The 72,089-nt window shown below is 39.3% G+C and overlaps 2 protein-coding genes across 2 annotated transcripts; both read left to right on the top strand.

The window, feature by feature from the left end:
• The first annotated feature begins 22,620 nt into the window (after positions 1–22,620).
• LOC120536762 lies at positions 22,621–39,763 on the top strand. Its single transcript, XM_039765243.1, has 6 exons — positions 22,621–22,939; positions 29,589–29,644; positions 29,752–30,084; positions 33,611–33,652; positions 35,878–35,988; positions 36,121–39,763. Exons 1-6 carry the CDS (start codon positions 22,914–22,916, stop codon positions 36,336–36,338), a joined length of 786 nt encoding a protein of 261 aa, XP_039621177.1. The 5' UTR covers positions 22,621–22,913; the 3' UTR covers positions 36,339–39,763.
• A 9,360-nt stretch (positions 39,764–49,123) lies between these two features.
• Positions 49,124–62,873, top strand: LOC120536737 (tapasin-related protein-like). The gene is made up of 6 exons (XM_039765206.1): positions 49,124–49,253; positions 53,160–53,501; positions 55,190–55,489; positions 58,791–58,898; positions 60,441–60,478; positions 61,264–62,873. Exons 1-6 carry the CDS (start codon positions 49,211–49,213, stop codon positions 61,438–61,440), a joined length of 1,008 nt encoding a protein of 335 aa, XP_039621140.1. The 5' UTR covers positions 49,124–49,210; the 3' UTR covers positions 61,441–62,873.
• Positions 62,874–72,089: the final 9,216 nt, after the last annotated feature.

The following is a 72,089-nucleotide window of genomic DNA, read 5'->3' as shown; positions in this document are numbered from 1 at the left end:
CCTGATGTGGTGTGTTTTTTTATAATGTGCAGTGCTAAGCTTATGCCAAACATGGCATTTGGTGTGATCACCATAGAAAGCTTAATTTTGGCCTCACCACATCATAGAACCTTCTTCTAGCTGACTTCAGAGTTTCCCACATGCCTTCTTCCAAACTCATCCAAGATGTCCTGTGTGTGTTTTGTTTTGTTTTTTTGCTTTGCTGCTCTCCCATAAAGTTGCGACTGGTGGAGTACCCGGGCACAGTTTGTCTACACAGTCTCTCCAGCCTCAGCTACTGTAGCTTGTAATTCCTTCAGAACATTCCTATGTCTCTTGATGGTCTCCCTCACTCATCTTTTGCTGTGACAATCACTTTGTTTTTATGGATTGTCTACTCTATCAGATTTACAGCTGTGCCATAATCTTTCCATTTCTTAATGACTGACTGAACTTACATATATTCTCTTGTTTCAACCCCCTGACTTTTATTGAGTTGCTTCGAGTGGCCTTTTGTCTTCTTTGTGTAGGTCAGTAAACAAGTTGTTCCTTCCACATTGAGGTGCATTTAGACTACAGTCGATTGAAACCCCAGACAGGTGACCTCCACTGAACTAATTCTGTAACTTCTAAAATCAATGGGTTGCACCACTGAGGATTTAGGTTTGTCATGTTGAAGGGACTGCATACTTATGTGATCATTTATCTTTTGTTTAATATTTGTATTTTAATAATGTACACCACTTTGTAGATATCTGGTTTCCCTTTGACATTAAAGAGTATTTTTCTGGTCATCAGTGTCTAAAAAGCCAATTGAAATCCACTGTGATTCAATGTTGTATAACTACAAAATGCAGAAACTTCCAAGGGGATGGCACTTTTTTAAAAGGCACTTAATGCAGTAAAAACAATTTTAGCTCAAAGTGAATGTTCACATCACCGTCAGAGCATAAATCATTAACATCCAATAAAAATGAACAGTCCTTATGATCAACACATGATTCCATCTGCGCAAGTAGGCCTCATGCAGTCATGCACACATACAAAATAAACATTTTTTGTTATACTGATAAGCATGTGACTAATCTCATGGTAATGATCCATGTGATCATTTTTTCCTTGTCTCATGCTCCACACGGTATCATCATTACATGCACATTACGTGCCTTACTAAAGATTATGTCACATTAGATAACTTTTCCATTGTAACCTTCATTTAAATAATCTTAGCAAGTTGGAGTCAGTTGGCAGTGTGCTGCTGCGAATCCCATCATCTAATGCAATATGCCTGGCAACTCACTTCAACTAGTCTACAATTGGTTCTGATAAAATCAAACAGGTTTGATTTTGTCCTTAGTTTTAGGGTGGTGTGATGAAAGGAAGTCACAAAACAAATATAAAGGTTTGGGGATTGGCCCCTTATTATGAAATTTTTCAGGTCAAGATGATAAATTAAATATTTTATCAGTCATTCGACAAACTTTTGTTGCTTCTGTCGGCTTTTATAAAAAATACATTCAAAATGGCCACAGGAAGTGAAAATAACAGGATGTGACGTCATCATTGCAGGACCGGAAGTGGTATCATCAGCGGGAGCCGGAAGTGACATCATCATGGTGGGCCCGGAAGTGACAGCATCAGTGGAAGCTGAAAGTGACGCCATCATGGTGGGACCAGAAGTGACGTCATCAACAGGAGCTGGAATGGTTGTTATGGATGGTGAAGTGTATGATGAACCGTAGTCTGTGGAGTTCATTATTTCGGGTATGCAATTATTTCTCTTCCTTAGTTCTGCAGGGTGAGAAAGAGAGGCATTAACACCATCATATAACCCCCCATCTTGTAAGCATTCACTCACCTCTGGGCCTGTTGATTGCCTCCTAAACGCACGTGTGTGACAGTGGGTTCTATGTGTATGGCAACCAATGAATGAGCTGACAACCAATGAATGCTGATCTGGAAGTGTAATGCATAGGATGCAACAGTTAGGAGTAAGGAACACATGTTTTATGGACCTCACAACCAGAAACCTGACTTGTGTTTTACGTACCACGACAGTTTGGAAAAATGGAATAAAGGGTCAAGATTGTAGCTGAACTCACCACAGCTGTTGGCTGTATAGTACCAGGCCTGTCAGGCAGCATGACATTGGATATCGAAAAAAGGGTCGACCACGATTGTGGTAGAAGGTCAGCATTCAGTTGGCAAACTTGACATGGGCAGTGATTTTCACTTGTTTTAAGTGAACATAGTCCAGCAACGAGGATCAGAAACGATGGTTGGCAAATCTGACACACCCCAAAGCTAGAAGTCACATAAGGGGGCATCGGCTAACATTTTACTTTTATGATGCTGAGACATGTTAATATGTGCTAATGTCGACCTCTCACTGAGCAATACTTCTTTCTGAACACACAATCTGATCAATGTGGCTCTGTAAGCTTTTTTGATAGCTCACAATTCCTACTTAAAACATTTTCTTTTTGAGCCCAACTCTACTATTTTCTTATAGACTTACAAAAATACTTCATTCAATGCAATAACAAAAGAGTGTCTTTTGTGTTTATGGAAGGAAAATGAAGTTGTATTTAAGCATATCTTTTTATGGACACAAAGCAGAAATGAAAAAAGTATTTCTTTTTAATGATCCATCCATCCATCCATTTTCTAACCCGCTGAATCCAAATACAGGGTCACGGGGGTCTGCTGGAGCCGATCCCAGCCAACACAGGGCACAAGGCAGGAACCAATCCTGGGCAGGGTGCCAACCCACCGCAGGTCTTTTTAACTAACTCAAGTTTATTGCAGCACAATTAGTGATAACTCACAATATCCTTCTCTATTCTGAATGAGCTGGACAATTTCATTTCCCACTTCACTTTTCTGATCTTCCTCAAAACAAACTAAGAGTGTATGTGAATATTAACACTTCATTCCCACAGTTTTATCTTTAACAACTGGGTGCCACCTGGACAGCTGTGTTTTTCCTCTTTTATTTATTTATTTTGCCAACTGTGTGCTTTTTATCAGGGCTGAGTATGGAACAGGCTGCGTCTGCTTGCTCATTTTGCTCTCATTGGCAAAGATAACATTTTCAATGGGGTTCATTTCAGGTGAATTTCAGTTCTGCAGGGATCACCATAATCCTGCTCTCTAAAAGCTCCATGTTACTTAATGTCATGGTTTAGGCAGGGTGTCACTCCCTTTCTTTTTTGGTTTGAGGTGCTTTGCGCCTCTCAGAAGGTTTTCATTTAAGCTGTTATCTCAGTCCACTCTGCACCTCCAAGTAACTTAAATCATAGTAATTTACCACGGTGGGTCTCCCTTTTTCTTGTTACATTTCAAATTCACCATCTTCTGCTCATCTCTCTGTAAGATGCCTGCATCTCAGTCAACACTGAGCCACTAAGTACCCTATATAGAGAAACTGTGGGAAGCAGAACCCCATCTTCATATTCTGTCTCTGATCCCAAATCTTTAAGATCACAGTTACTTTTTTAAAAATAAAGGAGCCATAGTAGTTCTTCAGAGCGATGCCATATGCGAAGTTCAGGAAAGAACCTTTTGCTTGTTTAGATCTGTAATACATTATTTACACTAAATAATAACAACATTTATTTATATAGCACATTTTCATACAAATAGTGTAGCTCAAAGTGCTTTTGTACAGTTTTAATAGAACATTCAGAGCAGGGGTGGCCAATACGTTGATCGCGATCGACCGATAGATCACATAGGTAGTACAGGTAGATCGCGTTGCATTCAAAATTTTTTTTTTTTAATGTTAGTCTGTCATATCCTCTCTATGGCATTTGCCACTTGAATGACATACAGGCCAGTCTGAGATCTCTTTTCTTCTAACACACTGGTCTTTCCGCACACACGATCAAACGCGAGAGCTACTGTAAAACTTCGATTGTGATCTAGTTAGCCTTCCATTTTATATCGACTAAAAAAAAAAATGTTTGGGGAGTGTATGGGCTGGATGTGGAATTGGAAGAGGATTTTTTTTCTCACAATGTCACAATCGAAGTGCATTTGTCTGATCTGCCAATCTATCATTGCTATTCCAAAGAAGGAAAATGTGGAAAGGCACTTTCGAACTGTTCATAAAAACTACGAAACTGACATCCTTCCGAAAAGCGATCTGAGAAAGAGAAAGGAGAGGGAACTAAAATCGCAGTTAATTGTACAACAGTGGTTCTCAACCTGTGGGGCCCCCGGGGGGCGCGAAGTAACAAAATGGGGGGACGCGACGATGTGAAAAAAAGAAAACAAGAATCAAAAATATGAAAAAAACATCTGTTGAAACCAAAACAAATTAACTTAAACTACATTCTGATACTAGAACAATAAATACAGAGTTAGATAAATGTCGATAAGAGTTAAGTAGGTATAATAAAATATGCATCTACATTACAAAAAAATATTGGGGGGGGCGCGATTAAAACTGTTATGAAAACTCGGGTTGCAAATACTTAAAGGTTGAGAAACGCTGCTGTATAAATTGAAACACCATATTAAGTAACAAATTTCACAGAACAATATAAGGCCATAATGCTCTCTTTTTGCCAGATCATGTTGCTATCACAATGTTCTCCTATTATTCCTTTTAGTTTAAAATTGTTTTTTTTTTAACTTCAAATGAAGACAAGTGCTGTATAAAAAATGCATTAAACTGCATTTTTTGAAAACAGTAAAATCCAATTCCAAAGTTTCATTCAGAAAATCTATAACTCGTGTGCAAACTATTTGGCAAGTTCTCTTAAGCGTATTTTCTTTCATGAAGTACTTAATAAAAACTGATAAATAAGTATTTAGAATAGTGCAGCTTCTTAGAATTTTCTCAGTGATGACAAAATAGTAATATCAACACACAATGTGAGGGGAGGGAGGCTGAAGAGCAGTGCAAAACTGGCAATATAAGGAACCCTAAATAAATTCAACAGAAAAAAATATATAAAACAAATAACTTACATGAAAATAATGAAACAGAACAATTCATGTTTTCAAAATTATTAAAGACTGCTAGGCAAACCCACAATCAAGCTTTCGCCGATACCCTTGGGACTACAAAGCTGCCCTTGCTAATTTATAAAAAGAGAACAAAACCCTGTTTATCCTCGAATGGACAGGACCTGAGTTATTTATATTTAAACATGTGAATTCTAATCTTTCAGATATGGAATGTGTGCTAGTGTATCAATTGCAAATTTATAATATTGTAGCGACCCGTGGAGGAGTCTTTAAAGATTTTGAGCCGAACTCTGCCGTGCACCTCTCCGAAGCTGTCGGCTAGCGGATTGCCAGCGTTATGCACGCAACTGCACCCAGCTCTTTAAGAAAGAGAACACTCGTGCCCCATACACCGCACGACTCCGAGTGTCTAAGTAGTTTGCTTAGATTAAATCTTAGCAATAAACAGCTCTGTCCTGTTGTATCTTTTATTACAGAAGATAGTCAGAAACAAAAGCTCAACATTATTGCTGCCATTGCCAAGGTCAAGCACGAAGACACATTTCAATAAATTGGTACTTTTACAAAATAAATAACCCCCGGACGGCGATAACCCAAACCCACCCAACCAATTAAATACAAACACACCATTATTTACAACACAAATGACAATACGTAAATTCGACATACAATAAGCTTTTTATAAATTACCCATAATTTCCCCACAAACTATTTACATAAATTACCCATGAGGCGCCACACTCCAGCGCTTGCTGCGGGTTGTTACACAGCCCCTCCTAAGAGGGTTAGTGTCCCCACAACCCTACTCATCACAGATAAAATCACGTAAATGTCCTGGCCGCCGACGGACGCTTTGTCCTGCCGGAGGTGCCATCACTGGTGTCGGGCTCAGTCCTGTCACTGTCTGACTCGGTGCCGGGGGTGGAGGTTGGAGAACCGCTTATATTTTCGAGTTGTTGTTGCTCTGGGGCCAGTGGGTGGTATGGTGCTAAACGGTCCTTGTGCAGCACCACCCGTCTGCCTCGCCCAGGCATTCGGACTCGGAAAACTACCTCCGATATTTTGTCCAATATTTCTCCGGTCCTTGCCAATGGTGGGCTAGTTTTGGGGACAATCCCGTTTCCGTTGCGGGCAAAATACCCACACTTTGTCCCCTGGCTTCAGCGTCGGGCCATGAGCCCGTGAGTCATAAGCCCGTTTTGGCGCTCCAGCTCCCTCCAGGGCCTCCCTGGCCAGTCGATGAACGGTGTCCAGCCGCTCTTTTAGCCGTCTAAAATAATCCATTTCGGGCCCACCAATAATCTCAGGCTCAGGGGGTGAGCCAAACACTAAATCCACCGGCGTGCGAAGTTCCCTTCCAAACATCAGCCCCGCTGGCGTGCATTGGCTCGACTCCTGCACTGCTGTCCGATATGCCCATAGGACCAAAGGCAAATGTTGGTCCCAGTCCGCTGGTGTTGACTGGTCAGAATTGCCAGTTGAGTGGCCAGGGTGCGATTAAATCGCCGACCAATCCATCACTTTGTGGGTGAAGGGGTGGTCGGGTCTTTTCACCCCAGTCGCTGACACACCTCCTGAACAAACGGCTCTCAAAGTTCCGCCCCTGATCGCTGTGGAGCTCGTCCGGAACTCCAAATCGAGTGAACATTTCATCCACGAGTTTTTGGGCAGCTGTGGGGCACTCTGATCCGAACTGCATACGCCTCTGGCCATTTGGTAAAGTAGTCCATTGCTACCAAAGCGTAGCGATTTCCGGCTTCCGTTACAGGAAAAGGACCCAGTATGTCCACGCCAATTCTCTCCATGGGTGCCCGACCAGGTATCGTTGCAATGGCGTGAGAAGCGTTGACCAGGTCCTTTTGTGCAGTGCAGACGTCACAGCAGTGGACGTGTAGCTCTGCGTCTTGCCGACACCCGGGCCAATAAAACCCGCTGCCGTAGTCGACGCACTGTCTTAGCGTTCCCGTAATGTCCGGATCCAGCCGCTCCGTGGACCCATCGGAGGACCTCGGCGCAAAAGCCTGGGGAACCAGTAGTTGTAGCGGTCAATTCCTCCCGGTGCGTGCCACCGCCTGTAGATTACGCCATCGTGCAACTCCAAGTTGCCCAACTGAGAGTGGAGTATTTTGAGTTCAGGCCCCTGTGACGACACGGTTTGCCAGTCGGGACGTTCTTGTGTCTCCAACCAGCCCTTTACCTTTTCTAGTGCTTGATCGTCGCCTGTAACTGCCTCAATTGGTCAATAATGTACGGCTCCCCTACTCCAACAGTGCCATCTATCCTTGCCGATGCGGTCGATGGCCCCAGCCCCCTTTCTTCCTGTCGGGCAATATCGACATTCATTGCTGAGGCATGGACGCCTGGAGAGGGCATCAGCGTTGGCATGCTGCCGTCCCGGTCGGTGCTGTATCTCAAAGTCATATTCTTGTAGAATCTCCATCCACCTTGCCACCTGGCCCTCTGGTTGCCTGAAATTCAACATCCAGGTGAGGCTAGCATGGTCAGTCCGCAGTGTGAACCTAGTGCCCAATAGGTAGGGCCGAAAGTGCCGTCGCTAGGATCACTGCCAACAGTTCCCGCCGAGTGACACAGTAATTCCTCTCCGTCGACTGAGGCTGCAGCTGTAATAAGCTATCACTCTTTCTCCAGCCTCCCCCTTCTGTGAGAGCACGGCCCCAATCCCCACATTGCTAGCGTCAGTGTCCACCACAAAAGGTTGGTTGGGGTCAGGGTACGCCAGGACAGGCGCGCTGACGAGGGCAGCCTTTAACTGTTGGAAGGCGGCTGTGCAATCCTCCGTCCACCCAAACTGTTGGCCCTTACTCGTTAGTCGGTGCAAAGGGCTGGCAATGGTTGCAAAGTTTTTTACGAATCTTCGGTAGTAGGAGGCTAAACCCAAAAAGCTCCGCAGTTCAGTGATATTGGCTGGTGGGGCCAGTTGCTCACGGCAGTCACCTTCGCGGGGTCTGTAGCCACCCCACTCTCGCTGATTACGTGCCCTAGAAACTGAGTCTGTCGGGCGAGAAGATTGCATTTCTCAGGGTTTAACCGCAACCCGGCGCTACGAATGGCGGTCAGGACCTCCCTTAAATTGTGCACCGCCTGGTCAAAGTCTCTGGCATGAATCAGCAGATCATCTAAATAGACCACACAGCGGGTTCGGGGAATGTCTTTTAGGACCCGCTCCATTAGTCTTTCAAAAGTGGCCGGCGCATTACAAAGTCCAAACGGCATTACCTTAAACTGCCACAGCCCTTGTCCGATGGTGAATGCAGTTTTGGGTCGGTCCTCTGCTGCCAGTTCTACCTGCCAATATCCACTGCGCAAGTCCAAAGTGCTGAACCAACGGGATCCAGCCACATAGTCCAATGCATCATCGATGCGAGGCAATGGGTAAGAGTCTTTTCGAGTGACTGCATTTAATTTACGAAAGTCCACACAAGGCGCCAACCCCGTTTTCTTCCGCACCATGACCATGGGTGCGGCCCAGGACTGTCAGAAGGCTCAATGATGTCGTTGGTTACCATCTCGCGAATCAATTCTTCGGCAGCTTGGCGTTTTGCAAGAGGCAATCTGTGGGGGCGCAACCGAATGGGGGCGGCGTGGCCAGTGTCAATGTGGTGTTTGACTAACGAGGTTCTGGTGCAGTCCTCTTCTCGAGCCGCAAAAATGTCCACAAAGTCGTTCAATACTTTCTGGAGTTGCTCCTGCTGTGGCGTGCTCAGCTGTTCACCACTTGATGGCCCAATTCCTCCACAGCAGCAACCGTCTCAGTGGATGGGTGGTCGTGTGAGGAAAACCGTTGGGGAGCACTGGTCTGAGCTGCAATACTCTCCTGGGGTCCTCTTCAGTCCCTGCATCTTCCGAACAACGGTCGGGAGCCGGTGAGCCGTGGTGTCCAGGCAAATCCAAGCTAACAGCCCTTCCAGGACGATTCCAGCCCGATTGGAGCGACACAGTCTCATTACCTACGCGAGGATGGCCCTGGACACATCAACACATGCTCCCCAGTGGGCCAGCAAGTCTAACCCAATTATGCATTTGTCTTTAATGTCCATGAGCCAGAATTCGTGGCTGGTCTGGCTCGTCCCTACTACTACAGTCAATAGTTTCTTTCCGGGCATTTTTGTCCGTTCACCCGTAACCGCGCAGTTCGATGTTAGAAGGAGTCCAGTCTTTTGGAAGAGGACCAGCTGTTTGGGCAACACTCCTCTCTGTAATAGACAAATAGTGGACCCGTGTCCACTAAGGCACTGCATGGCCGTCCGTCTATAATGCAGTCTAGGTACAGTCCACCTGAAAACCCACAGCGCCCACTTTAGGGCAGTCATTGCGGAGGGATGATGATGGCTGGGGCGACTGACCTCCACACCCTCAGGTTGGTCCCTTTCTACCACTCGCTCAACTGCTCGTTAGCGGCTTGGGCGTGATGATTGACGTGCCGGAGACCCAAGCTGTAGTACCTCTTCAGCCCGTTCAGCCTCCCGTAGTGCCTCACTCAAATGTCTGGGCGACAGCAGACAGACATGCTGACGGAGACGCTCTGGTGTAAGGCCCCGCAGGAAAGCATGAACACTGAGTTCTTCCCTTGCTGCTGTCGAGAAAGTAGGGTAACCTTTCCGCATAGACCCTGATGTCAGCTGCAAATGCTCCCACACTCTCACCTTCACGCCGATGTCGGTTTGTCAGCTCCTCCCTGTTGTGTTCGCTGAGGTTCTCTGTCCAAAGCGACGGGTGAGAGCATCGGTGAGGGCCTGAAGATCACGACACTCCTCAGGCGGCAGGTCGATGAGTACCTGAAGTGCGGGACCCTCCAAGGCAAGGGCCAAGTGTGTTGCAGCTTCCTCGCAGCTCCAACCATTGTGAAGAGCAGCCAGATCCACTTGTGCAAGGTATGGCTCAGGGCGTCAACCCGCTGTATCGTGGCAGCTTAGCGGGTGACCGTGTGGGGAGGACCGGCCGACTGGTGATTTGGGGTGTCGTTGCGGCAGCTACAGGTTCATTCCGGCCGTGCCTAGAAGATCGCAACACTGTCCGGGGAATACTGGCACCCTCAGGCCAGTTTGTCCTTTTTCTCCGTGCAGTTCTGCTGATCAGGCGCTCCAACATAACGCTATTTTCGAGATGGCACGCTCTATTTCTTCAAGACTCTGTTCCATGACGGCGTCTTCTTAACAGCCTGGTCTCCCACTTCTGACACCAATGTAGCGACCCGTGGAGGAGTCTTTAAAGATTTCGAGCGAACTCTGCCGTGCACCTCTCCGAAGCTGTCGGCTAGCGGCTTGCCAGCGTCATGCACGCAACTGCACCCAGCTCTTTAAGAAAGAGAACACTCGTGCCCCATACACCGCACGACTCCGAGTGTCTCGGTAGTTTGCTTAGATAACATCTTAGCAAATAAACAGCTCTGTCCTGTTGTATCTTTTTATTACAGAAGATAGTCAGAAACAAAAGCTCAACATTATTGCTCGGCCATTGCCAAGGTCAAGCACGAAGACACATTTCAATAAATTGGTACTTTTACAAAATAAATAACCCCGGACGGCGATAACCCAAACCCACCCAACCAATTAAATACAAACACACCATTATTTACAACACAAATGACAATACGTAAATTCGACATACAATAAGCTTTTTATAAATTACCCATAATTTCCCACAAACTATTTACATAAATTACCCATGAGGCGTCACTCCGCCAGCGCTTGCTGCCAGGTTGTTACAATATATATAGCACAAATTTGTCAATGAGTCAATTTTTCATTTTCTCCCTTTTACAAATTCCACTTTAGAATTTTTACTGTTTAAAAAAATAGAGCCAGAAATTGTAACAGGAAAAAAGAACATGCATAACCATAGACAGATGGTAACAGATTTGTAAAATACCAGTAAGTCCTGATTTTAAAAGGACTCTTCCTGCTTACAATCACACAGGCACTCTTCAAAATAAAGGTGGCTCTTCAGAGTGATGTCATAGGTAAACCATTTTTGTTCCTAAAAGACCCATCTACATGAACGTTCCAGGAAGAAACTTTATTTATTTAGATCTGTAACAGGTTCCATAGAGTAATAAACCATAAATACAGCAGATGGTAACAGATTTGTGAATTATCAATGGCTCATGATTTTTAAAGGACTCTTGCTGTATACACACAGTAACACAGGTTAAGTACAAGTTTTCTTAATCTGTTAGTGTCCTGCTAAGCAGCCTTCCATACATTAAAGATTTCAGGGTTTTATTTTCTACATATTATGAAGCATAAAGCACAAAGAACCAACTTCATATGAACAGAACCCATCCTCAAATGAAATGGTGCTTTGTCAAGCAATAATGCTATGAGGAACCTCAGCCAGAATACACAACACATTCAAATGTGCAACAGCTGAAGACCACGCCAGGAGATTCCACTCCTGCCATCCAAGAACAGAAACCTGAAGCAGCAAAGGGCATTGGCGTGACAAAACTGAACAGCTGAAGACTAGAAAAGTGTAGTCTGGTATGATACATTTTGATGTCTGTCGAAGCACACAGATTGTAGGGTAAGCATTTGGCGCCAACAACATGAATCTGTGCACTCAAACTGGCATGTGTTAACGGTCCAGGCTGCTGCTGCTGGTGGTGTAATCATCTGGGGAATGTAAGTTTGGCACATAAGGACTAGATTAGCTATAGTTACTGATAACTGCGCATATTTCTGTAACTACCCTCATTCCTGGTATGTCCATCATAGAAAAAAAAAATGAAATTCCAGTTGTATACAAAATGCCACATATCTCTTTCAGATTTGTTACAATGTAATTTAACCAACTGCCATACCACCTGCACTTCAGAACAGGTAATCCACCTGAAGCTAAACGTGTTTGAACCCATCCAGTATTTAGATGGGAGACCATCTAGGGAAATCTTACATTCTTGCTGGAACAGGTGTTGGACATTGTTCATGCTTTTAATTTGATCATCTAAAATAAAGATGAATTTACTGGAATTACATTTTGAGCTTATGATTAGTGCCCTGTCCAAGGTCTGATCTGTCATTGTGTCCTATGCTAACTGGGATAGGCTCCAGCACCCCAAAGATGACCCTGGCCTGGATTAAGCAGGCAAGAAATTGACATGACTTATAAGAAAAATGAACATTTTAAAGCCTTTCTTTTTTGATAACAAAAGGAAGTGTTCAGGTAAACAGATTATTCAGTCTAACTATGGCTTTTTAGGTAAATTCTTGTATTATTCAGTTAGTTCTAAAACAATTTTCATCTTAGATTTTCAATTTCCCAAAGTGTATCCATCAAGTACACTTATTATAAATGGTCTCAATTGTTTTCCTTCAGTTTTACCCCTTTTTTACATTCTTACTTTAAGGTTGTATTGCTTGTCTGTTTAAATTACTGCATTTAGAGATCAACATGTCTTTTATAAAGTATTAATCTGAGGGTAATGAGTTAATGTTTCTCAAGAAACAGAAAGCAATGTGTTTTTATTTAAATTTTTTATCAGTGCAATCAATGAGCTTTAAAATCTTGAAAGAAAACATCTTGAAATAGCCATTCGATAAAAGCAACAGAATTTACAAACCCGAGCTTCATTACATTTGAAATTCATGAGAAACTTTCTGCTGTCAAATTCTTACAAAGTTCAAATCCTAACTTCTCTGGGAACTTTATGCAAAAAATGGCCAGAGTAATCAAATTTCCATGGTTATCTACAATGTCATCACATTCCACATGATCTTACACATAACATGCGATCAAATCTTTTTCCACAATCTTAAAAATAAATGTCCCTGCGGGGGATGATATATGGGAACCATTTTTGTTTATCAAAAGACCTTTGTACTTGAAGGATCCAGAAAAATACTTTAATTTATTTAAATCCATAACAGGCTCCACACAGTAAATAACCATGAATAGATGGTAACAGATTTGTGAAATACCAATGGGTCCTGATTTTAAAAGGACTCTTGCTGCAAACAGCAACACAGGCTAAGTCCTGGATTTCTTAATCTGTAGATAGCCTACCATACAATAAATATTTCAGTTATTTTCCTACATATTTTCCTTGGTGCCGGGTAAGGTCCTTGCTAGGGTCATCCTCAATAGGATCTGTGATCACTTGCTCACTCTACCAGCGACCTGGTTTTATGCCTAAGAAGTCTACTATCAACAGCATCCTGGCACTGAGGGTTCTCATGGTGAGCAAACGTGAATATCGGCAGAGTTTCTTTGCAGCCTTTCTCGATTTTCGTAAAGCGTTCGACTCAGTTGATCAAGCTGCCTTGTGGGACTACCTGAGGGTTTGCGGGATCCCCTCGAGGTTGCTGGATATCATTGCCGGCCTCTACAATGGTACTGTGAGTGCTGTGCAAAGTGGAGGCAGAACCTCTGTGTTTTTCCCAGTTGATTCTGGGGTTGGTCAGGGGCGTGTTCTGTTCCTACTCTGTACAATGCTTGTATGGACTGGGTGTTGGGCAAGGTTATGGGGTTCAGCAGCTGGGGGGCATCTGTTGGTGAAGAAAGATTCACAGATCTTGACTTTGCTGACGATACTGTGATCTTTGCGGAGTCAATGGAGTCTCTGATCGGGGTGCTCGAGAGACTGAGTGAGGATTCTGAGCGTCTGGGCTTGTAAGTGTCCTGGATAAAAACCAACAGCCAAGCCTTTAATGACCTCTTGGACATGGCCATTAACTGTGTATCTGTGTGCGGTGAGAGTGTCGACCTTGTTGAGAGGTTTACTTACCTTGGCAATGACATTCATGCCTCTGGTGACTCTTCCTATGAAGTCAGTAGATGGATTGGGAGAGCATGGGGGTTTTGAATTCGTTGGAAAGGGGTGTGTGGCACTCCCGATACCTAAGCAATAGGATAAAGGTCCAAGTCTTTAGAGTCCTGGTGCTTCCTTTCTTGCTGTATGGTTGTGAGACATTGATGCTATTCAGTGACCTGAGAAGAAGACTGGACTCCTTTGGTACTGTGTCTCTCTGGAAAATCCTTGGGTACCACTGGTTTGACTTTGTGTGGATCATGGAGTCCTGAATGAGACACATTACCTGTATTATGAGGGAGCGTCAGTTACGGCACTACGGCCATGTGGCGCATTTCCCCGAGGGTGATCCAGCTCGTAAGATCCTCATTGTTGGGGACCCAAGTAGCTGGACCAGGCCAAGGGGTCACCCACGTTACACCTGGCTGTGGCAGATAGAGGGTCATTTCCGGAGGGTGGGATTGGATCAAGTGTCTGCCTGGGGTGTTGCCAACCGGGATCCCGAGTTGTTTTGTCATGTAGTGGGTGCGGCAATGAACTGTACCAGTGCATGCACCCCAATTTGACTTTACTTGACTTAGAAAATTTTTCAAAGCACTAAGAACCAGCTTCATAGGCAGAGAACCCTTCCCAGAAAGAAATGGTGTTTTGTCAAGCAATAGTTCTATAACCACATAATCCAGTAAAGAATCATAAAATGCCAATAAAGAACCAAGATTTTTAAGAGTGCATGAGGAGTTTGTTTTAATCGGAGTTTGTTTTAATCTGAGCTCTTTTGTACGCATAGTCATATCAGAGTAAGCCTCAAAGTCCTTCTCGTTGATGTACTTCTCAATATCAAATTGATTTTAGCATGTGATGAACATGGTTAGAAAGCAGAACTACTATTAAAGAAAACATAGAGCTCTCAAATAAGACTTTATTGAACTCACAGCCACTCATAAAATTAATCAATTTAAAGAACAATCTACAGTCATTGAGGTGTCTAGATGTAAGACACTGTCACGTACATGCAGGTAGGAGGATGTTGTATGGATCAATCAAGGGTAATTGCACGAAAGGCCAGGGGGTGGCAGGGTGCGCTAAATCTTCTTCTGTTGTCTCTGCAGACCAGACGTGGGAAAACTTGTCTGACTCATCCCTGAAGACATCACTTCCGGTTCCTGGCACCTAGGATGATGTCACTTCCGGTTCTGGAGCCCAGGACGATGTCACTTCCGGTTACAACGCCGGAAGATAATCACTTCCGGTTCCCATAGGTCACTTCAGGTCTTGGCATATAAAGTCACCATTTTTACAACCTAGACTCAATTCACTTTTGGACTCCATTGAAGACGCTTCTGTCTGCTTTTCAAAACCCATTGCAAGCAGCTACAATACACGGGTTGCTGCCCAAAAACCTTTTTGAGTGTGTTGAGACTGATCATTTCATAACAGAGTAGACTAAACCTAAACTAACAGCAAGATCTGCAGTTGGCAGAGAAGAGTTACCCTTTAGCTGAGTAGTAGAAATGACAGCTTTAAAGCTCTAAGTCCTGGAATCACATCTCACCTCCAGCATATCAGGAAGAGCAACATGAGAAAGAGAGAGAGAAATAGAGAGAATGGGAAAGACGTCCTGAGTGATTTCTATACACTACAGCATTATTGTGATATGAATGGGTATGGGAAGGCTTTTTCCAACAAGAAAGCCCACTGAGATGTAATTGTGGCATATCACACTGGTTTGGTGTATTTCCGTTTGCTTTGCTTTCCTCCAGCTCTACATTTCCAGGGATCTTTTTCATCTGTTTGAATGTTAGTAACACCACAGTGCCTCTCTGCACATTCCACCATTATTCTGGTATCTTGATGACCTCCAAATATTACACATGAACATTCATGTATTGTAGATAAATAAATGTAGCTCATTAATATATATTTTTTATTTTTAGATAAATGCTGATTATTGTTAACAGAAAAATTACAAAATAGAAGTTAGTTTCACTGCTGTGGGCTGGCGCCTTGCCCGGGGTTTGTTCCTGCCTTGTGCCCTGTGTTGGCTGGGATTGGCTCCAGCGGACCCCCGTGACCATGTGTTAGGATATAGCGGGTTGGATAATAGATGGATGGATGGAGTTAGTTTCCCTTTTAATTAATTGCACTTTTGGGCATTTATGTGAATTTATTTTGTTAAAGGTAGAACTCTAAAAAATGACATCTCTTATATGTTACTTACACCCTTGTAGTGTGTAGTGATGGCTAAGAAAATGTTTCAATCTCAAATTTTCAAGTAGAATGAGAGAAAAAAGTTTATGATTTAATAGAACACAATGGTGACCAGCACTGTCCAACAGCAAACGATGTAAAAAACATGCACAGAAAAAAATTCTCGCATTACTTGCGTTGCATAATCCACATGTCCGTTATCCAGTCTTATGATCAACACATGCACAATTTATTCATTTTTAACAGTTATTTCTGCAAAATGCAGTGTACATTGTAAACAGGAAAATGCATTCCATAACAACATGTTTTTGAATAGAAGTCAGGATTCTTGACCAATGAATAAGGCAGGTTTAGCTAGATTGGACTCATCTTAAACATTAACTATAAGTAGTCCCTGCTTTATTTTACAAGGCACCTTGTTGCATTAATTTTTCAGAATCAGAATCACATTTACTAGCCAAGAATGCTAGCGTATAACAAATTTTTTGGTGACTCTCCAAGTATAGTTATATGACAGACAGGCAGTACACAGAGTTGATCAGCACACACCTGAGATACGTAAATACAAGACAAAGAATGTGAACAAACATATACTGTAAATATAAAGTAGTGTAAAAATGATTGAAATAAATACTGAATCACGCATTAGCAATGGGGACGGTGTTGGGGGTGGTTTCCAGCCTGGGCAAGGATGGGTAAATTAATCATTTATGAGCTTAATGTCCTGTGGAAGAAAAGTGTTCTTATATCTGCTTGTTTTTAGAGTAGTCTACAGCTCTTTGTGGATAGGAAATGTTCAAAAATGTTACAGCCTGGATATGAGAGGCTGGGGATGATCCTCCCCGCCTACTTCATGACCCTGGAATAGTGCAGATTCTGTAATGTGGGAAAGTATGGTGCCAGTGGTGGTTCGACAGGCTTGACCATTCATTGTAGCTTGTTCTTATCATGTTTATATGCTGATCTAACCCACCCTGTAATGGATGAGCTTAGAACGCACTCAATGATAGCTGTGTAGAATTGAATCAGTTTCCCCAGGCCAAGAATGAGCTCCCTCAGCTCTCACAGTAAGTATCTCAGCTGCTGGGCCTCTTTTATGATGTTGGTTGTTTATGTCAAGTGGTTACAGAGCCCAAAAACATGAAGGTTTCCACAACTGTCACCTTATTTTTGAGAGTGGAGAGGGGAAGTTCAGTTATCTCCAGAAGTATGTGCATGTTTAGTTCCAGATCGTTCTGACCCCACCAAAGGGTCAACAGCTCAACCTCCCATCAGTACGCAGACTCATTGCCATTTCTCATGAGCCCAATGGTAGTTGTGTCATTCACATAACTGACAGAGTTTGACAGAGGACTCTTTAGAGGTTCAGTCATCAGTGTAGAGGGCGTGGAGCACTTGGGGACGTTTTTTAAAAGTATCTAAAAAAATACATGAAGTGTTCCAGCTTTAAACCAGAGAATAATGGTGCTTATAGTCAACATGATATGTTTAATCATGGTAAATTAAAAGAGAGCAATCTTGAGGAAGTGAAGAATCTGGGTCAGATATATAGAGCAAGATCAGTTGCTTACAAGGAAGTCTTTTGCAAGGTGCCTCACGTATAAATTCCAAGAATTAATCTGATAAATATGGAGGCATTACACAAGTGTAAAATAATAGAAAACAGCCTTGTAAACATCCAAAGACAAAAATATCTGACAATTTATGTCTATAAAGTGATGTTTCATTACTGTAAATTATACATCTTAGGGCACTGGATCTTTCCCAGAATCTTTATTAGGAACTCCATGGGAGTTATTTTTTCAGTTGAGTTATAAAATACAATACAATACAGTTTATTTTTGTATAGCCCAAAACCACACAGGAAGTGTCGCAATGGGCTTTAACAGGCCCTGCCTTTTGACAGCCCCCCAGCCTTGACTCTCTGAGAAGACAAGGAAAAACTCCCAATTAAAACCTTGTAGGGAAAAATGGAAGAAACCTCGGGAAAGACAGGTGTGCAGTGGGTGTCAAAAGTAGGGGGTCAATACAATACAATACAAAGAACAGAACAATTCCTTAATACAGCATACACAGTTATTATTTTATTATAATTATAAATTATAACTCTAGTAGTGTTTTTATTGTTATCTTTAGTTATTAATATTAAGTTAGTGGATATGATTTTGTTTCTGTAATTCCAAGAACAGCATTGATGTTTCAAGAAAGTCATTCACCTTCAGCCAATCAGTTTAAAAAGGGAGTGACACTGACTTAAACAAAATGTCAGCCATTAGCTGGGCCAGTTCCGGGTTTTTACCCATTTGGCTGTTACAAAAAAGAGAACTAAAATAAGATAAATTAGAAAGAAAATGTGACATATTCATCTCATTTTTTATTGAAATCAGAAATGTACAATACATACAAATACACTGCAAGAAAAATAAAATTGCACACTTCTGCATTATGTATTTGTTACTTTGTCGATAATACTTGATACTTTAAACTTTCACATAATTAATCCTTTATTACTAACAATTCTAGACCACTCAGCCTCGCCTAAATCATTGACAAGTATCTCCGTGTAAGTCTGTGTTTTTAACAACACCTTCGACCAGACACTTCATCCATCCATCCATTTTCTAACCCACTGAATCCGAACACAGGGTCACGGGGGTCTGTTGGAGCAAATCCCAGCCAACACAGGGCACAAGGCAGGAACCAATCCCGGGCAGGGTGCCAACCCACTGCAGGACACACACAAACACCAGGGCCAATCTAGAATCACCAATGCACCTAACCTGCATGTCTTTGGACTGTGGGAGGAAACCCATGCAGACATGGGAGAACATGCAAACTCCATGCAGGGAGGACCCAGGAAGCAAACCCGGGTCCTCTAACTGTGAGGCAGCAGCGCCACCGTGCTGCCCCCAGACACTTCAGTAACTGGTAATTATTGTTGATGGGTGAAATTCAGCAAAGCGTTTCTCACAGAGAATATGCTGTATTCACCATTGCTCTTAGGCACAGAAGATTTTCCTGGAAATTCTCCATGTGGGAGAGTTCAGACAGTTTCTTTTTTTTCCCACTGCCCCATCATGAAGCCATTGTGACATCACAGAGTTGTAGTAGCCATGCACAGAACTCTCCATGCTAACTGTGAGAGTATTGAGAAGCGCTTTACCAGCAACAGCGTCATCCAGCTTTTGCCAGGAGTCTGTTGTTATGCTACATGTGCGTCCTATGGATGTTTCATTAATTAAAGCCAACGCTACAACAGGCAAACAGGAACTATCAGACAAAGGATACACTGATTGCATTCATATTAAACAAAATTCACAATATATAAAACAGAAGCATTTCAGTATTAAAAAAAAAACATAGTTTTGAGAATGTTCACAAAATTAAAACATAAAAAACTAACTCAGCCACACGTGCAGCACAGTTTTGAAAATTAAAAGAGTCTGGTCTAGGAAAATTAGTAAGCAGGTGCAAGAACTTCATGAAAAATAAAATATATAAAAATGTATAAAAAAGAATAATGGAAGGGAATAATACATGGAATATACAGTATGTAATAACAGGGATGACAAAGTATTTGGTTCCTTATGCTAACATAGTTCATGATGTAGTATCATACATGTAGTTGAGCAGATGCAATTAAAAAGGCCACTAAAATATTATTATATTACCTATAAAAACTGTAATATAATTTAAATTGGTGGAATGTTGTGCACAGACTGTATAATGCACCATGGTACAGGAAAAGACATATCAGGACTGTAAAGAGAGCAACCCAAGTCTTACCAACATGACTCCAGGAACTGAACCTGTTTACTCTCAACCAGAAGGGACTCTGTGAGGACATAATCCAGGTCTTTCAAGTCCTCAAAGACATTGATAAAGTAAATCCAGTAGAATTCTTTAAACTAAGGACACCAGTGGAAATTAAGGGACTAAGGCCAGGAAGCATTTTTTTACTCTAAGACTTGTGAGAATCTGGAAAAAAAAAACTACAAATCTGTGGCACTGAAGCAGAAACCACGACAACCTTTAAATTACAAATCATAGAATTCAGACTTGATTAAATGTTCACATTACAAACTTTCATTTAAGAGGATTTGCATACATTTTGGTTAACAGCATGAAGAAAGGACATCTGCACTGGGGCACTGGGATCCACATTCAGACCACAAGGTAAACACCCCATGCTTGCCTCACCTACACCTCTTCCAGCAGCAAGCCAAGCTTTTCTTAGATGGTCTCCCCTCCATGTACTGGCTGGGCCCCAAACACACTTAGCTTCAGGCAGATGACCTCTTCTGAAGTGCATGTAGTATGACTGCTGGCTTGTACTCACAATATCTTTTTTTCATTTGTTACCCACAGCTCATGACCATGTGAGGACAGGTATGTAGATCGACTTAATCTTTAGACTCATCCTCAGCTTCACCACCTTGGAGCAGTACAGCACCCCGGGAACGACTGTCGCTGCTCCAGTCAGCTTGTCAATCTCATGCTCCTTCTTTCCATCACTCTTATGTTCCCAAGACACTTCTTCTCCTTCATCAAGGGCACTTGCTCCACTTTCACCTGGAAAGAGCAGTCCACTCTTTTCCTAAAAAGAACCATGACTTCAGACTTAGAGATAGTGATCCTCAACCCAGCCGCTTCACACAACAGGGAATCACCTGAGTACGCTCTGGAGGTCTCAGTCAGAAGAGGCACAGAGGACAGTGTCGTCTACATAAATTAACAATGTTACCTCACAAGTTTTGTTGTAATAGTTTGTATGGTCTTTTCAACATTATTTCTTCTTTCTGTCACGTTTCTCTCAAAGATTAAAATAACCATTGCCTTACTCCCTGGGGGGATACAATTGAGTTAATTGCCAAAGTGAGTCTACAAGGCACATTAAAAATATATAAACAGAATGAGTGCTAAATAGGAGAAAAAAAAAATCCAGTAAAGCATTTGTAAAGTACTTGCAATGCAATAATAAAAATGTTAAAGTGACAAAATTTTGATATTCATATTTCTTTCAAACTTACATCCTCTATGTCACTGAAATAAACTGTAAATCACTGCAGTTCATACTAGGAGGAAATAACACATGTAAAGATGCAATCGTTTTTCAATAAGAAAAAAAAAGAGATTTAAAGGAGCTGTTGTATCTTCTGTGTCACTACTGTACAAAGGCACAATAATTTGATTACAATTTTTTATTCAAAGCATCAAGATTGGAAAAAAAATTCAATACGCGTTGAGTATACACATAAAGAACACAATCATGTCTTTGAGACACTTCAGTTGTAGCTTTTGTCTTGCGAAACCAATGAGAATGCTGAAGCTTTTCAAATTACTATCTGCGCTATAGTGTAAATTAAAACAGGTGTTGTGGCACCTGTGAGGTCTTAAAAATATGAAATCGTACACCGCGTTTGAGATCAAGGCTAGTCCCGTATGGTATAACTACAGCATCCAGTAATTGCACTTTTTTTTTATATTAACCCAAATGCCACATAATAGCAAACATTTATGGCAGCTCCATATCCTTTCAAATTAAAATGAGTGAAGTAAATAATATCGTACTGTGAATGATCTTTATTATTTACAGTTCATTATTATACACCCATTTCATTTTCTGTGTGTGTAGTTTTCATTCCTTCTTTTCTTGCCATCTAGACCAACTCTCTCAAGTCGATTTAGGGTCATTTGAACCTTACAAACAGTATACGTTTATTTGCACTGAACTAGGTGCATGGCAGAAAACAACACTGGAGGGGTCAGTCCAATACTCATCCACAAACATATCCACAATCAGTTCAAGAGCTGTTTAGAATCATCAGTTTAACTAAACGGCATATCTGTTGGGATGTGAACGACAAACTTGAGTGCACAAATAAAAACACATACGTTTACATGCACCCATACACACACACACACACGTAACCATAAGCACACATAAGCAACTTTGCACGCGATTTGCAAATAATCGGATTTATGGCTATCACTTCATGTACTGTGTATGCCTGCTGAGAATTTTTTTTCTTAACAGAAGAAGGGGCCACCTGCGGACCAGAATAGCTCCTGGTTTCAGCGGCTCCGTTGCATAGCCTATCAGATTTCTTTTTTATATATCACATGGTTTGACTGCGGTAAGCCTAAGAACAACCAATCAGATGTGGGGTGGTAAGTAGAGCAGGCTTTTAGTATATGTCACGTAATACTTTATATGAGAAACTGTTTATTTCTGTTCCGTCATTTGAACATATTTAGACCTCCATGTTACGCCCTCTGCTTGTTTGTCTACAATGGGCTGTAGATCTTTTAGCATCGTTGCTCCTTAGTTGCTAGATTCAGTTTTGAGTGTGGAAAACAATCAAACACACACACATACACAAACAGCTACAAGCAATTTGCATTTTTGTAATAAACGTCAAAGGCACGAGGCGGCACGGCGGCAGTGTGTGTGTGTTCGCCCTGTGATGGACTGGCGCCCTGTCCTGGGTTTGTTCCTACTTTACGTCCTAGCTGGTCCAGCACCCCCTGCGATCCTGGTCTTCGATTAAGCGGGTTAAAAAATGACTTCAAATGTACCCTTTCCATGTCACCCGAAACAAGTACTGTGGAGATTAGTTCGACGTCAAACATACCTTAGGAAAAAATAAGATTCCGTGTGGTTTGTGAAGCGAGGACGGGTATTATATGTATTGATGTTCTTTCTCACTTCTATCGGGGTCTCTTTTTATCTTCTCTCTCGTTTACTCTTCTATCAAACTCTTACTAACAATAATGGATGGAGATACTAAACGTATTCATCGTATTATTTTATATGTTTGGAATGGAAACTACTCTGTAACTGAGAAAACGTTCACCTGTTAACTTCAGCTTCAGCGGCACGTCCCCTTTGTGCTTGAGTAAGCGCGGTTAGCACGCCTCCTCTTTCACAACGTACTTACTAACTCGTCCGAGAAGCCTCTTTAAAATATATACAAGAAGAATGGGCAGATTGTTTTCATTAGACATGTAAGTATTTATTTATTTTTCTTAACGCTCGCTACTTTTATCAGATCCTTTTAGTACAAGTACAGAGACCTAAGTTGCTTGTAGTGAACTGAATTCGTGAATGTGCTTAGAATAGAGAGAGAGACAGAGACAGAGAGACAGAGACAGAGACACACAGAGAGAGAGAGAGCTGTGTCTGAAATGATGGAGAAAAATAGACTAACTGGAGAAAATGGTATTTATCTTTGGACGATGCCTTTTAAGTGTGCACAGAGTCTCAGAGACTTTTTACAAATTTACAACCCATGGAGAACAAACGCCACACAGACAGTGGCTGTATTCTTAACGATAACGGTTCTGTAATGGACGTCTGCTGAGTTGTGTGGTTCCTCTTAGAACAATTGCTAGACAAAGAACAATTTCATTCTGTGAAGTTTTTTTTTTTTATTTTTGAAAGGTTCGTAATATGGGAAATACACAAATCTGCAATGTATAGGCTATACAATCGGAACTTAGTCTGTGTTATTGTAGGCAGAATGTAGGTCAGTCAGTTATTTGCTAATCGGCTTATCCTTTTTTGCATTTTATTGTTTTATTTGAAGAAAACCAAATTCCATATAATATAGTCAAATTAAACAAACTGTAATTCACCCCTCGCCCGAGAAAAAAGAGAGGAGAAACTACAATATTAGCAAATCTTTAAAAATAACAAAAAAGGGTGAATGCCATCTTTCACGATATGGTTATTCTAAGATTTGGTTGATTAGATCTTGCTACTTAGCCCTCAACAGGGGTGCATGGGTCTGCCGGAGCCTATCCCAGCTAGCATAGTGCGCAAGGCAGAAACAAACCCTGGACAAGGCGCCAGTACATTGCAGGGCGAACACACACTGGGACCAGGGAGGTGCGGTCAGGGGAGGCAGGTGAGGCTAAAAAATAAATGAATAATAATAATAAAATAAATATATCCACTGGTCTGTGCTATAAATTTGTTTTCAGTATGATTCCAATAATTTTGATCACTTTTATAGTCAAAATCCCTGAATTGGCGCATTTTCTGTTCAAATACATGGGAGAAACGCAAGGTGCGGCAGCGATGAGCCTCTCTTCACCTCACGTCGGACTGCTCCGTCCCACACACACTGGGTTGATGCGTGTAATTGGCACGTGCTCTGTCTATGTATGTCGCCAATATCATGTGTGCAGACACGTTTATTATACACCCTGACTTTCCACAGTCTGACTAATATCTTTAATGCATGTGTGTGACATATTGAGTCTTGCTGATTTGACATAAACCGCAGTAAAAAGGCACAAAGTAAGGCAGTCAGTACCGTGGCGCCCTGAAGCCCAACAGGTGCTTGTTGCTGCTGTATTACGTAGAGGCTCTTGGCGCCAATAAGTTAGCGATATCAGAAAGTCAAGGGAACTGCAGCGGTCTTTTTTTTTTTTTTTGTTCGGACTGACTGTCAAAATGGAAGATTAAGACTTTTAAAACTAAAGCAAAATGAGTACGTTTACAAGAAAGTGAGAGAGATTTTTATGGAGAAGGATAGGTGCATGGACTTGATTTACAAATAAAGGTAACACCATAAACGTTTTTCAGTTTTATAAAAAAAATTGGATCAGACTAAGAAAAAAAAAAAATCCAATATTTAAAAACTAAATTTTGACCTTAAATAAAATATTCTTTTGTTTTTCTTGTTATCGTTTTGTTGAACAAAATGTATTAAAATCGAAAGCATCAGAATTAAAAGCTTTAAAAAAACAACTAAATATTTAAATTAAGGTCAAAATTGAAATCCTTTTTTTTTTTGTACACCACTCAATATTTTCATTTGTATTCAATGAGTATGAATTGTGGAATTGCAATGGCAATTTGAGAACACATGGAGGGTGCAGAGCAAATTCGCTGTTGTCGCTATAAATGTAACTTCTTTCTTAGTCATATATGTACTTTACCTATGTGTGTGTGTGTAAAGAATGCTGATGAGATATGAAACAGAACCAGTAGTCAATGTGCATGCTGCCAACTGAATAGTGAATAAGCTACTCTTTTGGGTTCATATATCTATAAATCTGACTCTGAAGCAGTCAGTGACTCACCAGCCATGAACCTCACCGCACTTCATTGACTTGGGCCAATTTAGGATCGCCAGGTCACCAAACCTGTATGTCTTTGGACTGTGGGAGAAAGCAGGAGCCCATCAAGATTTTTCAGAAAACCCTTTGCTGGGTAAACGGTGACCTCTAACGGTTGAGCTCTGGAACGACTTCTTTTTTTTCTTTACTTACTTTCAGGTTGCAGTTCAAGTTTTTTCCTTCCCTTCCGTTTCCTATGTTTTGCTTATTTCACGTTGCGAGACCGTTTTGTTTTCTCCGATATCACCTGTACCATCAATGCTGTGCGTTACTGCGAAGAGGAAGTATTTTATAATTATTATGGTAGAAAGAGGTTCAGTGTGTTCGTTGAGTTGTTTATACAGTATTTTATGCTTGTTTGTAACGCAGTGACTTAACGGGTGTACTTTGCTTACAGAAGACAGCAAAAGGATTAAAGTAATTTCCGAGCTTAACCCTTTGGAATGATCTAATATCTCTGCCCCCTTTGAAAGGGAGAGTTTAGAGTGCTAAACGTTACGTAGCTGAGGAGATGATAACGGCAGCTCCCGCGGCCAGACATCTAATCGTGTCTCCTTAAGGGTCTCATACCGTATCGAGGCCAGAGCTCACGTGTAGGATTCCACAAATCTGTCATCGCCTATTCGTTTATTTATACAACTGCTTACGGATCTAAATGAATAAAGGCTCTTTCTGGAGCCTTCGTGTAGGTGGTTCTTTTGGGAACCAAATGCTTCCCCTCTGGCAGCTTTACGTAGAACTAATTTAAGACTCAGGAATTGTCAGGCAAGAATACTTTCTACCACATATTGATTAATACTTCATTTACACGTGATACAGTAACCACTTCTATTACTCTTCCACGTCTGAACTCGGACAATACGTTTTTCTTTTTCCAGCTGCCAACTAAACATACAAATAACAAAGCAGCCAATTCTCACGTAAGTACGTAATTTGGAGAGAAAAAAAACGTAAAGAAAGAAATCAAGACAAGTGTGGAATCGAGAAAGCTCTGATCTACAAAACGTGTTAATTATATTATAAATAGAGGAGATTATAATATTAAATGTGTGATGTGGCAGAATAAGAACTTTTAAAAGACACACAATTATAGTGAAATTTCAATTAAACCGAGAGAGAGCGAGAGAGATGTTGGGAGCATGCGCTGATAGCACGTTACCGCACACACCAGATGCTGACCCACCTAGACTGGGACCCGAGTGCAGTGAGTGCCACCTCAGCGCCACACTGGAACATCAAAATTTGTGTATATATATATATATATAAAAAAAAAGCTTCGGAAGAAATACATACAAATACACTTCTGCAGCCGTTCAATGACTGTTTACCTTTGTGCTATTCGGTACTCATGTTGCACATTCTCTATCCAACCAATCAGAAAGTGATTAGAGACTGAGTTTTTCAAAAGTCGGAAGTGTTTTTCCAGTTCACATTGCAATGCAGTGCTGGCATGTTCAGAAGTTACGTGGCTCTGAAGAATATTTTCAAAAGCCTCCATTTATTAAAAACGCTCAGATTGTTTGGAGACTAATGTCTGCTGTTTTTAAACCAAAACATAATAGCGTGGATGTAGGCCTAGTTTGGGTGATGTTTCTGGCTTGTCTGTTTGGTTTTGTTTTGACTCCCTGGATTCTGTGACCCTTAAGCTGATGTCATATTATACAACGTCTAGTTGTGGGGAATGTCAGATTTGACAACCACAGTTTCTGATAATGTTGCTGGACCATGCCAATGTAAATCACTGGAAATCACTGGCTATGTCACGTTTAGCGATTGCATGTCGACCATCCAGAATAGTCGTGTTCTTCCATTTTTCTAACAGCCAGATGTATGCTGTCTGACCAGTGCTGTACCAGTGCCATATGAAGGGTTAACAGCTGCGGTGAATTCAATAGAAATCTCAGCCCTTGTTTTTTCCATTCTGTCATGGTACATAAACTACAAGACATCAGACAGACAAGCTTCTCTTCTATTTTTGAAGTGTAAAATTCCTACATCCCTTATTCCTTGTCACCGCATTAAATGCATTGTACTTCCTGGTGAGCATTCATTAGTTGTTAACTCTCATGCATACAGAGGCCACCCCTATGACTTCAGACAAAATCAAACCCATCTCGTCACAGACTTGTTTCAGTGAGTCACTGGATATGGCACATTACACAATTGGCTTCAAGGGGGCACTGCTGACCGCCTCCGACTCTCTAAGATAATATAAGTGAAGGCAACAACTGAAAATCGCTGGAAGAGTCATTTATTGTGACATGGCCGTTACTCTGTCTCTCTGTTACATTGTCTTCCCTAGTCTCCTGATCCTGTTCTGACATTACTTTCTGCCATTTTCTAGCTGTTGCAGAGCAATAACATCACATATTATTACGTTAGGCATTTTTCTTAGGCAACCTCATAGCAATTTTTTTCAAAGAAAAGACTGCATCAAAGCAAATCATAGTAGGCATATTGCCTCACTCCATCTGTTCAGGCACATAACCCACTGGGTACAAACCTACAGTAGATCTCATGATGAATTAAACACAGCAAAAAGTGAATATGCATTCGTGTTCTTTCCTTCCTTCTCTGGTTTGTCCAATTTAGGATCACATGGGTCAGAAAGATTTAGTTTGATTGGTTATTATAAGTTGGCAGATGGTGTGCGAGTGAGTGAGCGAATGAGTGAATGATATGGTAGATTGGCAAAATGTCCAAGGTAGGGTGGACCACCGGGGTGCATACAGCCGCCCAGACCTGACACAGACAGGCAGAGACGCAAGTGTTGCACAGCACATGTTTTTATTTATGTGGGGAAGTATTTTGCTTCGTTCCCCACAGCAGCACAATACACCCAAGCTAAACACAGTCTTTTCACATCCAGTCCTCCTCAGCAGCTTTGTACTTCTTCCTCCCGACTCTGGCCTCTGAGTAGTGGCTGCTGGCCCCTTTTATAGGACACCCGGAAGGACTCCAAGTGTCCAATGACCTTCTTCGGGCAGCACTTCTGGGTGTGGTGGAAGTTCTGCCAAACAGGGCTCAGTTAAAGTCCAGGCACCCCCTGGCAGTGGCCACAACAACAACAACAACATTTATTTATATAGCACATTTTCATACAAAAAGTAGCTCAAAGTGCTTTACATAATGAAGAATAGAAAAATAAAAGACACAGTCAGAAAATAAAATAAGTCAGCATTAATTAACATAGAATAAAAGTAAGGTCCAATGGCCAGGGTGGACAGAAAAAACAAAAAAAAAAAACTCTAGACGGCTGGAGAAAAAAATAAAATCTATAGGGATTCCAGACCATGAGACTGCCCAGTCCCCTCTGGGCATTCTACCTAACATTAATGAAACAGTCCTCTTTGGATTTAGGGTTCTCACGGAAGGACTTGATGATGATGGTCACGTAGACTTCTGACTTTTAGTCCATCAAGGTTGGAGCATCATGATGCTTTGAGTAGGTGGTGGTGGCAGCGCAGGTCGTCACCACAAAGAAACAAAAGAGAGAGGAGAGGAGTCAGTACGGATTTTAGAGCCACCATGAATAGTTATTATGATGAATTGAACATACAGAGTATCAGGACCAAGTTAAAGTGAAGTTATGAAAAGGTCATGTTAAAGTAATGTGTTTTCAGCAGTGTTTTAAAGTGCTTGACTGTATTAGCCTGGTGAATTCCTATTGGCAGGCTATTCCAGATTTGAGGTGCATAACAGCAGAAGGCCGCCTCACCACTTCTTTTAAGTTTTGTTCTTGGAATTCTAAGTAGACTCTCATTTGAGGATCTAAGGTTACGATTTGGAATATAAGGTGTCAGACATTCCGATATATAAGATGGAGCGAGATTATTTAAGGCTTTAGGCCCCAGCAGGGTTGAGCTTCCATGCTCCAAACCCGTGACCCCACTGCAAACCAAGGGGGCTGCCCTCTATCAGTCCAGGAGAGATAATGTCCTGAAAAAGTTCTCTCCTGGTCCTTCCATTGTCGAGGTGTCCCGGTCTGGTAAGGGCCCCGGTCGTCTGCTACACTGGGTTTCTGGTTTGCCCCTAATCCTTCCAGAATAGTCTGCTTCCCCTGTAACCATGATTTGGATTTGGTGGTATTAGGAATTGAATGATGGACTGTGCATCAAAACCAATCCCAACTCTGACTAAAATTCTGTTAACTATAAAGACTTGATGAGAGACAAAGAAAATGTTCCTCTAAAATTTTAATCAAGGATTTAAGCAAAAATAAATATAAAATCAATGAAATAAAATACATTTCTAGAGTTAATATGAAAAAGGTGGGTTAAATAGGAAAAAAGAGCCAATATTTTAAAATAAGCTGAGAACTTCATGGATGTTGGTGGTTATGAAGATTTTCAGAGTCCAAACCAGTAACTGTCAGGCTTGAATTCTGTCACAGAGAGAGAAATAAACAGGCGCCATTTTTTAAAAATGTCAGTGAGCTCATCCTATCAAATTCCAAAGATCAATTTAATAGGAGAAAGGGACCGCTGGCACATCATAAGACTCTAAGTGTGTGTGTTTTATTTTGCAGGATTCAGCCATTATGGATAGCTATGGCCTTGGCTTTGGCATATACTGATCAGCTATGTAAGTATTTTTTGAATTCTTTGACGATATTTCCAGGAGTCCTCATTGTGTTTAAATAGCGTGGCTCATTTCTCTGGCATCTCTTGTTGTTCACTTTCCCCTACCAGTGGCATTTGAGTTGACGTGTTTGCCAGAAGTTGTGAATAACACCGTGGACAACATGACTGCCCTTCAATGCTCCATGACAAATATGCAGAAAAATGCACCAATAACCATTGTATGGACAAAAAACAGCTCTGTTCTTCTACATTATGCCTCATCTAGACGAACACGCAGGCATGCAATAAATCCAAGGTACCATTTACCGGAGGATGAATTAAAGCATGGAAAATTTTCACTTCAAATCACGAAAACTGAACTGTCGGATGAAGGAGTATATGAATGCACAGTTATCATTGGTGAAGTCTACCGAGAGGCACAGGTCACTCTGAATGTGAAAGGTAAATTGTCGTCTTTGTGTTTGCTTTTATTGTATTAAGCCTCTTTGATGGGTACTTGGATGAAAGACAAAGGAAAAACGTAGGTTGCTGCTAGAAGAGGTGTTGGTGAGGCTCTAGAAAAGAATACTCTTAAAGTTGATGATTTTCATATATCTAAAGCATGCATTATACAGTATATTTTGATGCACATTAGCATAGTAAGGGTTAAACCATAAAGAGCCCGCGCTTGTCTATTTTATTATTTCTCTCTTTGCAGCTGCTAAGCTTAAAAACTTCAATCAAGGACATTGTGTACTTTTAGAGGGCTAAACGGTCCATTGTTTTAAGAAATGCAGCCATTGAGGCTTTGGCCACGAGTGAAAACCAGATAAGCCGTTCGCTTCCCTCTGCCTCCCTGTCTGCTTACCTGGACAGGTGATGACAAGTCAAGGACAATGCAGCTTATAAAAAAACAATGTTATTGTTTTGGGGGTGCAACTTCCCCAACCTCTAGCCCAATATCTAATGTGTGGGTCTGCCTGATTGTGACTTACTGGTGGGAATCGATTGATAAAAAAGTTTTGGACACCTGCACAGGATATGAAGTAATGATAGCAGTTTTGGTCAGGTGATGGACATTAGGTAATGATGGGAAGAGCCAGAAGGAGGAGAGTATTTTGCATAAGTGGTGAGAATTTTATTAAATGTAAACTTGCTGAATTTTCTAATTGCTCATTTCACTTGATTTGGGTCCGTGTGTGCATCACACAATAAAACTTGATTCTACCTTCCTGAACTCCATGTGCCTTCTTTGAGCAGCGTGTTTCTGCCACAACAAGGCCAGCAGAAGGCGCTTACCCTGTGGTCTGAAAGTGGTTATCGATGCCCCAGTGCAGTGCTGGGGACACTGTGCTCTAAACATGGCACCATCCTTTGGATGAGATGTAAAATCGAGGTCATGACTCTCTGTGGTTATAAAAGATACCTGGGCATCCTTTATAAGGAGTAGGGGGTAACCCAATGTTTGGCTAAATTGCCTTTCACGGCCTGGTCATTCTGTCCCTTTAATCATCCCCCGTCTCTAATTGGCTATCTCCCTCACTACTTCACCACCTAACTGCTAATGTGTGGTGAACATACTGGTGCAGAAATGGCTGCCTTTGCATCATTCAGGTGGATGCTACACATTGGTGAAGGTTGAAGTGGATGCCCACTCACTATGTTAAACGCTTTGAGCATTGAGAAAACAGCTATATAAACGTAAAGATTATTATCATTATTATTTGAAAACTTTAAAAAATATCCAGCCCTCATCAACTCTTAATGACCAGCCTTCCAAAAAGAACTGAGATCTACAAGAAAAATTAATGAATCTGTGTGGCGTAATAGAAAAAAAAAATAAAGACACTGACTGTAGTGCTTTTATTTAATACAGTAATCCCTCCTCGAACGGGGTTATTCCAGAACCCCGGATAGACGAAAATCGCAAGTAGAAACCATATGTTTGTGTAGTTATTTTTATATATTTTAAGCCCTTATAAACTCTCCCACACTGTTAACATTATTAGAGCCCTCTAGACATGAAATAACACCCTTTAGTCAAAAGTTTAAACTGTCCTCCATGACAAGACAGAGATGACAGTTCTTTCTCACAATTAAAAGAATGCAAATAGATCTTCTTCTCTTCAGGAGCAGAGAATTTCAGAGGGAGAGACAGAGAGAGCGCAAAGAAAAGCAAACAATCAAAAATCAATACGTGTGCTTTTAAGTTTGCCGGCATTTTTTAGAGGAGCGTTAGTATCTTCTAAGCAAACAGCCTCTGTGCAAACAGCCCCTCTGCTCACATCTCCTCCGTCAGGCGCAGAGAACGTCAGAGAGAGAGAGCGAGATTAAAGCAACAATCAAAAAATCAATACGTGTGCTTTTGTGCTTTTAAATATGCCGAGCACCGCAATAAAGCAGCATTTTTTAGAGGAGCGTCAGTATCTTTTAAGCAAACAGCCCCTCCGTCAGGCGCAGAGAATGTCAGAGAGGGTGAGAGAGAGGCAGAGACAAGCAAACAATCAAGCTCCGCGCGGGATGCATATCTTATAGCATTGAGGAGTTTTAGTTAATATGTAATACATGCTCTGACTGGGTAGCTTCTAAGCCATCCGCCAATAGCGTCCCTTGTATGAAATCAACAGGGCAAACAAACTGAGGAAGCGTGTAGCATAAATTAAAAGACCCACTGTCTGCAGAAATCCGCGAACCAGCGAAAAATCTGTGATATATATTTAGATGTGCTTACATTTAAAATCCGCGATAGAGTGAAACCGCGAAAGTCGAAGGGATTACTGTAGTCATTCTTATTAAACATGTAACAGTGAATTATATGGTGCCATCATTCAGTCCTGTGGCATAGAGAGAGCTGAGGAAAATCAGTGTGTGCGCCTGATCCCATAAACGTCCCACCACAGCCTTTCTTGCTCAAGATAAACCATGATGAATTAGCTTTTGTAGACAAGAAATTCACAGCATTGCGTGTATTCAGATTTTTAGTTTCTGTCATGAGACATCTCTCTACTTCCTCTTTTGCATTCCGTATTTATTTGAATAAATTGTTAAAGCATTTTCTTGCTGTTTTTAATTTTTATGCTTGAAAAGAACACCACAACTGCACACCAATCAAACACATAATAATAACATAAGAGGTACAGCAGTTTCCTTCAAAATCATTTCAGAGAAGAAAAAATAAATATACAAATACAAAGTAAAAAAAAAAGAAAATTGAACGTCCACCCAAGAAAAAGAGACGTGACCAGAAAAACCCCATCTATAACAGAACGATTAATAGCGTCTCACGTGCCCAACATACTTTTTCTAAAATTAAATTCAGGAATTTTTGTCATGTTTTCAAAAAAGTTTTGGACATATCCTGTCTTACTCACTGAGTTATAGAATGTGAGTTGAAATTTTTACAATCAAGCAAGACAAGTCTGCCGGCTAGTAGTGTGGTACTTAATGCAATCCAGAAGTACATATACGAGTAACGTTCAAAAAGTTGCCACACTTTTTTTTAACTCTATCTATTGAGGATTTCAAAAACAAATGACATCACTTTTCTACATAGTCATCTTCCTTTGTGATGCAAATTTCCCAGCATTGTACCAACTTTTTAATGTGCAATTACTACTCCTCCCACTGTCTCCGTTTCCAACGAAAATATAAAAGTCTGTAAACTTTTTGAATGTCCCTTGTATTAATAGATTTGGAGTGACTGTGACACCAAGGCTGTCTGAGAAGTGTACAATATTTTTTTTTTCCTTCAAAATGATGTTAACTCAGTGCATTCCTAAAACATTTGGCCTAATTATGCCACAGCTAGATAACAACACTCAAAAGGCATATCTTGCCCCAGGTACTTTTCAGAAAATTTAAAACAAGCTTTATGTGATTAATGAAAGTGTTTTAACTGTATTAGAATGTTTTACACGTATACAACTAAAGTGTATTCTATGGATGGCCAGTACCTATTTTCACCAGTTTATTTCATAATCTTTTGCAGTTCCAACAACTGAAGAAATCCCTGAACAGCCTGAAAAACCAGGTGGGTACAGCCTAGCAGTGTATTTTAGGTAAACCTGCAAACCATGTAGCAAATTAAGTAGATGAATTCCTCTAGGCTTCTCTAACAAGCTTTTACTAGGCAGAGAGGGAAAAGGAGAAAATGAATATGAAAAACACTGGAAAGAAAAATAGATAGATGAGAGCAGTATTTAAAAAAAATCATGGTAAAGAGTTATAAATGGCACTATATATAACATGGTGTTTAATTAGAGCAGCTCTGTATAAAATGAGTAATAAGAAATTAACATTAAGTATACACTATATAAAAGCCCTTTACAAGAACAAATGATTCTTCATCTTCTTCTTCCTCCTCTTTATCTTTTCCCATTTCTATGGACTTGATAGGTAGAAAATGATACAGTTTCCTTAAAAGTACTCTATAATTGAATCATAGGAAAGACAATATACTGCATAAATGATATAAAACAGAGGAGAACACAGATGAATTATATAGATAGATAGATAGATAGATAGATAGATAGATAGATAGATAGATAGATAGATAGATAGATAGATAGATAGATAGATAGATAGATAGATAGATAGATAGATAGATAGATAGATAGATAGATAGATAGATAACTTTATTAATCCCAAGGGGAAATTCACATGTGATGTCATCTGTAGGCGGGTTCTGAATTGTGGGAAAAGTGATGTAGGATTAGAGAAGTGATGAAGGTTGAGAGCAGAATCCTGAGGAGCAATAGATAGATAGATAGATATTAATTTTAGTATAGTAGGCAGGATACTATAGATAGATAGATAGATAGATAGATAGATAGATATTCATTTTAGTATAGTAGGCAGGATACTATAGATAGATAGATAGATAGATAGATAGATAGATAGATAGATAGATAGATAGATAGATAGATAGATAGATAGATAGATAGATAGATAGATAGATAGATACTTTATTAATCCCAAGGGGAAATTCACATAATCCAGCAGCAGTATACTGATACAAAGAAACAATATTAAATTAAATAGTAATAAAATGAAAAAAATTAAAATAAAATTAATGTTCGCATTTACTCCCCCGGGTGGAATTGAAGAGTCGCATAGTGTGGGGGAGAAACGGTCTCCTCAGTCTGTCTATATAGTAATTAAAGAAGCAAACATAGGAAAAGGTTTGGGGGCACGTCTGTGACTCTATATAATAAAAATGAATGAAAGCAAAATGATCCTTTTTAGAAAGGTGCAAATGGCATCTTTTCAGATTGGAGTCTGTCACTACCCAATCCACGCTGCCCGCCCAATCCACGAGCGCATACGTATTGAAAGCATATTTTATTAAAGTTTAGTGTTGTCCAATCTGTTCTACACATACATGAATAATTTACGTTGTGTGTGTTATCATCATAGCCACACCAATTTGGCACACCCCGTGTGCACTTAGTGGGGAAAATAAATAAATTAATTAATTAAAACTGAATTCCACTTAATGGCACTACTTGTAGAAGGAGATAAATGGCAATGCGAAAATGATTCTCAAGCGCAATTCAAACCTCTCAAGTGACGCATGTTGTAAAACACTCATGCGCAGTACAAATCAGACATGTCATAAAAAGTAATTTTTAGGGAGCAGAGAGTGCATGCGTAATTCGGATGTAGAGTCATGTCACAAAATAAGCAGTAGACTCTACAGTTGCTGAACTCCAGAGCTCCAGTTCATTTAGGAGATTGTCTCTTTATGTTATAAGTCAGTGATAACACCTGGTTACATTATGGTTAAGATTAGGGTTGGAGGAACATTATCTGACTCAAGTTGAGTAAACCAAGTGACAAAAATCTTAAATCCAATTGGATATCCAGTTTAGCTACTGAATCACAGAGCTGTAGGGGTCTACAGCTAGACCCATATCAAAATAATAAGCACAGATAGGGCAGTGTTGTAACAGTAAAAGTCAGATCGGACAGTGACAGAGTCTAATACAGAAATAATAAAATGGCCTAGGGATTCTAGGCAGGATGGGGCGGGTCTATGAAGCTGGACAACTGAAGTGGCATCAGCATTGCAATGGCTCTCAGTCTTTCAATCTGCAGTGGGAGGAAGAGAGAAGACATTAGAATACAACGCCAACCCCTGGTTTGATTAGTAATAACCATCACCAGAGCCCTTAAGCTGCCTCCTATACTTGTGTGTGTGTGTGTGTGTTGGGGAGAGAGAGTGGGAAATAAAATTATACTTCTTTCCCTCTTTAGGTCACCGTGAAAATGGTACCACCGCCATTAAACCAGTTATTACCATCTTAATTGTACTTCTCTGTGTGTCTGTAATTGTTGGGTTCATTATGACTATAAAGAAAATGAAAGGTAAGAACAAACAAAATTTTTTCCTACTGTTAGTTTCCATTTTTATTTTCTTTAGAATTAATCTTTTTTAATGATGACAATAAGTTCGTGAGTACAGTAATAATTTTTATTTTTGTTGTTTGTTGTCTTTAGGTTTTGGTCATTATGGAAAAGAAGGAAATTCAAGAATTTTTACATGTTCACAGATTCAAGAGCTCTTAAATGCACCTCCGACCCGAGACAGATATGGCAGCTCTCCGCAGGCATCTAGGGTTGTAAAAAGCACTTCTGATCCTTCTTTAAAGTGTAAGAGTTGGAGCCAGTCCCAAGTCTGGATAAAGTATGAGGGAGAGCACAAACTTATGCTATAGGAGATAGAGAGTGGTCGGCAGGTGCATTGTGTATTATTTTTTTAGTAACTCATTAAGAAATTTAGGAACATTTGCAGAGAATTTGTCACCTATACTTACTTGTATAAGAAGACAAGCCTAGAAAAATACAATAGGCAATTCTGGAGTGTAACTTGTGAGTGATTATTTTTTGTGTGATTGGCAATATCCCGGTTAGCAATAAATACTCTACAGTGGGAATTTTACACCAAAATTATTTACGCGTCTTGTAGTGTAAATAGAGTTGGGGATGGAAGAATGGACTGATGAATTCCACACTTTCTAATTTTTGGTGTAAAATTTACACTTACCCATTTTCAAGCGGCTCAGCATTCTTAGTGAAGATGTGAAGCTCACATAAAAAGCCGGCATCAGTTTAAATAATTCTGTTCATGTTAGCTGTTTTAGTCTTCCTCGCCGTTCAGTCCCTGTGTACTGCTTTTGTTGGGATTACTTTTTTTTATTTTTTACAACAAAACTGGACTCTATATTGTACCTTTGCCCTCATGAGAGTGTTGTACAGTAAGCATAACCTCAGTTGGCTGGACCTCCATACAACATAGGCACTATATAATTGAGCATACTATTTACCTTTTAAATTGTTTCTGTAAATTGATGAATATCAAAAAAAAAAACATTGCTGATGTTCTTCTTTTACTTGCAAAGGATAGAATTTAATTTGATATACAGGTGGACAACCATTCAAGACAATGCCACCTACAGCTGTGACAAAGGCTCCATGAAGGAAAAAGTCATTTTTAGTACTGTAAATATTGACATATTTATTCATATCACAACATTAGTCACTGTGATGCAAGAAGAAGACTAAACTTTAGTGACAGTTCAGTAAATTTCCAAATATGGTCTCACAGATGTTTGGTGTTGCAGTGTTTTGGCGACCTCTAATGGCCATTTTCTAAACTTTAGCACGGTTGTTCTGTGAGTTGAATGACTACGTTCACTTTTGTAGGTGACTGGGTGACATTAAGAGAGACCTCCAGGCAGTGGCGTAGGAAGGTGGGTGCGGTGGGTGCGGTGGGTGCGGCCCGCACCCGGTACTAGTTCTGAGGGGGTGACAAAAAATTGCCGGTTTTGTATTAATGCGCCTTTTTGTTACATAAAATAACATGTCAAATAATTTACATGGGCTTTAACAATCCCTAATTGCAGCAAATTGCAGGTGAACGACGTGATGCTGTAATGATTGTGTGGTGCGTGGGGGGAGGGGGTGTTCTGTCTCATTTCCTTTGAACTGTGTTGGTGTTCAAGTAAACAAACAACCGGTCCTGTGACTCATTGTCTCATCCCTGCCACAAATATATCATCGCCACAAGTCGATCTGTGCAACAAGATGATATTTTTAACCCAAACATCATAATAATATAGTCGGCGCGAAATATTTTAGACAGTGGGGTGGGTAGGTATTGTCCGCTCTAGAACCAACCATAAAGTAAACAATTTTACTTTAGGATCGTTCTACGAGCGAACGGGCAATATCTCCCTCCCCATCCCATTATCTTAAGGCCCTCTATATATATATATATATATATGAGCCGGGACACACGACGAAATCATGCGTTAGAATTCTGGTTAATTGGCGATTTGGCCTAATTTTTGGTGGCAAATCAGAAGCCAAGAAGGGGCAGTAATGGGAAATTATCATTGGCGTTCTCTTGATTTGGCTCGTTATTGCCTTTATTTTACGTCGCCAAGACAGTATTTTTAAACATATTTTTCCGGTGCTTCTTTGGTTTTTCCTTGAAATTCATGTCGGAAATCTATGGTAATTTAAACGTGTGCATAATTTATTTTTCCAATTTCGATGGATTTTTCGAGATGTGCTGTTCATAAGACTTCAATAGTGATACTGTTTTTGGCGATTTATTGCTATCTGGCTGCAAATACGTCGCCGGGTTCTAAAGTTATGCGCTAGGTACTATCACTATGAAAAAAGATTTCTTACATTGTACATTAAACTGGCTTATTAATGAAAAGGCATTTTACTTTTTTTATTCATAAAAAATTGTTTACAAAATAATTAATATTATGCCCTCTTTACTTAACCAATTGAATAAAAAAATTGCTTTCTCAATAAATTTAATTTTATATTTTGGTGGACATGGGGGTGACAAGTTTAAACTCCGCACCGGGTGCCACTGGATCTTGCTACGCCATGGCCCAGGTAATTTAATTAAATTAGTTTTGTTATCTCCTAATAGGTTATTATTGTTTGTTGACATTTTAGATATTTCTTTATTCATTCAACACTTAGCATGCTTAGTTAAAATTGAATATTGTAAAGTTTTGGAGTCTTCACTTAATTACAGCAACGTAAAGCTGTTGGTTTAAGCCTCTAAATTGAAATCAAAGTAGCAGAAAACAGACAAAGATGATGGTGACTGTCAATAACTTAATCGTACTTCACACAATATTCATGTCCTACACCTAAAAATAAAGGACAAACATTTCTCTTTCAGAATATTTGCACCTGGAAAATTATGTATGTTGTACATGTTACACTAGAATAAGTCTCAGAATTCAGGAACGTGTTTACCAAATGTATTTTGAATGTTATGCCTATTTCCATAGGTGTTGGAATAAGCTATGAAAGTGTCAGTGAATGAATCATGGATACCCAGAATAAAATATTATGAAATATGTCTAGTTTTACCATTTTGAAGGAGTACAAAAAACAGGATTCTTTTTCTCTGATTAAACTGTTTTTCAAGTAAGTATCCATAGCATACATACCCATAATTGAAGACCATGACCAGTTTACCATTTTGATGGGCAGATATTACTCTGTCGGGACATACAGCTAAAGACATTATACTGTGTATCTAAATTGCAAGATCAATAATTGCAACGTCTTTGCAAAATAAATAGACAAAATACATCTACATGGAATAATCTTGAAATATAGAAAGTAACATAAAAGTGGAATGTGTTGTCAATTGAAAGTTAAAACATCTACATTCAGTAGATAACAGTCTGTCCGTCAAATTGCACATAGTTGAATCAGGGGCTCAACAAAGTCATGGTCGCTGTTACACAGCATTTCGGCCATGTCTGAGGAAAGAAAGAAAAACATTGCAATGTTGTATTGGGATATCCAATATGGACTTTTAATGGCAAAACACTGTACTTTATGAAGAAGTTCGTGATTTTATACAGTTCTTTATTTTTTGCATTATTGTTTGGACCTGCTGGCGGGTCCAAAATAATGGGGCTGAGTTTAAAGGGTCAGATGCTGTAAATGCCACAGATACTTTGTATACAATACTTTATCATGCACTCGGGTTCATTGAACCCTGATACGTTGTCTATTTATGTAAAGGTAGTTATAAATTGTATTACTTGTATTACTTTGAATTCTGTCTTAATTAAATATCTGTTTATATAATTAATTCTTCAGTTTCACACCTTTTTCTTGAGTTATGGCTCAGAACAAAATAGATGCCTACTTTCCAAAGATTATTTTAAAGTGCATTTAGGAGTAGTAAACATATGTTTTTTGGTTATATTATCAAATGTCTACAATACTTGCAAATTTGCCAGCATGTTCCTGCTGTTCCTTCCTGTACGTAAGTCCACACCTACATGTGTCTCCTCACCAAAGTAACACATTAAATCTTTTCTATAGTCAGATACTTTGATTTTAAACACATGCTTGGCAAATCGCCAAATGTTGTAAATAATCACAAAATACAGTATATAATAAAGTGTCTCTTATCTTATGATGGTGGCAGCTTCAATTACACCTTTAGTCTCTAAGCAAAATTTAGGAAACCAGATTCTGCAGAGACCTGGGTTCACTTCCTGGGTCCTCCCTGCGTGGAGTTTGCATGTTCTCCCCGTGTCTGCGTGGGTTTCCTCCCACAGTCCAAAGACATGCAGGTTAGGTGCATTGGTGATTCTAAATTGTCCCTAGTGTGTGGTGTGTGTGCCTTGCGGTGGGCTGGCGCCCTGCCTGGGGTTTGTGTCCTGCCTTGTGCCTTGTGTTGGCTGGGATTGGGTCCAGCAGACCCCCGTGACCCTGTGTTAGGATATAGCGGGTTGGATAATGGACAGATATTCTGCAGAATAACTCCTAAGCATTGTCACTCTATTCAAAGACAATCAAGGTATCAAGGGCGGACTAGATCCTAATTAACATAAATCGTACTGTATTCATAATTATACTAACAATTAAACAAAAATGCACAAAAAATTTGTAAAAGTTTATATTCATGTTAAGGTAGCAGAGAGGAGACAATGGATACCAATAGCAATACTATCACACACCTCTTGCTCGTATAAAGATTCATGCCTTTGTGTCCATCTGGTTGCTGTGTCTCTTTCATTCCAAAAGATGGCACATCACAAATATCTTTAGTAATAAAATGTATTGTGCCTAAACCTAAGCCAGGGATTAGCATGCATCCATCTAAATATGTTCAAGTTCAAACTCTGAAAAAATAATAATTATACTTCTAAAAAATATAAAGACAGGCCATCCCTACCCAAAACTTTGAACTTAACCCCACCAATCGGGCAGCAACAGGAACCCGGATGCCTAAACCTAAGTCAGTAATTAGTACTCATCCGTCTAGATAGGTCAAGTTCAAACTCTAGAAAAATAACAAAAATATAATTTAGAAGGACAAGCTACCCTTATCCAGACATTTGCAGAGGAGAGATGCTGAGTATATTGGGAGAAGGATGCTAAGGATAGAGCTGACAGGGAAGAGGAGAAGAGGAAGGCCTAAGAGAAGGTTTGTGGATGTGGTGAGAGAGGACATGCAGGTGATGGGGGTGACAGAACAAGATGAGGAGGACAGAAAGATATGGAAGAAGATGATCCACTTAGCAACCCCTAACGGGAGCAGCCGAAAGAAGAAGAAGTTGGTGCATTACAAACATTATCACTACTTTTACGGATCCTGTAACAAATGGTATTTAACAGGGACGTATGCCTTGCATGGTGCACTTCAAGCATTAACTCCAAGGTCTACGTTGATTATTTAGATTTAGACACGTAGCACAGCTAGTCCACCTTAAAAAGTTGAGTGTCTCTGAGTTGCTATGTCTCTGTTACTCAAAAGATGGCATATCGCTAACATTTTTAGTAAAACTAATTGAATGTGTTATTCCAGCACATGGCTAAGCATGAACACTACATTTGTGAATCCCAAACCAAATGAAATATGGTGTCTGGCGCACTGCAAACATTAATGCGGAGGTGTATATTGATTAGTTAGATTTTAACCCATCTTTGACGAGTAGCACAGCTAGTATTTATATTTGCTTTAACACCAGAAAGTCATATTGTTTGATATAATCGAATTACTAAAATAAACTGCCGCATGGATGCCCAGTTCTGCAAGGATAATCGCCTGTATTTTAATACATTCTTAAATACATGACACCGGAAAGTGGAGGCGCGTTGCAAGCTTGTCGGAAATGCAAGAAACAATTCCACAGGACTCATTACACGTGACAATACAATCAGTATGGCTACTCCGACATAATATTGTGTTTGTAAATGATGCAACAGTGAATCACATCATGCCATGGCTGACTTTTAAAAAATACTTATGATATAAATATATCATTATTATAGGCTTTATCGATGAGAAGTTATTTCAGAATAATTTAGATAATTCTGTGTTTTAAGAGCATTCATTTAAAAATTACATGATTTGACAATTTAAAAAAAAACAAAAAACTGCACAAATTGCTACACTTTCAGAGTTAACCACGAGATGTGACAAAGTGGTTCATGTTTAGTAAGAAGGGCGCTTTTCTGTACGGGGCACTGCGCTCTTCACAGAGAACACTGTCATGGCATCTTCAAGCACATGAGATTTTATTCCAAGCATTAAAATAAGCAATCCAAAGGAGAGAATGAAATTTTAAAAGATAAAATAAAGGCCAGATAATGCAATAACTACGATTAATTAAAAAGTAATATAAGCAGCTTTAAAACGTCTCTAAAAGTCGCACGCTATGCTAAAGTTGTGAGCTTTCAGCATTGTTTTAAAATTTGAGACTGACAGGGGGCGCTCTAGCGTTGGTAGGGAGATCCTGTCAAGTGTTAAGTAGCTAAAGCGTCTTACATCAATTTTATTACTCTTTGGAATTTTAGAGAGTCCCACATCTTGACATCACAATATACTCGGTGCAGTGTTGATACTAATACATTTTATAAAGTAAGGGGAATTAAACCATTTGGGATTTTGTATGTGAATAGAAGAATCTTAAAATCGGCCGCAAACTTAACTGCAAAGCAGTAAAGTGAATTAAGAACTGGAGTGTTTTGGTTATACTTTTTAACTGAAGTTATGATCATTGTTACTGCAGTTTTAAATAAATTTGGAGATGAACAAAATATAATATATAATACATAATAATTCAAACAATCATTAGTTCTGCTTGAGATAAATAAATGAATGAGCGTTTCGGTAATAGAAAGGTCTTCACAGACACACACATACACTTATATTTATATATATGAATGTAATTTCAAAGCCTACCTTTTCCAGGAGATCTGTCAGATCAACTGGTGCACAGTGGGTATAGAAAAGAACCCACCTACAAACCGAAATATTCCCTTTTTTTGCTTTACAGCCTTAAATGAAAACACACACAAAAAATATTTCTTCTCAGCTTTACTTGCTTAATGCAACCTTTAACATCCAAGTGAAAGATATCACAGCTACAGTTCAGAAGAATTATAAAAAATCAAAAACAAGACCTACTGAGATTAATAAAGGATCATCCCCAATGTCAATATTTTGTTGAACCACATTTTGCTTTAATGACAGCCTTGAGTCTGTTGGGATTCTTCTCTATCAGCTTTGCACAATATTTGCCCCCCACTCTTCTTTACAGTTTAGCTGTTCAAGTTTGGTCACATTGGATGGTGAGCATTGGAGGTCTGCTATCTTCAAATCTTTCCACAGATTTTCAGTGTGATTTAGGTATGGGCTGTGACTGGCCACACAAGGACATTCCCTTCTTTCTCCTTCAGACACTGTGTGGTCAGTTTTGCTGTGTGCTTTGTGTCGTTGTCATGTTGAAAGGTGAACATTCTGCCCATCTTCAACTTTCAGGCAGAGGGTAGCAGGTTTTTCTCAAGAATTTGACGGTATTTTGCCCCATCCCTTTTTCCTTCTACCCTAACGAGAGCCTCAGGCCCACCACAACAGGATGCTGTCCCCTCCATGCTTTACTGTAGGTATGGTGTGTTGTGGATGGTGAGCTGCATTGGTGTACCATTTGGTATTGAGGCCAAATAGTTTGATTTTGGTCTCATTTGACCAGAAGACCTTTTTTCCACTTGGCATCAATACAATACAATATATTTTTGTATAGCCCAAAATCACACATGGAGTGCCGCAATGGGCTTTAACAGGCCCTGCCTCTTGACAGCCCCCCAGCCTTGACTCTCTAAGAAGACCAGAAAAAACTCCCAAAAAAACCCCAGTAGGGAAAAAATTGGAAGAAACCTCAGGAAAGGCAGTTCAAAGAGAGACCCCTTTCCAGGTAGGCTGGGCATGCAGTGGGTGTCAAAAAGAAGGTGGTCAATACAATACAATACAATACAACACAATACACAGAACAGAGCAAATCCTCAATACAGTATACAAATAAAAATTTTAGAAGTATGTAGCAGAATTTAACAGTAGATAATATCACATAATATGATTTGGATTTGTTTAGAATCCTGGAGACCTCATCCATCAAGCTGCCTCCCCCATTTGGCCATTCCACGGCTGAAACAGTGCTGGGTCAGCCAATCCAATGAAAGGACCCCTCTTTCCCATGATTCCTCCGATTCTCCATTAGGGATGACTTTACCTTAGGCAGGCACAACAACTTGGCAGGTGGGCCGTGGCACCAAGTGCCACATTTGAGTACTGAGAAGAGAAACAGAATAGGTGAGGGTTATTATCCAAATATAACCATCATGTTACTTATGTTTTAGTGCTAATGACTAACAACAGAGATGCAGTCTGTACAGTTAATCAGCAGCTCTAGTCAGGGTGGGCTAAACTGAAGTAGTGAGTCTTCAGCTGGGATTTAAAAGATGAGACCAAAGGGGCATCTATTATAATAAGGCAGACCTTTCCACAGTTTAGGGGCCCTGTAACTAAAAGCTCGACCTCCCACTGTTATTTTATTAATCCTTGGAATCCTAAGCAGACCGGCATCTTCAGATCTTAATGTGCACTCTGGTTTGTAAGTCATGATAAGTTCAGAATCTTCAAGGTGCATTCTGGCAAAGCTCAAGCGAGCCTTAATGTGGCCTTTCTTGAGAAGTATCTTTTTCCTTGCGACCCTCCAGAACAAGCCACAATTGTGGAGCGCTTGTGAAATTGTTGTCACATGCACACAATGACCCACTGTTTGCCATCAAATCCCGTAACTCCTTCAAAGTGGCCTTTGGCCTCTGGGTAGCCTCTCTTACCAGTTTCCGCCTTGCTCTTCCATCCAGTTTGGAGGGATGGCCAGATCCAGGGAGGGTCCTAGTAGTACCAAACACTCACCACTTCTTTATTATGGACTTTACTGTGCCCCTTGGGATTGATAAAGCCTTTGAGATTTTTTTGTCTCCATCTCCTGTTTTATGTCTGTCCACCACTCAATCCCTGAGATCTTTTGAAAGTGGCTTGCCACCCATAGTCAGTTGTTTGCTGTCAGTTGCACTACCAAGCAAGGGAATGAATGCTTCAGGAACAGCTTCACTAATCACACGGATTACAAGCCAGTAACCGCAATGGGAATGGTGGGCACTTACACCTGATAGAGTTTAGGAGTGGGGGGCGGTCCTTTATTAATCTCAGTATTTTTTGTTTTTTATTTTTTTAAACTCTTCTGAACTGTAGCTGTGATTTCTTTCACTTGGATGTTAGAGATTTTCATTTAAGACTGTTAAAGCAAACAAAATGGGAATATTTCGAAGGGGGTGATTCTTTTCTATACCCACTGTACATACGACACACACGGCATCTCTGAAAACACAAAGTGACGGACTTGTAGAGCACTTTCACCAGTCCCTTGTTATACCACTGGCCCTACTGATGTTCAATCACCAGCACTTATTGCTTTGCTTTCAATGTTTCCATGGAATGCACCCCAAATATGTTTGGCCATGAATGTGCACCCCAGTCAAGTATTTTTTTGGACTGCCACCAAAGCTGAAGATTTCAAATGCTCCAGACCTACTGTACTTAGTAAAGCTACAAGCTATGGACATCAAAAATGTCACAAAGCTGGCCAAGTACACTCTTAAAAACAAAAAGCGATTCTTTAGAGCGATGCCATAGGGAAACAATTTTTTGGTTTTCAAAAGACACATGCACATGAAGTTTCTGGGAAAAAAAAAAACAAACTTTATTTATTCAGATTCGTTACAGGCTCCACATAGTAAAAAAAAGATGAATAGATGATAACAGATTTGCAAAATACCAATGGGTAATTTTTTTTTTTTTTTGTTATTGCATACAATAACACTGGTTAAGTTCCAGGAATCCTAAGCAGACCGGCATCTTGAGATCTTAATGTCCTTAAGACTGTCCTGTTAGTGCCCTGCTAGATATTCTACCACACATTTAAGATTTCATTTTTCTTCTACATATTACAAAGCTTTTCAAAGCGCAAAGAACCCTTCCCAGAATGAAATGATGCTTTGTCAAGCAATGGTTCTACATGGAACTACACAACCCAGAAAAGGACCATACAGTGCCATTAAAGAGTCAGGATTTTTAACAGTGTAATTGAACAATTAATTGAGGTGCTCATGGTGGTGGTGCTCTGAGAAGACTATCTGGCCCCCCTGTTAAGGCTATCTGGCCCCTTTTCAGATCATATGCATGGCAGAAAGACAATGAAACATCACTGCATCCACAAAACTTGAAGTCTTGCCCACTCACGCTCTGTTAGTGTCACAATACCATCGACAGCCTCTGATGTTTTCAGGAAGATTACCATATGGACAGAAGATGTTGATACCATGTTTGACCATTGCACCCAGGAAGAGGAGGCTATGTAGCATCAGGGAGGCCAGACCTTCCATCGTGCTCAGGTATTGCACACCATTCTCTCCTGTTATGCTTAAAGATTGATTAGCCTGCATGAGTAGTTTTGACATTACCATTTTTCTTTTCTTGTGATGTTTAAATAAAGTTTGAGTTGCCACTTGTCACTTAGAGGTGCTGAATTACACCTGTGCATGGGCTATCAAAAGTAAAGCTGAGAATACTGCCATTGGTGTCTCCTGTATGACAGCTCTTCAGTGTATGTGTTCATAAAAGGTCTCATATTAAAATGTCATTTCTTAGTAGTAAGTTGCAGTAAACGACCACACAAATAGCTCCTGTGTATGCAGGGAACGTATATATAGCTAAGGTGGCATTGAACCCTGAGTGAATCTAAAGGGAAAGAACGGGGGGCACCAGCATGTGAGACAAGGAAAGAAGGAGCACAAATGAAGGCCTGAAATAATTATTGTTTTATAATCACTTTGTTTTTCAGCCTTTGTATTACAGTTACATGCTTTATTATTTTTTTAATAAAATGCATATTTGCTTCATGTTACTCAGTTCTTAATATCATAAGTGGGAAGTAAAAATATTTTGTGTGAATAATAGAAAAGAAAAGATATATGATTGTTGCCAAATTAGCAAATGGCTATTGTATTATTATTATTATTATTATTATTATTATTATTATTATTATTACATTACAGCATAACTCTTTTGACATCCATCAACAAACAAGCATCTTACAAAGCATAAGGTAGGTTTTTCTTCAGCACGTCATAATTTCCTGTTTTATGCTCACAGGAAGGAGTTGCATGACCTACTTGGAATCTCTTATTAAACATAAGGGTTTCTTAATGGCATTTTAATGGGCTGTGATGTTCATCAAAGAACCACTGTCTAAGAAAGAACTGTGCTTTACAGAAGTTCTTAATATATGGAGAAAAAAGAAAAAAGAAAACAAACATAAATGTTTGATACATAGTAGACTACCTTTCAGGATACTAAAATCAGGAACCCATTGGTATTTTTCAAATGTTATCATCTGGTCGTTATTTTAACTGTTACGGCTCTAAAAAAAAAAAAAACAACAACTTCTAGGTTCTAAAAAATCTTCATGTAGTTCTTTAGGGAAACAAAAACGGTCTGAAGAACCAGTTTTGAAGATCTGGGACTGTTACAATGATTGCAGTCGGGCATGAGCTGTGCATCAGTGCATGGACCTCTCGCTCTAGAGTGTATGCTGTTGTGTGTGTGGGTGTGTCTGTGTCTGTGTCTGTGTCTGTGTGTGTGTGGGTGTGTGAGAGAGAGATTCGCGCACTTTGCCCCACTCATCTCGTGACACTGCACCAACGCAGATCTCTAATGTCAAGATCCTGCCATCTCCCTCGGCCACCCAAACGACAGAAAGATGACGGCACACCCAAAAGAAGTCAGAGACCAGAGAAGAAGAAAATATCTGGCAGTGAGATGCAGGAGGACAAAGCAGCTGTAGAAATATCCGAAAATAAGGCGGACCGGATAACACCGCCTCTGCTTTTATATTGGTTGAAATACTGCCTCAGTGGTCCTCAACTTCAGTCCTCAGGGTTGCTGATTTTTTTTTTTTTTTTCCCACTTATTTAGACTGCAGTCGAATTCCTCGGTGCTTCTTGTATGTGGAGTTTGTATATTCATCCCGTGTGCACAGATAGTTCTTCGCAGTCAAATGACATACAGTTTAGGTGAATTGGTCCGTTTGTGTTGGCCCTACAATGACTGGCGACTTGTCCAGGCGATGCTCTGTCTTTTTTGGCTCCGGCGACCCTACTTTAGAATATGCGTTTATATAACGCAAAATCAAATATAGAATACTTTTTTGTTAATATAAATCTCACGTATTGCACTTATCTGCATGAAAAAATAAGCGAAGGCAAAAAGGTAAACTAATTATACGTTGATATAAGTTAAAAATGGCTTACTAACTCCTTGTTACGGGGCAGCAGCATTACCACTGTGCCACCTGACGAAGTCCGTTATTTTCTTTATAATTTACGGTTTCTGTGTAATTTGCTTACCGAAAATCACAAGCAGAACAGACACCAATAAAACAAACAACACTTAATGATGAATTAAAGAAGCTGTTTCAGGGTCATAACTTGTTGTATACGTATTGTAACTTAAATAACTACGATGGCTCAGAAGGGCAAACCGCAAACAACATGAAATTAACGATAGATAGATAGATAGATAGATAGATAGATAGATAGATAGAAAGTGAATTCAGATTCTTCTGACATTAATAACATTAATCGTATTGGTATTATTATACAAATTCACTAATTTTCGAAAAAAAATAAGCGGAAGAGAATAATAAGGCAAGACAATAAGATGAAAGCAGAATTAGTACCGCGGATTAAAACAAAAGTTCACTAAATATTTATTTCTAAGTGCCTATAAAGTAAAGGGTTTTACTTTACAACTGGATTCGTGTCACAATCCAATGGGAGGGGATCCCAAAACTGAATAAGTCTAAGCTGTAGGGCACTGTGACCTATTAAATTACAGTAGCTGCCTCCTTCATCTAAGGTAAATTATAAAATCCGAATGTTCGGTTTACAGACTGCATTTAGCATCTATCAAATGAGTGACTTTCTCAGTGGTTAAGAGGTCGGTAATCTTAAAATGGAATCGCAAGTAAATTAACATCATTGAACTTTTTTTTCTTCTTTTTCAGCGACCAGCGACCAATCATAAAGCACTTTAAGCTCACGGTAAGGATGTGAAAAAGTGAAGTTTATGCGTTTCACTTTTCTTCGGGTTTGTTTGCATGAAATGTTGTAACTAATAATGCAGTGGCTTAAAATCAAGCTACTGGTTGCATGTGTTACAGGTAAGTTTTCTTTTCTTTTTTAATGTCTTTGTTGTACCTTTAGCAATGTTTGTGTCTCAGAGGGTATGGAGATGAATTATGCTTAGAGATTAAAACAAATCTTGGACGTACTCTGCATGGGCTCTTGCATTGTTTCTGACGGCTGTCCTTCAAGGTCCTGCCAGCAAGAAAGAAAGAAAGAAAGGTTTTCAACTGACTAAATTATCGGGTATTTAATGTTTAGGTGAGTACTGTAACAATTTTTCAAGATTACGAAGAACGGATTCGTGCTTACACCATCACTGCAATTTTCAACAGATCGCATTTTTGTGTAACCAAAATATGTCTTAAAAGGGCGAAAATTAAATTTGGCACCCATTCTGTTTTTCCTATAAGATCGAATACAATAAATGCAATTCGGTTCCATAATCGATAGTCGATTCCACATTCGTTTGCTGTGCTAACTTTACTCCACGTACACTTTCTCTTTTCATCCAAACGCTTTAAATAAGTACACATACCAGATGAAACCTCGCACTCTATAGGGCTCAGCTGAGGAAAAGTCTCAGTACATTCCTGGTGAATTTCTCCAGAGTCGACAACTCTTTGCAGTGCAGTTTGGCCGTCTTTTTAGACAAGTTGTTCTCAAATATTTTACATTTGGGCAGGTTCTGTCTTCAGACTTCCCTTCATTCAAACGGGGCTCAATAAGGCTTTGATTCCAGCTGTTCAGTTTATCATGGGTTCATCCTCTGGTCAAGAAACGCTGCAATGCACCCCAGGTTTTTGCACTTCGTTCTATGTTTGCGCCCATGATTTTGGGGTAGGTTACCTTGCCTAAAGTGCTTACATAGCAAATCTTTTTTTTTTTTTTTTTTTTTCATATCATCATATCTTTTTATTCATATCATATTATTATGATGCTCATTGATGTGACAAACATATTAAACCTCAAAAGTGATGAAAATGACATGCATACTGTATTTTAATTTTCTTGTAAGATGGCCAGTGCTGTGTATTTTTTATTTTTTATTTATTTATTTATTAATTTTATTACAATCAATACATAGCAATCAAGTTTTTACAAAAAAAAAAAGAATTATGCTAAGAACAGATCGATCCCCACCCTTGATTACATAGCAAATCTAAATGCTCCATTAAATGGAAAATGTTCTCTATCATATAACCCACACAGGCGTGCGCACGAATACACTGCCACCGTTATCTATATAGAGATAGGTTTTCCTTCCAAGTACTGCATTTTTTCTTCCATTATCCAAAAGAATAAAAAAATTTATTTTTAGGTGAACTATTAATAAAACTGCATGCTGTTGGAAATGATTATGCTAATTAAAACGTTTATAAAATAACTAAAACGTTGGCCTGTCTTAAAATTTTACACTCAGTTAAGCTGTAATAGATATTTATAAAATATGTTCACAAGAGATAAACTAATTAACCTAACACATTTCTTAAATTGTTGATATATACAGTAAAAGCTGCTCTTATTATTTTCTATAATTTAGTATTCATCATCAGGTAAGATGTCATGATTTTCATTTCACTTCTTCACTTCTCCTGATGAGAGTCATAGTGGGGACATGTTGAAATGGGCAAAACATTTTTCTTTCCTCTCTCGCTCATGCAGTCATAAATGCTTTGGTAAATTTAAAAAAAAAAATGTTCTCACCATTTGCTGGCAGATGCTCATCATTTTTAGACCTCCCTAACATACTGTATTTGAGTTTGTAGATTGTATTATCTTATTTGACTATTTGTGCAAGACTTGCTTTACAAAGTAGTAATCCAAATTAGTAATGCACCATGTAGATCTTCTTCTTCTTCTTTCTTTCTTTCTTTCTTTCCTCTGTACCTTCAGAGTGTCAGGAACTTTGTACTTATCTCCAAATTCTTAATTACCTTCTAAATTACTTCAAAAATATGTAATTTGGTTATTTCTTGAAAACATATTGTGAAAATATCTATTATGGCTTACTTGAGTGTATGAGGACAGGTCTAGATTTTGATTATTTCATGTGCCTAGAATAATGTTCATTTAATGGAACAGAGCTTGGTTGTTTTTTACATGAAAATGTAAGTGTATTAAATATTTTATTTCGTATATAAAAACAATTTACACAAACAGACGATGAAAGGAAGGCTTAGTTCTTTACTACTGGGAGCTGTAAAGGGGATTGTTGTAAGAGCGCTATAATGTTTTAACTAAAGTAAATATTTAAGGACAAAATTATAAACTCACCAGCCGTTTTATTAGGTACACCAATGTATTAGGTACAACTGCTTGTTAACGCAAATATTAATCAGCCAATCACATGGCAGCAGTTCAATGCTTTTCGGCCTGTAGACCTTGTCAAGACAACCTGCTGAAGTTCAAATTGAGCATCAGAATGGGGAAGAAAGGTGACTGAAGTGACTTTAAATGTGACATGGTTGTTGGTGTCAGACAGGCTGGGCTGAGGATTTCAAAAACTGCTAATCTACTGGGATCTTCATGCACAACCATCTCTAGGGTTTACAGAGAATGGTCCAAAAGAGGGAAAATATTCAGTGAGAGGCAATTCTCTGGGCAAAAATGTGTTGTTGATGACAGAGGTCAGAGGAGAATTGCCAGACTGGTTCAAGTTGATAGAACGGAAACTGTAACTCAAATATCCACTTTTTACAACCGAGGTGTGCAGAAGAGCATTTCTGATGTGTACAACATGTTGAACCTTGAAGCAGATGGGCTACAGCAGCAGGAAACCACACTGGGTGCCACTCCTGTCAGCTAAGGATAGGCAACTGAGGGCACAATTCACATAGGCTCAGATAAATTGGACAACAGATGATTGGAAAAGTGTTGCCTGGTCTGATGAGTCTTGATTTCTGCTGCAACATTCAGATGGTAGGTTCAGAATTTCACGTCAACAACATGAAAACATGGATCCATCCTACCTTATGTCAACATTTCAGGCTGGTGGTGGTAGTGTATTGGTGTGAGGGATATTTTCTTTGCATGCTTTGGTCCCATAGTACCAACTGAGCATTGTTTAAATGCCATGGCCTACTTGAGTATTGTTGCTGACTATGTCCTTCCCTTTATGACCACAGTGTGCCCATCTTCTGATGGCTCCTTCTAGCAGGATAACGCATCATGACACAAAGCTCAGATCATCTCAAACTGGTTTCTTGAACATGACGATGAGTTCACTGTACTCAAATGGCCTCTACAGTCACCAGATCACAAACCAATAGAACACTCTTGCAATGTGTCAGAATGGGAGATTCGCATCATGGATGTGCAGCCAAGAAATCTGCAGCAGCTGCGTGGTGCTATCATGTCAATATGGATCAAAATCCCTGAGGAATGTTTCCAGCACCTTGCGGAATCTATGCCATGAATCTAAGAAGGAGTCCAACCCCAGTACTAGCAAGGTGTACCTAATAAAGTGACCTTTAAGTGTATATCATAATGTTAAATAAAAATCATTTTAACTATTTAAGGGTCTTTAGGCAGTGAAAAGTTACACCCTTTTTCAAACATGCCTGTATTTTTGTAAGAAAGTTGAGTGGGAGTTTCACAATTTCTTCTCACCAGTGTTAAGGCATTCAAGAAACTGAGTAAAATCTCGAACACACTATACACATTCTTTTAATATTGAACATTTATTGAATTATCTGTAACAGACCTATGATCTCAGCCCAAAATGACTTTATTTGCACCTCTGTAAGATTTATGAATTATGCACAGATATAATTTGTACTTAGTCAATGTTTGTATAAGCAGAACATCTGTTAGGTTATTGCACTCAGCTGTATAATATCTGTCAATATGCAAGTTATGCTGAAATGAACTAGAAGTCCAATTCAAGGCTGTTATTTTGAGTAAAATACAGTCATTAATTTTTAAATGTTATTGTTTTCTAGGTTTCACCCTGAGCTCTGCAGTTCATTTCTTTATTTTCCCACCATCTCTAACTGCTCTGGTTGGCCAGATGGTTCAGTTCAATTGTATATTGGAAGATGGACAAAGCTGCCCAACTCCCCAATTACTTTGGCGCCACAGACATTCATTTCCAAATGGCACTGAAGGAAATGAAAGAGATATTAGGACTGAAAATCAGTACTCTATTTTAAATAATCTGTCGGCTAGCATTCTGAAAATTACAGCGGTGAAGCCCTCTGATGCTGGACACTTCATCTGTTCTGGGATTTGTATTGGAACAGGACTTGTGAAATTACGAAATGAGTCCTACCTCACTGTCAAAGGTACTGAAGAAAGCCTTAGCTAAAATCGATGCAAACAATTGTGTTTAAAGTGAACTTGTTATATAATGTGCAGTAATTCATAAAAAGCTTTGTAAAGCCAGTAATTAAATTAAAGTGTCCAATCAATAAATGCTAAGCAATTTTTAGATGTAGAATGTTCACAAGGTAAACATGATTTGGAAATCTACAATGTTAATACGAAACAAGCCGTCACTGAAGTCAGTTACTTTTAAAAAATTGATTATTTTCAACTTGCTTTTAAATGTACTAAACATTCAACTAAATAAAAAATATCCACTTATAGTGCATTTAAAGCAGAATGTGGGGTTTCCACAGTAGTGTTTACTTATCAATCTAAAAACATTTCCTCTTCATTCGTTGGTCAATTCAAAAACCACACTTCCTTTTCTTGCAGTGCTCTTATTATCTGGAATTTATTTAACAATATTTTAGCATGTGTTTTGGACATTGTGAACATACGACAAGGATGATTGAGACATGAATTATGCAACAAGGATAACCTGAGGTTTATTTCATGGATGCTTTAATATTGTTTGATGTTGTTTAGTATTGTTCACCTGCAGCCCCCCATTAAAGTCTGTTTAATCTTAGATTTTTCATCTATAATTACAAAGAACATGGGGTACGTAACACATAAAAACAGTATCATTTTTGAGTGGGATATTCCTTTAATGATTATTGTGAGCGCCATTGTGAGCGCCATGCATCCTGGCCTGACGATGGCATGACTGTGGGAAGGTGGAAAATGGAAGGTGCCAGGAATTAACAAACTGAAGCCAGAGGCCAGGAGCAGTTTCATCCCCCATATGTTAGGTGGTAGTGGTCCACTGGCGGTGTCCCAGCTTGGACTCCTGCAGGGGTTCATGAGAACTGGAGTCTGCAAGTACAGCCCTGTCAGGGTCCCTGGGTACCACAAGTGGGTGCTGTTAGAGGAGGACTACTGTGGTTCCCAAACAACCCTGAAGTACTCCCACCAAGTCATGCCTAGTCAGCAGGAGCTTTTCCTGGTCCAGTATAAAAGGAGCCCACTGCCTTGCCTTGGGGAGTCAGAGTTGGGAAACAGCAGACAACACTCAGCTGGAGGCAGAAGGATAGGAAAAGTTTTATTGTTTTGTATCGTTTCTGGTTGTGTTTCATTGTGTTTAGTGCTTGCTGGATTTTAAAAAATCCATTATTTAAACCTGTAGGACATTTTTGGGTTTGGGGCTCTGTGGCGCCCCCCTACTGGTTACACTATGGAATAACTAGTTGAAACGAATATGTAGGTATCTACCCAAGGAATTATCACACATGGACAGTCTTGTGTTATTTCTTTAGTAATTATTATAAAATAGTTTCATAGATTTCTTTTTAAGTTGAAATTTTGTTTTCATTCCTTTGTGTTTACTTGACTTTTGTTTCATGTTTGTTCTTTAAAATTCACTCTTCTATATTTGTTCAACAGTTTTCAGAATTTTCTTTTTATAAATCTAAATAATGTTTTATGTGTTAATTTCATTTATAGCATATAATACCTACAATACCTCATCTTAGTTTCATGTCTGAAGTAAACCTTACAGCTGAATTAAGAAAGTATTTAAAAGTGCATGTTTAATTCTCTCCAATCATTATTTAAAACATTTATAATTCTGTAAAGTGACTTCAGACTTTCCGTCCTCTTTTCACAGCCATTCCTAAGGTCAAGATTTTTCCTCCATTGCCAGCTAATGATCTGCAGATAAAGACTTTCATATGCAGTGCTGTGGGTTTTTACCCTCCTAATATTACCATCTTTTGGGAACATTCTCCATCTGTCAAGTCTACCTTGATCAAGGAAGAAAATCACACAGTCCTTCCAGATGGCACCTATAGCACCAAGTCCTCCCTTGAGATCAGATCCACATTGTGGAGTTCAAGGATGGAGATCACGTGTGTGGTGAACCACAGCTCTCTAACACAGCCACTTAGAGAAAGCATTAAAGTAGATGGTGAGTGGATTAGTTTGAAATGATTTCACACGTTTTCTTACTTCTGATTCATTCATTTTGTTGACGTTGTACCCTTTGCATAATTCGAGTGATATTACAACCCTAACTTATAGACTTCTATACTGCCAGGGTAATTCTTTCTGGGAGCATTCTCCCCCCAGATTGTCCACACATTAATCAAAAAGGAGCCCCGATGTAATATTACATCAACAGAAGCACCTTAGTCCTGGGCATTTGAGCCCAGGGGGCAAGATCAAATGTGAGATGAATCACAAAGCACAATCAATGAATAAGAAGATTAGTGATGAATTCTAGAAAGTTGATTCAGTTTATCTGGACATAGTTCTTTTCCAGAGAGATACGTTAACATCACTCATCCAAGTGACTTCCTTAGTCTTAGTTGACTGCAGGTTTCTCCAACCTTATAAACAGTATCTTTACATAATGACCGAAACTTGCACCATTGACTAACAATGGGCGATTTCTACATGAGCATATCTCCTGCTATCTGTGGTGCTCTTTCTGTGTCCTTGAGTATTTATTTACAAAATTCGTTCTACCATTCTTTGATGGACTGGAGGTTCTTCCATTATAAATTCCTTACTGTTAGGTTCTTGATGGGCTTTGCCTGTTCTCTAGAACACTCTTGTCTCCTGCCATTCCTGAAGAAAAGTGACGGTGTCATCAAAAAAAATTCAATTTTAAATATATTAGAATATTAAGAAATGCTTGCCAGTATTGAAATTTAAAGCATCAGGATTAGTATTCTTTCAATACTTGTCTCACACCTCAAAGAAAAAATAATGGCATATGTAAGAAGTAGATGATCACTCAGTTAGTGGAATTCTTCACCGAGATCAACAAAGAAGAAAATGGCAAGCTCATATGTGAGGACTGATGTGTGAAAGTCAGGGAAACGAGCATTTCAAGGCAGTTCATTTGTGTTTGGTGTGTTTATGAAGGACTGGAACAAATTTATACCAAAGAGAGATATTCAAACTTTTACATTAGTTGTAACAAAGCATGAGTCAAGAGGAATATTTTGTTGGAAAGTAATCAACTTAACTTAGTTCTTGGTAGTATATTAGCACTACTACCTCACCACGTCAGGGCTCTTGGCATAAATCCTGGCACAATCATGGTCAGAAATTTTACATTCTCCCTATATCTGTTTTGATTTTTCTCCAGGTTTTCCTCACACAGTCCATTAATATGCAGTCAATGGGTTATTTTAAGTTGGCCCTGTAGGGGTGAGTGTTAGGGTGCATGTGAGTCTGTCCTCTGACAGATTGAGCTCCCAACACAGGTCACTTCTTGCTTCATATTCAGTGTGTCTAAAGTTGTTTTAGTAATGGTTCCTCAGTATTCATCATGGCAGTCTTCTACACCAGACATGGTTAAAGACTACATAAACTAATGTGCACAACTGGGGTTGGTGGGGAGTGGAGTTTACTGCACATCTACAGAGTAGGAATCCTTTAATGCATTGCACCTCACTCATGGACCCATCATCTATGACAGGGTATAGTCATTTCTTTACCATAGAACCCTCTATTTAAAAATGACTCTGAATGGACAAATGGATGACTTATCCTGCAATGATACCACTTGCACACCTTCATTTTTGAACACTTTACTCTCCTTTTGATTATTTATTCATTTCCAAACTTGCTTGTTCTAGACAAAATATCGCAGGAACTTGAGGAGTTTGTTCCAGAAATATCAGGTGTATGGATTGGAAACAACTCTGGTCAGAGCACTAGTCCATGACAGACATTATCCTAATAACATAGCTGTTTGCTTAGCAGTAGCGCAACTTCTCCCAGCATCATCAAACACAAGGCAGAAATCAGCCAAGGATGGGTACCAGGCCACCGTAAAGTCTACTCACTCTTCTAATGGTGATGAAAATTAATACCAATATCCATTATCCAACCCGCTATATCCTCACTACAGGGTCACGGGGGTCTGCTGGAGCCAATCCCAGCCAACACAGGGCACAAGGCAGGAAACAAACCCTAGGCAGGGCGCTAGCCCACTACAGGGCACACACACACACACACCAAGCACACACTAGGGACAATTTAGATTTCACCTAACCTGCATGTCTTTGGACTGTGGGAGGAAACCCACGCAGACACGGGGAGAACATGCAAACTCCACGCAGGGAGGACCTGGGAAGCAAACCCAGGTCTCCTTACTACGAGGAAGCAGCGTTACCCACTGCGCCACCGTGCCGCCCTAATACCAATATAACAACAACAAAACAAAACAGTACTTCTTGCATACTTTCTTGCATTGTTAATATTTATGACATTTTCGAAGGATAACTGAGAGACAGAAGTGTTTTTCTCAGGGTTGTCAGCAAAACTGGGGCATTTTTTTAACAATTTTGACCCTCACAAACTCTCAAACTGGGACCACCTCCATACTTACACATGCTAATCAACATGCAACACATTGCCACTCTCCTGTGATCAGCGAGTATAACACCCTGCCCTTGAAACTTCTGACTTCTTTACCTCAAAACTTTACCTTCCTTATCTGAAGTGATTACTACAGCATATAAAAGTATGCTTTTAGAAAGAGGGAAATGTTCTGCTCTAAGCAGTAATAATGTGTGTGTGTGTGTGTTTATGAGTGATGCAATTCATAGTAACCTTACCAGTGGAGAGTGAATTACCTGAAACTATTGCTTTTGAAAGAAATTGGTTTTAAGCATGCAATGATAAAGTCAAGGTAAAAGCAGTTCTGAATTTAAGGAATTTATACGAAGGACATTCAAAAAGTTTCCACACTTTAATATTTTCGTTGGAAATGGTGAAGGCGGGAGGAATGGTAATTTGACATAAAAAAATTGGAACGACACAGGGAAAATTGCGAAGGTGACTATGTAGAAAAGTGACGTAATTTGTTTTTGAAATTCTTAAAAAATAGAGTTAAAAAAAGTGTGGAAACTTTTTGGATGTCCCTCGTATTATTATTGTTGTAAAGAACTTATATTTATGTTTTAAAACTGATATATTCTTTGTAAAATGAAGCTAACATCGAGTAATTAACCCATTATCTTATTAGATTATTTGTGTTTACACATTACAGTTTATCCAGTGCTAAAATGGTAGTAAATGAGAACATCTAAATCAATTCATAATACATTTAAACCACCAGCTAACATACTAAATTATAATGGTAATACAACTAACTGGGCATCATTTAGAGCTTCACCTAGGTCAGCAAAAATACTAGAGCTGGCCCTGAGTCACCTTGAAAATAACCCTTTGCATTTTTATATTTTTTTCAGAGGTGGATTCATGGTATTGGTATTGGTATCTGCTTTTACTTCTTATCATTCCCCTTCTTATTTTACCATTTCTGCTGGTGAAAATCTATAAGGCATGTCAGAAAAGAGGTAAGACTGTAAATGCATTTCAGTGTGACGGCTCAGAAGTCGAACTCCAAAGTTGATTACTGAGTTTATAAACCCTATCAATACATGCATTAAAATGTTATTTTGTTGTTGAATCACACCACAATCTATCCTAATTCACACATTTGTACTGTCGCAACTGTTGTCGGTTAGCAGTGAAGCCATCAAGTCATGAATCAAGTCATGTCATGTGAAGTCAAGTGGCTTTATTGTCCTACCATCCGCTAACAGCACAGAATCAGTTCCATTACAGCAGGAGCAAAAGGAGAACTCTTATGCTTGAACACACAGGGACGTCTTGTGAGCACTGCAGGTGGGACGCTTCCTGGTGACATCAGCTAAACTCCCACTCTTTAACTCAGCCCCCACTTTCTGGGCAGCTCCACCACTGCAAATGTCTAATAGATTATTTAATGCCTGCAAATGTATTTTCTACTTTATAAAGAACATTTGGTTGTTCATTTCTGACTCAACAACAACAACAACATTTATTTCTATTGCACATTTTCATACAAAAAGTAGCTCAAAGTGCTTGACATAATGAAGAAAAGAAAAATAAAAAACAAAATAAGAAATTAAAATAAGACAACATTAGATAACATAGAAAAGGAGTAAGGTCCGATGGCCAGGGTGGACAGAAAAAAACAAAAAAACTCCAGACGGCTGGAGAAAAAAATAAAATCTGCAGGGGTTCCAGGCTACGAGACCACCCAGTCCCCTCTGGGCATTCTACCTAACATAAATGAAACAGTCCTCTTTGTATTTAGGGTTCTCACGGAGTCACTTGATGTTGATGGTCATACAGACTTCTGGCTTTTAATCCATCCATCATTGTTGGAACATCACGGTGCTTTGAGTAGACGAGGACACCGGAAAAGGAAACAGAAGAGAGACTCGCCAATGATTAGAGAGATTGAGGCCTATGAATGAAATGAATCAATATATAAATTATTATATAGAATTCTTTTGATTTTTGTACAGTGACAAATTTCATCAACAATTTTGCATCTCTGCAGGATAAATTTATACAAATGTTGTTGTGACTATTATGCATTAAATGAAAAATAGCAGTATTACAAATGTATTTTTTAATTTATTGAGGTTCTGTAAAACTCAAGGAGATCAATGAAAAATATCGAGTTTATTAAAGTAAACAAATTTATTTATGAAGGTAACTTGTTGGTTGATATGACGCTGCAGTGACCAGAGCAGTTTCAAGGTATGGCTCGGCCATTCTGTGTATGGAGTTAGTGTTGGCCTCCCTTATGCTTTCATAGGTTGACTTGTTCTGAGTGTGCCATCTGACAAACTGGTATGTCACCCATGGCCATTTCTACACAATGCAATCTAGACAGACTCTGGTTGCCTGTGATCCAAACTTGGACTAAGTGGCTAAACTAAGTTGATTAAAATATGCATCTTCTTTCACTGTATTTTCTTTGGAAATATATTTGAACAAACTTCCATGTTTTGACACAATGCTTTAAATATTGCAAACTAACATTTTCACTTAATGTTCAACAGGAGAAGTGCAGCTCAATGACCATGCAAAGGACAAACAGGTGCGTTTTTAAATTATAACATTTAAAGCATTTATTTTTTGTTTAATTGTTTTAATATAATTATTTGATAATAGCTGTGTAAGCCCATGCTCCTAGAAACTATTGAAATGGTTAGAAAAATAAAATGAAATGCACAGTTGGTGGTTTCGTTTTGCAGACATGCTCGTCCACCTTGTCTATCAGCATCTAAGCGAGTTTCACTTTGACGATGGGATCGCTTTCTTTCAGCTTCATGCTGTAGCCTCATACTTCATTCTTCTTCTGACTCATTAACTTGGGGCTGCCTTGCCGGCTCTTTGAGCTTCATGCTGTAGCCTTGCACTTCCAGACCGGACAGACAGACACACACACTTCCACGCATAGACATTTACATATAAGATATTTGTTTGCATTATGCAAATGATAATGTAGTTTCTTCTTCTCCTTCTCTTCCTCCCTGTATCTGTTTAATAGATCTATTAAATAAATGAACAATGTTTTCACTTTATGGCAGTATGGAATACTTCACATTTCTTACTGATGAACACTTGATATTTCTCAATTACTGTAAACAGCATACAGTCCATAAGAGGGTCTACCGAGTTATTTAGTTACCACAGTGGGATAGCATGCTGGTAAGAGGATGAAGCGACGAATAAACCAATAACCTTAAAACTGAGGTTGAGCTCATACTGTACGTGCATGTTCAATTGAGTATTATGCTTTTCATCAGTGCCTGTATAATTTTGAAGCATAAGAGTGGTAGCTGTTAAAATATAATTTCTTGTTGTTGTTCTCGTTATCAGGAGGATCAATTATGGTATGCTTCAGTACAACCAGCGAGACAAATGACGCAAGACATGGAAGATGGGTTTTCTGCACATAGCACAGTCAGACCATCAACTGTAAAGAGGCGAGAACCACCTTCAGACAACTGTGAGGAAACTGTGAGCTATGCCACCTTAGCCTTCAGACACTCATAAGACACTCAACCATTGTAAATGGAGATGACGAGAGAAGTGAGAAGATTAGTCTACCGTTTGATATGACATGATATAACATCTGGATCCTCTACTGGTGACTCTTCGTTAGTAGCTAATAAATTCATGCTAATATTGTATCTACTTTCATCTGCATTATGTTAGTCAATAAAGATGTGAGAAAATTACTCAGTCCTTTATGGTCCTTAAGAAGTCTGTTAGATCACTCTTCTCTGGTCTTATGTACTCTACAAACTGCCCGGTAAAACATACTGTATGCTTATTTTAAAACTTTTATACTAAATTAAGTCCAAACTTACCTTTTTTTAAATATTTAACTTAGATTAGATCTAAGATTGTTTAACAGAGATGGAAAAAAAAGGTTATCTTGTATAGGCTTACCTTGGCACCTGGCAATCATGCAGAAACCAAGTAAATGAACAGAATGCTAAGAGACAGTGAAAAAAAATAAAAATTAAAGTAAATTAAAGAGGAGAGAAACCTATTAAGTCATTTTAATTTGTAGTGCTGATTACCACCAACCTACTTCACATATTAATTTATTAAATGCCGTAGTAGAATTGAGTGGACGGGTGAATTACGTAAGCATTCAAAGTCATAAAGTAAGTCAACCATCTTTTGCAGGAAGGAAGTTGGCCAATTCTTTTGTCTAAAATAACGTTTGTAATACTCTGTTTCCATGACCAAAGATGCCACAAGAAGGTGCCAGGCACATTTAAGATACATAGATGGCAAAGCAAGTCTGAAGTCAGACTGATTAAGTGGAGCTTGGAGGTGTGTTGGATATTATCTAAGTATAATTTTGACCTGAACTTGCGTCATGCAGTTCATGGATAGCTTTAATGTTAAAACTGGTAAATGTTCTCTGAGTTTTTCTTTTCTCTTAGATTGTCATCTCGCATCATTTAACCTTCAGTGTGCAAATAATTTTAATCTGCAGTTCACTCCATTCTAAACTTGATAAGCACATTATCTGGAATCCACACTCTTCACTTAGTTTTATACATGCCAAGTGAATTGCGTCTGATTCAGGATACATTTTCATTTGAAACTTTTCTTATACCTATTTAATGTAATAGCTGCACAGCCATTTTTGTTAGAACTCCATAAAACTACTTCTTTTATTCACATACTGTTTTACTTTTCTTTAATGATAGCAACCAACTCATGTAAGATTAATCAGCTAATCAACTTTCTGTTGTGGGGGCCAATTTTGATGCGAGCTTTGTTTCCACAACAGTCACTTCCTCTGTGGCGTTTCATTTTCTAGTTCATCTTACTGCTGATAGAGCTGGATTTCTTTTAATTATTTTGCAATTCACATGCTTTGTTGCTTAATAACTAAACAGGTACATTGTGTAGGCCGGCTATGATTGTGTCATTGCTGTCTAATCAAATTTTAACATTTTAATAGACCTGGGAATACTATATGTATTACTTATTCTAATGTTAGTTTAGATCTAACACCTATGGAGCTGGGTGATGGGCAACTTGCACTGATCCACACAGAATTTCTTTTATCTAATGTGCAGAAAAAAGTGCAATACAGAAACATATTTTTAATGTCAGAAGATAGATAGATAGATAGATAGATAGATAGATAGATAGATAGATAGATAGATAGATAGATAGATAGATAGATAGATAGTTTAAATGAATAATTACTTGTGACTAAAGTGAGAAAGAGATAAGTAAGAATATACAGTAAAATAAGTCAAAATGATATGGACATGTAATGAGGACAGACAATGAATAGGTGGGAAAAAGAATGAGTGGAATGGATGTTCAGGGGAAGGGAAAGTGAGGGAGGCTGAAGTGGATGTGGATGTACAAAATATAAGAAGATCTGAAGGAAAATGGTCTGACAGGGAGGAGGTGCAGTACCAGGCTATATGGGAAAGATTGATCAAACCCATTAACCCCACATAGAAGAAGAAGAAGAAGAAGAAGAAGAAGAAGAAGAAGAAGAAGAAGAAGAAGAAGAAGAAGAAGAAGAAGAAAATCAGGATTCCCCATATCCAGTTTGGATATTTTCATCTTCTGATGTCAGGACCATACACTACAACAGGTGTGCCCAATACGTTGTTCGCAATCGACTGGTAGATCGGAAAGGTAGTGCAGGTGGATCGCATTGCATTCAATTTTATTTTTTTTTTAAATGTTAGTCTATCATATATCCTCCCTATGGTATTTGCCATTTGATTGACATACAGGGCGGCAAGTCTGTGATCTCCTTTCTTCTAACACACTGGTCATCCCACTCGCACGAACTAATGCGCGAGCTACTGCAAAACTCAGACTATCTAAGTGATCTAGTTAGCCTTCCAATGTCACAATCGAAGTGCGTTTGTCTGATCTGTCAATCTATCATTGCTATTCCAAAGAAGGAAAATGTGGAAAGGCACTTTCGAACTGTTCATAAAAACAATGAAACTGACTTCCTTCCGAAAAGCGATCTGAGAAAGAGAAAGGAGAGGGAACTAAAATCGCAATTAATTGGACAGCCGTCTGGAGTTTTTTTTTTTGTTTGTTTTTTCTGTCCCCCCTGGCCATTGGACCTTACTCTTATTCTATGTTAATTAATGTTGACTTATTTTGTTTTCTTATTGTGTCTTTTATTTTTCTATTCTTTATTATGTAAATCACTTTGAGCTACTGTTTGTATGAAAATGTGCTATATAAATAAATGTTGTTGTTGTTGTTGTATCTGATATTTACTCTGATTAGTTCATTGGGGTGGTTGAAATTAACTGACATACCCAAGTAACATACTCAAATAAAATGTCTCAAAGTCTTGTTCTTCTCCAAATCTCTTAAATTTAGCTATTATTGTTTAATGGAAAACTGTGTACTTGACAGCTGTCAAGTTTTACTGGGTACACGAAAGAACATGACATCTGCTGACTTCTTAAACCTCTGTCTGGAGCATTCTGTTTGTTAACTTAACCCTCTCAGCAGTCTCTTCATGCTTTGTTTAAGATAAATTTTATGTATTTCTTTTTTAATGTGCACTGTAGAACAAAATGCTTCTCTTACAGGTATTGCCACCTGACTCCTTTCGCATTTCCATTTATTTTCTGCCCAGAGTGCCTTGTCTATGGATTTTTGAAAGTCTCTGCATGTTGGTGGGAATCTGATTTGTTGATAGGCAAATCTTTCTTACCCTTGTGTAATTGAGTGAATGAGTCAGAACACCTTGCAACAACAGTCTGTCCTTTTCCAAGCTTATTGTGTTTAATTCCAGGTGGTCTTTGTGTTGTGACACTGAAAAATAGATGAAAGGGGTCATAACTAGCTGGTTGGATATACTGCAGACTTTCTGAGATTGCTAAATATTAGTAAGCATATGAGACCAAAGGATAAAAGTACAGTTGTTAAATGGTTTGACATAATTTACAGTTTAATCTCAAGCACTGTTTTTTCCTTACATTTCATTTTAAAATAGAGGATCAGTCGAATGCATTTGTGCTTATTTAATGTTGTCCCTCCCTTACTTGGAAGGACACCAAGGAGGTCAAAGTAAATAAAAAATCGACAAATGAGAACATTTCTAAACATGTGGGATCAAAGAAGAAAGTAGTGTAAAATACCAGTGGAAAAAGAAAGCGACAGTTCCTGTGACCCTGCCTACCTGGTGGAATGGCTTGTTCACTTGCCCACCTCAAAATAGCACCAAAAAAGTTTCCCTTTCATATATCAGGTCTCTCTTTCTTGCTCTTTTCTCTGACACTGTCCTCTCTTTTTCTCTCTCTAGTTGTGAATTTGCCCTAATTCACTTTTTGGACTGCACATACAGTGGGCCACTGGCAGGAAGTGGCCTTTAAACCTTACCCAGAGGTTATTTCCAGAGCAGTTCTCAAAATCACCTCTGGGTTTAAGATAATACCCTTAAAGTTCTAAGAGCTTAAAAGTTCATTCTAGTTGTCCCAGTTATTCTTACAGAATACCCCATGATTACCTTGATAACAGTCTTATGTGTCCACAACAGAACCCCTGGATGATATCACTGCTTGTTCTGGATTAGTTCTTTGGACATCTTCCTAGTCCTCAGGACCTTTCTCTAACGTCAGTACCTATAGAGTAATCTTGTCTGTGCCACTCTGTAAATGAATTACTTTAACAGCCGATGTGCATCATCAGTGTTACATGTATTTCCTTTTCTCTCAGAGGGCCTTCATATGTCCCATTTCTATTCTGTGGCTCCCCGTCCTGTCTGGCAACCCCATGTAATTTAGGCAATCTCCCTTACCCAACATCACTTAAAATATCACAGCTTTGGAGGCTCAAGTTAGTGCAACTTGAAAGTGTTTGTTTTTTATTCAGCCCTGAGCTGTGCACACTCTGAATACTGTCCTTTTCCAAATTACTTGGACCTCTGCTCTCTCCGTACTACACTCTTTATAGCACTCATGTAATTTCTAAATTATATTTATCTCTAAAAAAATCTTTTACAAAACACATTTTAAACCTGCAAAAGCTTGGTTCTTCTCTTGATGATTTTGCAGAAGACCACATAAGCCAAACTTTTCAATTTCTAAGATTCCCATGCAGGATTAAGTACTGTTCGCTAGTCCATTCCAGTATAGTGATCTTATCTTTTAAAAAGTATATATATATTATTTCTTGTAACACTTTCATATCTAATATCAGTCACCTAGACTTCACAATAAGCATTTCTATCTTTTGATCATTTCCATTAACTTGCACGAGTTTAAAAAAATTTTGCTTCTACTAGTCAGTCTTCTTGACTCTTCCACTCATAATATCACAGTCATTTATAATTAATACTTTTGAATAACTCAGTTGTTTATTTCTTCTTCTCCTTGTGTAGTTTATTAACAAAAAGCATGTGGCATTTTGCCCATTATGAGCACCAGGCTGCTACCTTCACCTATTTTTAACAGGGAAAAATTAGAATTATTTTAATTTATATTTAATGATGTGCTTGCCAGAAATAAGGCTGTTTTTTGAAAAACCAAAATGGAATACAAATGTATAAATTATTGACAGTCCTAATCTATAGTAGGCTGTCTTTCTGTGTTGTGGGGCTCTTCTGTCAGCACTGTGAGGGGAATTCTTCAGTGCCTCCTCATTCTAATTACAGTAATCCCTCGTTTATCGCGAGAGATAGGTTCCAAGGCAGGCCACAATAACTGAATTTCTGCGAAGTAGGGACACCATATTTATTTAATTATTTAACGTGTATTTGGACATTTTTAAACCCTCCCTGTACTGTTTACAACCCACCCTTTACTCTATTAATAACAGGGACAACTGTTAAGCAATATAAAATCGGTAGATAAGTTTACAGTTACTGTATAGCGAAGTACACGTAGCTATGTATGACGTGATGATGGTGATGAATATTCTGTGCAGTAAAAATGATGACGATGAAGGTGATGATGACTTTTACTGCGCAGCCGATGACTGTATTTTACGTCTCTTCAGACGGCGGTGCCATTTCCTGGGGCACCTCTTCCACGGTTTCCGAAGGTGTATCCGTAGTAGTAGTAGGAACTGGTTCCTTTTTGCGAGGCTGCAAAAACATTTTGATCGGCAGTTGCTGCCGCTGCTTACCTTCTCAGCTATCGTCATCATTTTTCGTTGGCGTTTAGGCTCAGCACCAGCCTTGGAAGAAGGAGCACGTTTGGGAGCCATTGCAGGGGGTGAAAATTGAAGCGAAGTTCAACACAAAGAAACCACAAAAAAATCACACACAGTACAGTGTAAAGTAAACCGCTCGGCGAGAAAGCTTGAAGCGAAATGGCCGCGACAGAGAGACAAGGGGAGATGCTGTGGGATCTGGGCATCAGTCAAAGCACCAATCACGGGCCCGATTAGAAAGCTGGAAGCTGTGATTTGTCGTCTCCCTCCCATGTACCAATCACAGCCCGTGTTATAACGTACTTAGTCACCGAATTTGTTTTGTTGTTCTTAGACTAGGAAATACAGTACTACTACTATATTTAAAAACCCGCGAAGTTGTGAATCCGCGAAAAGTGAACCGCGAAGTAGCGAGGGATTACTGTATTGCACTTCTAATTAGCCAATCAGCAGTGCAGAAAACTAGTCGAATAGGACAATGAAGGGAGTGCTCTTGTCCAATCAAGTGGCAAAGCTTGTAGCGAACCTCAGCTTCTGAGAGGGTGTCGAGATTGATAGCTGATTTGTGTAGCGATGAAACCGATGTACTTGAAAAATGAGAGAAGGATGGAATCAGGTCAATACCCAAGCACTATTTACAAGCATAGAAAATAAAGGTGATGACAAAAATACAAAACAAATGCAACATACAAACCCCCAGATGATATTTACAGTCCCAAAAAACTCTTTACTGTTAGTGATGAGCAGGGATTCCTAAGTACAAACAACTGTTAACAGAAGAAAAAATGTGATGGAATAATCCCCTTTAATAAACTACATCCTAAAAAAAAAAAGATAATGAACACAGTCCTACCACCAGAGTCCGGAAAGTGAATGATCTTCTGAGGCGCGCCTCTTCACAATGAGTAACTGCATATAGGAATGGGGAAAAAAGGTTCCCACCAACATCCCAGTATCCGATGACTGTGCAAAATCCTCCACCACTGTGAAAGTCCAGTTCATTAAGGATTTGTGGGTGCTTAGAATGATGAAGTTGGTGGGAAATAAAAAAGGTCAAAAAGTCCCAACACATCCTTCTCTTTTTATTAGGTACTATGCCCACACCTACAAGTCCCTCCACATCCCTGCAAACCTGTTTAAAGACAAATGCTGTATTTACAAAACAGATATCTGAGCTACCTTGTTGTTACTAACATGTAACACTCACCATAAAGGACATATTACACAAAGATGAAACACCTCCTACAAGCTTATTTGATGACCTTCTGTATGTAAAAGGACAAGCCCAATAATGTGATAAACCTGTGATAGAATTTACTGATGGGGCTACAACTCCCAGCAGCCGACAGGAGCATGCAGAGGTTGAAAGAAGAAAGCATTTGTTGTGCAGTTAGGAGGAAAGTATCAGAGAAGAGCTACTATGGTCTTTGAGCTTAACAGCTATGTATTGTTTTGGCACAAAAAAATAGAAGCTCCACTTGTTGGTTAGAAATGTAGGGCTGCATGAATTTTGTTTGCAGGGAGCATATCTGTGTATAGTGCAATTTGTCTCATTAAGATATGCAAAGCATTATCCATTGCTGGCCTATTGTTCATTTCATGGTATCAGAGTAAGATTTCAGTATTCAGCAAACAATGAGCAGGATCGGGACATCCTACTTACCATGGGTTATTTTGCACACTGCCTGAAATCCTGCCATTTTAGATATAATAAATAAAATTATCAGATATACATGGTATTACTCATATAACTGACTCTGTAGTCAGTCAGTAGATGGATTGGGAGAGCATGTGAGGTCATGAGGTCGCTGGAAATGGGTGTGTGGCGCTCCCGATATCTATTCAAAAGAACGAAGGTCCAAGTCTTTAGAGTCCTGGTGCTTCCTGTCTTGCTATATGGCTGTGAGACATGGACACTATCCAGTGACCAGAGTAAAAGACTGGATTCCTTTGGTACTGTGTCTCTCCAGAAAATCCTTGAATACAGATGGTTTGACTTTGTGTCGAATGAGCGGTTGCTCATAGAGTCCCAAATGTGTCACATCAGCTGCATTGTGAGGGAGCAGCACTACGGCCATGTGGCGCGTTTCCCCAAGGGTGATCCAGCTCATAAGATCCTCATTGTTGGGGACCCGAGTGGCTGGACCAGGCCAAGGGGTCAACCCACATAACACCTGGCTGCGGCATATAAAGGGTCATTTCTGGAAGGTGAGACGAGACTTGTCTGGTGCCAACTTGCCAACCGGGATCCTGAGCTGTTTTGTCGTGTAGTGGGTGTGGCAATGCAGTGCTCCCCAACTTGACTTGACTCTGACTATACCACTCTATCAAGAGGAGAAACCATGCCATGCTTCCAAAAATAACCAAAAAGTATATCTATCAAATTAATAGTTTTCACTGTTGCACCAAATTACAGTTTTCATGCATTCCTTGTTTATAATTGCACCCATCCAACACTGTGCCGTATGCTGCTAAGATAGATACCAGATCCTTATAACCTTGCACTGAATAACATGATTAGAAAATGGAGCAACAGATGATTGTGACTGCTAGGTACAGCTAGGAAATTGGTTTGGTAGTTAGAAGCATATGTGTCCAGAACTGTGTGCTTGATTGATTGATTGAGTGAGTGAGTGAGTGAGTGAGTGAGTGAGTGAGTGAGTGTGTGTTTTGGATGGCACAATGTCAAAAAAAGCACATATCGCTTCTACCTTATTTCCACTAGCTGCACTCATTTCCTGAAAAGGTGTAAAATTGGTTTCAAAACCAGAACATTGCCATCTAAATATAAATGACCTTTCAAGACTTTTTTTTTCCATTTGCTTTTAGATATTGTTGACAATAGTCTAATTTTGTTTTTCGTTGCAAACAAATGAATAAGGTTAATATGTGTAAACTCATTTTGCATCTGATTTCTTTTATACTGTGATGCTGTACTTTAACAGGAAATGAGCAGATACAAATAGCTATATGAAGTGGATGTCATACACAACACATTTTCAAATCCACTTATTTTCATTACGTGTCACAAAGGGTCAGAGCCGATCCTATTAGCATTGGAAATAAGGCTGGAACCAACCCTGGAGAGGGTGACAGTCCATCACAGGATAGATTGGATTTTACTGCTTTTAAAGTCAACAAACATCCTGCTCAGATATTTATTAATCATTATGTTTTAGATCACTGCTGAAATAAAATCAGGTCGGGGGCTGACCGGGAAATGCAGAAATCTATAATGTCCACAATGCTATTCCACCACCAGCCAAAACAATTAATTCATTTAGTGTGAATTAATGCTAACAATAAATTATTTAATTTAATAACAGCCAGATAAGTAATAAATCAGAAATCAAACTTGGGAATAAAAAAAAAAAAAAATTAAATTCAAGTCCAAATAAATCCATCCATCCATCCGTTATCCAACCCACTACATCCTAACTACAGGATCATGGGGGTCTGCTGGAGCCAATCCCAGCCAACACAGGGCTCGAGGCAGGAAACAAACCCCGGGCAGGGTCGCCAGCCCACCACAGAGTCCAAATAAAGGAAAATAAAAAATAATCAATCTATATGAAACAAATACAAAGAATGGGAATTTAAGGATTATTAAAAAAAATAATGCTGTGAAATAAGCAAAATAAGCCAGAATGAAAACTAGAAGAGATAACACATAATCAAATTCTAAATAGTAACGTTCACTTAAATGCCAAAACCTAACTCCTAAAAGCAGGTATAAGAACAAGAAAGCCTGAATCCCAAGAGTCCACCAAGCACACACTAGATTGCCAATACAACTAACCAACTAAGATGGAGAACCCAGAGGAAGACAATGCAGACATGGGGAGAACATGCAAACTCCACACAGGGAGAAATCGGGAAGAGAACCCAGATCTCCTAACTGCGAGGCAGCAGCGCAACCCATCCATATAATCAGGTTGGGACTCAGACTACGAATGCAATGAATGTAATTACTCCGATCTACAGGGTGTCAAATAAACGAACTACACGCTGTGGTGTAGCATAAAGGGACTTCGTCTCTGATTCTGATGTTTGAGGTTCGATCCCCGCAAGGGGAGCAGTAAGTGTGTACACCTGATGAGCCCAAAATAAGAGTGAAACACGTGTCGCGTACTCTTTGCATTATCTGACAGTAAACTATGCAATATATATATACATATATGTATATAATATTATATATAATAGTATATTAACATATATATAATATTAGTTGAACATATATTTTCACTTTACAAACATATACATGCTACATATGGAAGATAATTTATGTAGGTATGTAAAAATCTAATAATAATAATAATAATTAAAAGTCCAGCAGAAGACGGCAACAACAACAACATTTATTTCTATAGCACATTTTCATACAAACAGTAGCTCAAAGCGCTTTACATAATAAAGAATAGAAAAATAAAAGACACAATAAGAAAACAAAATAAATCAACAGTAATTAACATCGAATAAAAGTAAGGTTCAATGGCCAGGGGGGACAGAAAAAACAAAACATCTCCAGACGGCTGGAGAAAAAATAAAATCTGTAGGGATTCCAGACCATGAGACCACCCAGTCCCCTCTGGACAGCACAGTGTTAGCACACAATGTCTCAGCTGAGTTAAAGCTCAGTTGGCTGCCATAATCAGAAATCGGTAATGTGTTGCATATATTTTGCATGTCCTCATTTGAAGAATAAGCATTTTACTTGTTATAATATTTAAAGAGCAGGAGAAATGGACAAACCAGTTTTTGGGTTTTTTTTTTCTCTATCCCCCCAAAACTTTAGAAATGTTCTTTAGATGTTCTTTAGAGCGAGCTACTTTTATTGCTTAATGGCTTGCATTTCCTTACTTGATGCTGACAAGAAACCAAATGACTTGAAGTGGGAGGGGCTCCGTCTGAGCTATTCCATTGGTGAATGGCCCAGGAAGGTGTGTGTTTATCAGGAGCTACATGGGGACAATAAAGAGAGTGGCTTGAAAAGGCATGATCTCTCCACCATGTTGCATCCTGATGAA

Source organism: Polypterus senegalus, chromosome 10, assembly GCF_016835505.1.
Source record: "Polypterus senegalus isolate Bchr_013 chromosome 10, ASM1683550v1, whole genome shotgun sequence".
In the NCBI taxonomy this organism is placed as follows: Eukaryota; Metazoa; Chordata; class Cladistia; order Polypteriformes; family Polypteridae; genus Polypterus; species Polypterus senegalus.
Note: the sequence above shows the minus strand (reverse complement) of the source record. Positions and strands in the feature narration are given on the sequence as shown.

Bases quoted from the DNA above. Each gene is read 5' to 3' on its own strand.
- LOC120536762 (XM_039765243.1), top strand. From the start codon at position 22,914: ATGGGCAGATTGTTTTCATTAGACAT. The intron at 22,940-29,588 runs GTAAGTATTTAT...TTTATTTTGCAG, and splicing joins AGATTGTTTTCATTAGACAT to GATTCAGCCATTATGGATAG. The intron at 35,989-36,120 runs GTAAGAACAAAC...TGTTGTCTTTAG, and splicing joins GACTATAAAGAAAATGAAAG to GTTTTGGTCATTATGGAAAA.
- LOC120536737 (XM_039765206.1), top strand. From the start codon at position 49,211: ATGCAGTGGCTTAAAATCAAGCTACTGGTTGCATGTGTTACAG. The intron at 55,490-58,790 runs GTGAGTGGATTA...TATTTTTTTCAG, and splicing joins AGAAAGCATTAAAGTAGATG to AGGTGGATTCATGGTATTGG. The intron at 58,899-60,440 runs GTAAGACTGTAA...AATGTTCAACAG, and splicing joins TAAGGCATGTCAGAAAAGAG to GAGAAGTGCAGCTCAATGAC.